Source organism: Ascaphus truei, chromosome 5 (assembly GCF_040206685.1).
Source record: "Ascaphus truei isolate aAscTru1 chromosome 5, aAscTru1.hap1, whole genome shotgun sequence".
NCBI lineage: Eukaryota > Metazoa > Chordata > Amphibia > Anura > Ascaphidae > Ascaphus > Ascaphus truei.
In genome coordinates this window covers 169,064,950-169,125,897 of record NC_134487.1, presented here as the reverse complement: position 1 = coordinate 169,125,897, position 60,948 = coordinate 169,064,950, and the positions used below count along the sequence as shown (strand labels likewise).

Here is a 60,948-nt window from a genome sequence, read left to right as displayed (position 1 = left end):
GGTAAACGTGTGTGATTGACAGCCTTCACGGAAGATTTATGAGTGAATGCCGCATGGAATACAGAAGACTTTACGAAAACGGGGCAGAGAAATGATAGATTAATGGCCGCTGCATCTGTATACATAAAACCGCTGGAACACAGACTATGATAGTGGTATTACTGTAGCATATACTGTATAAGCTCGTATTTTGACTAAGTAGATGTATTACCCGATGTAAATAGGGCCTTAAGACAATCAAATGTCCGCTAGACCACATCAAATTTAACCAACTGATAACAGATCTCCTTAGGGGCTTTCACACCTATACCTCTCTATTTAATCTGTATACCAAGCACTAATTGCCTCTGTCACCACTACAGTTACTGTAATCAATTTTCAATTAGGTCATCAATGATGAAGGAGTTTCAATATCATTACCAAGATAGTCTTTCCAACCTCAAATACAGTCTCTATTATCTGTGCAGATGCTAATGAGTTTTGGAGATAAACAAACAATAATTGTTATAATAAGACAGCCTGTGAAACTGTTCATAGGATAAGACCAATCATGTTTTATTGGTCAGTGCGTTGCTGTCTCACGATTATAGGCTAACGGGATCCCGCGCTTTTAATTTAGCTTTGTATATATTAGATTACTGGGAACAGCGTTTTAGACTCCACCCTCCCTGAAGAAGCACGGTCTATGTGCGAAACGTATGTTGGAAATAAGGCGTCACACTGGTGACGTCAGTGAAGTGGCGACTCCTCGTGAATACTGACCGAGTCAAGGCTTGTATACTGGATTTTTTGGCCTCCAACATGGTCCTCCGTGACTACTGATATACTATCTACTACATTATATTGGTGTGGTCTAACAGACACTTAATTGTCTTAAGGCACTATTTACATCGGGTAATACATGTACTTAGCCAAAATACCAGCTTAGCTATGCTATAGTAATACCACTAGCATAGTCTGTGTACCGGCGGTTTTGTGCATATATATATATATATATATATATATATATTTCTGCTCCTGTATGATTAATTGTGGCCACTGCTATACTGATAACATTTACCGAAGTGTATATATCTGTGTGGTGAAGCCATTTTTTGGGTATATTACCACACACTACAGACATTGCACACCACATATATGTCAAGTGGAGAATATTTAGTTTAGATATTGTATACTTATTCAGATGTGCTATAGCAATACAAGTATACAACTCAATATGCTGTAAGCCAAGTACAGATTCACTGTATACTTGTCAGGAGTTGTATTAACAATTACAAGGGCATGATTTAGTATCACATATACAATTGATTACGCTATTATGCGTTTGGGCATTGAAATAATGCCAGATATATATACTGTATGTGTATTTAAGTGATCGCTAGCCATTATTGAGATTGTTAACCATATCACTATGAGGATTTTAAAACTTTCTACTGTATATACCTAATTTCATTGTGTTAAAATATTTTTGGATGCAATTAAAGTTTTATTCTTTTTTGGTTTTTAAATAGCTGATCTAATTAGATTTATAATGATCGCCTGCCAGAATACTAATCTGAAGGACTAAGAGAGTCCTAATAAATAAAATTCACCATGTATTGAGTGCAGCATTGGGGAACTTTGGATCAATTCTGGATTATATGTTAGTTTGTCCCATTATGCACCTTACATTCTATTTCTGTCTCAATATATATTAGGAACACTATATATGAGGCGTTTGTTCTATCTTGCTATATACACATGATCTTCCCCACAGAACTTTGCATCTTTGGTCCTCTTCTGCTGCTCTGACAGCCATTTAGTGAACCCCTGAGCCGAATCTTTGCTGATCGATCACAGGAGAATGGATCGATCGGCAACGTAGTTAATTACTTATTGTGTGGATTGTATTGATGCACATATTAACAGGGGAGAAAATTGCAGCTTGGACTGCTGCTTTAAAATAAACCAAAAAAATATAATTTACATGAACAGAAGGTAACATTGTAAAGTATTCATTTTGCAAGGGTACACAGTGCAATTAATTTGTTATATGACTACCAGAAGACCATATAACAGAAGCAGTTATGCAACATAATATAACAGTATTGGTCAAATAAGATGTGCACAAACAGTATAGTTCAATTGGTTATCCAAGTGGTTTTGCTCAGAATTTAAACTTTAACATTCTGCAGAATCACAGCAGCTTCATAACAGATTATACTAATATAGTTGTAAATACTAGGAAACAGATGAGGCTGGGTTAAGAGGAGAGCCCATTTGTGTGAGTACTTTATCCAACCACTGCAAGGGACCATGAAGATGAATTTCTATCCAGCATGGTGTGCTTGTTACATCTTGACGGTGATATTCTGCTCCCCATCCCTAATAAATAAATATATAAATAAATCCATAAACAGATATTAAAGAATACAACATTATTGAAGTGTGTACAGTAAAACACTTGACTAGGGTTTCTATCATAGTTTTCAGGCTTCAAAACTAGAGCAATACTAATACAAAAAAAAAAAAAACACAGCCAATTGAATACAATTCAATTGCATCCTAGTAACAAGCATAGCGTTTTAGTACTGTAGCTGTATTGGGCTTGGGAAAGTGTAGATTTGTGGCAGGTTGTACAGTATTAATTTGTAATAGGCCAACATCATAATTTTTTTTTTTTAAACTTTGTCTTTATTAGTTTTTTGTGCATACATACATAGGAGAGAATAATGTCGATAACTGTCCAAAGTAGACACAGAACTGTCTGAGACATACCACACAAAACAGACACGTGATGGGGAGACGACACGACAACACAGCCACAAAACCATGACGACAACAGAGAGAGGGGGGGGGGGGAATGTGGGGGGGGGAAGGTCAGGCGATGAGTGTCCATCTTTGCCTATTTGAGCCACGTCCATCAGACCCTAGCCACATCCGTAATGCAGCTCATCGTTATCTGCACGAGCGATACTGCATCCACTCTATTAGCAATACCCAGAGGGTTCTACCCGGGAGCCTCCCTAAAGTCAGCCCGTCCTGTCTGGCTCCCAGTCACCCATCAAAGGAGAACTCTTTTACTTCAATCATAGCCAGATTGTGGCATCATTCACCCCCTGGATACCTGTCTGGGCCAGCCAAGGCAACCAGACAATTTGGAATTTATCACCCGAATCGTTAACTAGGCTTGTTAACTTTTCCATGCGGCATATGAACCAAATTCTGTTCCTGATCTTTGCTAATGAAGGAATTGCGTTCTGATTCCACAATGCTGCGGTCTCGCACCTCATAGCTGTAGCAAAGTGTGCGATTAATTTGTTCCCCGAGCGTGAAACCTCCTTTGTGGGTTTGCCTAATAAGAACAGCCACGGGTCAAGCTGAATTTGGAGGCCCAAAAAGATCCTCTGTAGCCAATCGCGAATCTGGGCCCAGATAGGTACTATTTTCGGGCAAGACCACAGCATGTGTACCAAGTCCCCCCATTCCCCGCACCGCCTGGGGCAGAGCGGGGAAGAGCCCGGGATAAATTTCGCCAGTCTAACTGGGGTGAGATACCAACGTAACATTACCTTATATGAGTTCTCCTTTAATGTCGTGCATATGGAGCTGCTAGCTGCGGCCTTAAAAACCGCTGACTAGTCTTCGTCCTCTAGTGTGCCCTGTAAGTCCGCTTCCCACTGACCCATGAATCTGGGTTTGTCAGTCTCGTCTTTGTCGGTACCAACCACCTCTCTGGGTCCCCATGCCATTGCGTGATTTGGCACAATTGCGCCGCTTTGTAATAGGATATAATGTTCGGAAAAGCTAGACCCCCTGCCTCCTTAGGCTTCTGCATCATTTTGGCTTTTATCCGTGGTTTTTTACCATTCCAAATAAACTTTGAGATTGACTTTTGAAGCCCTTTAATGTCCGCGTGTACCACGGGTATCGGAAGAGTTTGAAATAGGTATAAAATACGGGGAAGGATGTTCATCTTGACGCTACAGATCCTACCCATCCATGAGATACCATATGCCGCCCAGTCTTGTAATTCTTTTTAAGAGTCTTCAATAGACTGGGGTAATTTGCGTGATATAAGGAGCTTATCTTTTTTGTGATATGCACCCCTAGGTACCTTATGGATGTAGGTCGCCACTTAAACTCAAAGTTGAGTTCAATCAGCTTCTCCGTATCTCGTGGGATGTTGAGGCTTAGTGCCTCAGATTTTGTCTGATTTATTTTAAACCCAGAGATCCGGGCGAAGCGCTCTAGAAGCTCGAACAGGTTGGGTAGCGAGATGAGCGGCTTAGTAAGGGTCAGAATAATGTCATCTGCATACAAAGCCACTTTGTGTTCTTGCGAGTGGATTTGTACTCCAGAGATATCAGCGTTGCTTCGAATTTGTGCTGCTAGTGGCTCGATACATAAGGCAAACAGCAAGGACGATAGCGGGCATCCTTGCCTCGTGCCACTTTTAATTTGAAACAGCTCTGAGGGGAACCCCTGGTGAACCACCCTCGCTGCTGGCGCGTTGTATAACGCTTTTATTTCCCGAAGAAATGTGCTTCCGAACCCAAATGCCTCAAGCGTGGACTCCAAGTATGGCCAGTCAATCCTGTCGAAGGCTTTTTCCGCATCTAAGCTTAAAACAACGCTAAGGATCCCGTTGGCTCCCACAAAATCTATTATATCTACAATCCGTCTGGTATTGTCGGCCGCTTGTCTATTTCTAACAAAGCCAACTTGATCCGGATGGATTAACCTCGGTAGGATGACACTTAAACGGTTGGCCAGCAATTTGGAATAGATTTTAACATCTGTATTAATCAATGATATCGGCCTATAACTTTCACAATTTGTGGGGTCTTTGTCCCCTTTATGAATCAAGGAAATCGACGCCTGGAGCATCTGCTCTGCGAATGGCTCTCCTGCTAATACTCTGTTAAACATCCGGAGCATGTGTGGAGCTAAGACTCCTATAAAATTTTTATAATACAAGTTAGAGAACCCATCCGGGCCGGAGGCTTTAGATGACTTTAAAATTTTGACCACTGCTGCTAGTTCTTCCCCCGTGAAGTCGCATTGGATTGCCTCTCGTTCCAATCTGTTCAGTTGTGGCAGAGCTGCGTCCGCTAACTATTTCCGCAGATTACTGCTTGTCTTAGCGTTATGGACCACCTTCTCCCCATTGTATAGCTGTGCATAAAACTTTTCAAACTCCCCCACTATAACTTTGGGGTTGGAGGAGACCCGCCCCTCTGAGGTCCTGATAGAATGTATATTAAAATTTGGCTTCCTATTGCGGAGTCTGGTGGCTAGCATAGTGTCCGGTTTATTAGCTTTCTCAAAGAACTTCCTCTGCGTCCAACTCAGGTCTTTCTCGGCCCTGGAGGTGAGGAGGAGGTTAAGCTCAATCCTGACATTCTTCAGCTCCTGGAAAATCTCTTGCAGATCTTGGTCACTTATTATACCACATTTCAGGAGATGAGTTTAGGATTTATAAAATTAAGGAATTAATGTTTAAAAATTGTACATTTTTTAATTGCATTCTTCAATTGCATTTTAAAAGATTTTTAATTGCATTTTAAAAGTTTGTGTATAAAATTGTTATTAACATATGTTTTTTAAGAACATTGATTATGCTTATTGACTAGTAGCTATTATAGAGTGGGGGTGTGGTAGACCGGTCGGCCGCAGTATATATAGCAGGAGCCGCGAGCCAAATCCTTTCTTACTACGGAGCCTGAGGAAGCCCAAAAGGGCGAAACGCGTAGCTCAAAATCCCCAAGACGTTTTGAACCTTTGCAGCCACCGTCGGGAGTGGGACACGGGAAGCGCAGCGCTACATCCGGACGCGGAGGGAGGTTGCTGCAATACCACGAGTCCTGCACTATATTCCCTAAAGACCGGCTTTTTACTTTTGCCACAGCGCAGCTCACTTGTTGAGTTAGCGGTGTTGTTTTTTGATTTTTTTGATTTGTTTAAATAAATTCTTTGGCTTTTACCTTCTGGGTTATAACCCTTCATTTACCACTCTGGAGTGAGAAATCACCACCCCACCCCACTTTGAATTCCGATCCGGGGACTACAGGAGGAGCAACAAAGATAACATTCCAAGTGTGTACTCACACTTGGCCGTGTGAGTAGCAATACCCTGTTATTTATTTCCCATCACTTGACACATATTTGTGTTTTGATCATAGACCTCTTAAAACTCTATTGGAGAAGCGCGACTGTCTCCTGGAGTCCAAAGAAGCCACCCCAAAGAGTGCACTCACACATGCCCGTGTGAGTGTTTGTAGTATATTCTAACCCTGTTTGTATCCCTTGAAACATCATACCATTGTGAATGCTTTCTGCTTATATGTTTATTCATTTATACCGAGGGTGATACCACACCAAAGAAGAAGGAGAAGAAGAGCGCAGACGCAAAGTGGAGAACGAATTTACAAGACAGAGAGGAGACCAAAAGATACCTTGATGCGACAGCATTTGCACAAGGCCGTGTGAGTGTTAAGAATTAATACACACTTCTAAAACCCCACTTTTATTGCTTCAGAGTCTAACACACCTGAACCATACTGTATTCCATTTCACCCTTCCACCTGTGCTCCCCCATCTCTTTCTCTTGGATCCTTCAGCTCCTGTAATGTGTCCCCTCTACCTGTACGGCTATGTAGTGTAGAGAGCTCGTGCAACCTCTTGTAAAGCTGGGTCAATTTGGCCTCCCTTTGCTTTTTCCTACCGGCAGCTATACCTATTAGTACCGCCCGCATCGTGGCCTTGTGAGCCTCCCACAACGTAGAGTGGGATTCCACACTGCCTAGGTTAGTCTGAAAATATCTTAAGATTTCATCTTTGACTAGCTGCTTAATATCTGGTATTTTAATTAAAGATTCATTTAGCTTCCAATTTGCTCCTGACGTAGCAGACCCAATTTGTATGCATCGTAGCTCTACCAATGCATGATCCGACCACGTAATGTCATGTATGTTGGTATCGGAAATCTGTGGGACCATTCTACCAGAGACAAAGAAGTGGTCAATCCTACTGTAGCTGTCATGAGGGTGGGAATAAAAAGTGTAACTACGGTCTCCCTGGTGTTGTTCTCTCCATATGTCTACGAGACCTATTTGCCTTAATCCTTTCAGTAAGGGGCCGTTCCCTTCCCTCCTCAGGGACTGCTGGGGTGTGGAACGATCTACCCGCGGGTCCATTACCTTATTGAAGTCCCCTGATAAGACTACGTGTCCGTCCGCCCAACGCTGGAGCGTCTGGAAAAATGCTTCAAAGAACTGGGGTTGACCCTCGCTGGGTGCATACACGCAGGCCAGTGTCAGTCTACTTTGTTTGAGGAGGCCTACTAAGATAAGAAATCTCCCCTTTGGGTCTCGCTTTATCTTCTCGACTTGAAAGGGAGTTTTATTATGAAACAATATAGCTACACCTTTTTTTTTCCCCTGCCGAAGACAGATATACTTGCCTAAAGTGCTTGTCTAGGAACTTTGGGGTGCTAGTGGGTCTCTTGTAGGAAGACCACGTCTGCCCTCCTACGTTTAAATTCCGAAAAGGCAACTTTCCTTTTGTTTGGGCTATTGAACCCCTAGGCATTCTGGGATAAAAAAGTTACCGCCATATCTTAGTGTGGATTGTGTGGACATGCTTACAATAGATCTCGTGTGTACCTAGAAGAAGAGCAGCTTGAGGGCCTCTTGGACTGTGATGATGGCTCCTGCAGATCTTCTCTCTCTCGCCTTGGGGGGCTGGGATGGGGGACGGAGAGAACACAAGGGAAAAAAACAGACACAGAAAACACGCATAAACAAAAAGAACCGTGTTGGTCCCACCGGACCTTGGGTTCATCGCCCGGGAGAGACCCTCCCTATCTGGACCCCCCTCCCTCCCGATCCAGCTCCATGGCCCACGACTCCAGCTATGAATACCCGGGACTTTACCGGGGATGCAGGCTAGGCCCACCTCCCCAGTGCCGACGCGCATGCCTACGGGTAGAGTGGCGACAAGCCCCCTCCCGCCGACAGCCGCACGTAATGAAAACCAAACCTCTAACTGCTAAAATATCTATAACTACAACTACCCTCCCTCCCCTCCCTCCTAATAACTGCCCCTGCTAAAACTCAGCTCTAGTCCCCCGGGGACTACGAAACCCCCCCGCTCCCACTTAACGTGCAGAATACCCCCAAACAGACAAGCCAACTTTTCTTCTGGGCACATTTTTAGAGTCCCCTATGCACCCTGTAGTCTCTGCCGATTTCCAGCCTGATTCCCTCCCCCTGAGCAGTAGGCCACCGCTAGCCGCCGCTCCCCCTCCCTCCTCTGCCTGAATCCCTGGCTTAAGCTAGAGTTCCGGTATAAATATCCCGCCGCGAGAGTCCAACATTAACCCCAGGCAACAACATTCTCCCCCTCGCCTCCTCCTGTCCCCTTACACGTCTCCCCAGCGGCGGAGTTCACGCACCCCCGCCAGGGAGTACCGCGTTGCTTCCGGATCACCGCGTCTCACGAGCCGCCCTCCTGACTTCCGCTGTTCCCGACGTGCCTCTCGTTCTCGCGAGACCCGGCCAGGTGACGTCATCTAGCTGGGCGAGGCAGACTCAGTCGAAGGCTGATCCTCGAGGGGAGAGGGTGGACCCGTAGGCGGATCCGTGGGCGGACCGAGACAGCGGAGCATTCACTCGCGCCAAAAACCCTGCCGCCATGAAGTTCTGCGTGCCCTTCCTGCTTCTTCTTTCCAAGGTAAGTCTGGAGCGGCCATTTTAGGGTCAGATACTTAGGAAAAGTTGCTCAAGGGATATCCAAAGTTCCTGTCCACATGTTCGTGCCATAGGAGTGCCAGGGTAACCCACCTCGGGGGGGGTTATAACTTGTGCGAAACGGGCTAAACCGGGAAAATCTTTATTAACCAACTTTGACGGCATCGTGCTGCAACTGCAGCATCTTGGAGGCTTAGGGGCTTTTGTCACCCCCTCCTCCCTTCTCCCTTCTCTTGTCCTTCGGGGAGGAGGATCCAGACCCTCTCAGTGCCGCACCCGACGGGCCTGTCTCCTGGATCACCGGGAGGGCTGTGTCTGTAGCCCCCTTTATCCCCAGCTTCTTTAGGAAGGCCGTACCTTCGGATGGGTGCTTCAACACGTGTGAGCGGCCATTTTTCATTACTACCAGGGCAAAAGGAAAGGCCCACCTGTACCGTATTTCTCGGTCCCTTAGTTCTTTGGTAATGTGTAGCACTGCTCTCCTGCGGGCAAGGGTGAGGGGGGAGATATCCTGGAACACTGTAAGGGTGATCCCCTCAAAGGTGATGTGGGGGGTGGCCCTCGCAATTCTGCTCACCTCCTCCTTAGTTGTAAAATAATGTAGCCGGAGAATGATATCTCTGGGGGGGTTTGTAGGCAGAGGCCTCGACCTTAGGGCCCTGTGGCAACGGTCCATCAAAAGATCTGATTCCGACTTGCCCGGTAGAATGGACGACATCCACCGGCTCAGCAGGGCCTCCGGATCAAGAATCTCTTCAGGGATCCCCCGGACGCGTAAGTTGTTGCGCCGGTCCCTGTTCTCGCAGTCTTCCTGCTGGGACTCTAGTTCAGCAATCCTCCCCTCTAAGGCTCCCATCCGCGTGTTTGTCTCCTGATGGCATTTGGAACTCTCCTCCATACGATCCTCCAGCTCGCATGTACGATTCCCAATCTGGAGGATATCCCTCCTAAGCCCCTCCACCTCCCCTCTGAAGAAGGCCTTTAAGTCCACGAGAAGCCGTGCTATTTCGTTTTTGATTATTTGAGTGGCCCGCTGTAGCCCCCTCCGGTTCTTGGGCTGAGTCCGAATCCGAAACCGCCGAGAGCTCCGCTGCTCCGGCCCTGCCCGAGCCTGTAAAATATGAGCGCACATCAGATTTGCGCCGGGTCTTCTGCCGCGTTGCTGCCATGGCTCCTCCGGTAATGTTTTATAATCTGATGTGTATCGGGGGCCTCTAGAGAGTATTTTGGAGTTTCTGAGTTTGGTTTTATAATACTTTATTTGCCTGAAACTGCCGACGGTTGGCGGAGCTGTGAAGTTACACCACCATCTCCAACCCGTCGCGCATGCGCATCTCCCAACATCATAATTTTTCTGAAATGTATATATGCATTAGCCTTTAAGTACGTGCATGTCTTTCCTGCAGTTAAACAAATGAACTTACAGGTTTATATGTTTATATACACCATGAGGTTTAAGACTTCAAGTTTTCCATCTTTTGAGTTCAAGACAAAGTTAAAGGCTAAATGGGAGAGCATTTGTGATACCTGTTCATCTGAACATATGTAGGTGCTAATTATACATTATGAATCTATACTAGCAGACCCTAATGGAAAAATTGAAGCCCTTAAAGGAAAATTGGAATTACAGTAAGTGACATGACATATTACTCAATTGAAAACTGACTTAGTAAGATATGAGCAGGATACAGTTTACAGTTTACAAGTGGAGTCACACATTCAATAAATCTAACAAGAAATATCCAAGAACTCCCACTAATACCCAGATTGCTTCTTCTGAATTCCCTACTGTACACCTGACTTCGATTCCTCTGATGGAGAAATGTTTCACCTCTAAAACAAGAGATTACAATATTCCTGTTTTAGATCAGGAATTTCTCTAAAATCCAAGAGACTCCAGACGAAACGGGGATGTAAGATTATTATGGGAAAGACAACGTTGGGCCTACAAAAAAGGGAAACAACACCTATGCGATGAAGACGGATGAACTGACTGTTGTCAATGTATCAGATGTGACATTATCTAATGACCAACTTTCTGTCCTTAAATGTGGTTTATCCTTTTCTCCATTTGACATATATAATATATATGTCCACATAGGACTAAAATTCAAAACAATAATATTTTAATAATAACATACATGTAAACAAGTGAACATATACCTTGTTAAAATGAGATATATGTGAACCTGTCTCCAGGGAAATCTCATCTTTACAGAGATTCCATAGACCAGATAATTTGACTATTCTCGAATGTAGAGCTGTTAACAAATTACAGAAATTGACTCAGTAGAAATCAAACTATCTGACAATGGAGGCAATGTGATCCTGTGGCCTAAGGCGATGTACAAAAAAGAAGCCTTTCGCCAACTTCGAGACACAGGTTGTTATAAAGAACTCCCTAGTGATCCTACTATTAAATACAAGCAGTGACTTGATAAACTGGCAATTGAAGCAGTAGTATAAGGCACGATTACTCGCAGATGTAGTGATGGTCTTAGCTGTAGTCATCCTATAGTACACACTTTCTACATTTTACCCAAGATACAAAAGGACATCTCCCATCCCCCAAGATGTCCCATCATGTGTCTGGCATAGAAGGGCTGTTTGAGCCCATCTGCAGTTTCCTCAATCATTTTTTATGTCTGTTAGTGGAAACTTTCCCCTCATATCTAAGGGACACAGTGTACACACTTCTTAGATTAAATCAACTGACGATTGATAAAAATACAATTTTAGCCACCTATGATGTGGAAATGCTTAACACAAGCATTCATCACAAGGATGGCTTGCAGGCAGTACAATATTTTCTCTCCATGAGCAATTTGAACGTGGATCTGATTCATTTGCTCATGGGATCTTCTTAATTTTTTGCTTACACATAATTATTTTGTATTTAAAAAAACATTTTATTTACAGAAAGGGGCATGGTGATGGGCACCATTTGTGCGCCCTCCTATGTCAACCTATTCCTGGGGAGATGATCCATGATGCCACAAGTCCTTAATGAATATATGGGTTATTCTATATTTCTGTGATCAATTACTTAACTTTTATATTTTTGACCCTTATCTGTATATTTCAGTGTGTAACTTTAAGAAATTCACACTTACTGCTGATTTTACATGATGCAACACACTCTACACCTGTTCCAGCATTAGCCGCTCTGCTATTGGTTATACGTCATGGAGAGGGTGTGTTATATACCACGTATACATCCTCTCTCAACTCAGCCCCCGGAAAAAGCGTTCTTGCAAAATGTACATCGGAGTGGTTTTTCCTCGTTCTCTCTCTGGCCTCACCGATGTCTGGCAGTCTCCACTAAACTTTGCAAAGATTGGTTTCAAGTGGGTAATTTTTGGGACATTGCCAAATGGCTAAGTTTAGGATACAGCCATATCTCCTTCTACCTTCTAGGATCACATGATCTATTTTCATGTATATTTAATATGTGGACTTTGAGGAATCCCTGTAGTCCCTTGTGACTTTTCATCCCAATAGTGTAGCGATAAAGTGAAAAAAAGGTGCAAACAGATAAAAGGGTTGAACACTTAAATATGTGAACACTATTAAATACTTAAATGAGTGAAAAACAGAAAAAAATATAAATGTGTATACAGTTTCCCTCCTTGCTCAGACCCACTGGGAGGGGTAGTCTTCACTCGTCCCCAAAGGTTACAGTAGTAGACACGAAATCCAGGGGGAGCATGGGGGAGAAACAAAACAGTTCTAAGTGCAGCAGAATGGCAATGGGTAAAAAGGTTTTCACAATCTTGGCTCTTTAGTAATGACTACTTACAAGATGTAAGAGTCAAAACAGCAGGGTTGACTACTAGTCAGTGGTAAGTATGTGAAGTGATGATCATCAAGGTGGTTCTGATAACTCAGGAGGATACGACCCAATAAAGAGAACAAACTGGCATAGCACAGATCAACCAAAATTTAACATTTTATCTGAATAAAAAAGTAATACACTCACAATGTGACAGTTAAAAAACGGGCATGTAACACTTTATAAGTGTCTCGGAGGACATGAATAGCCTGCTGGCTCACCGTCCCGCAACTTCCGGTACTCGTCTGTCTTTGCCTATGCTCCACTGCGTCACCGCACGGCTCGGCATCTGACGTCAGATCCGGTTTCCTCTCCTTACAGCTCCGCAACAAAATACTCCCACTCTATGCGTTTCGCTACGTGGATCACGTCGGCTTCGTCTTGAGTGTGGAGTCATAAGGTTACACTGATACAATTTATACCTTGGTTGTTAATTAATAATATAGAACATATGTTCTTTTAAAGCGCTACTGGGACTAATTATATTGTGAGAAAACACATATGAACACATATGAAAGCACACACGGATCCGGATTAGTGAGTGGGAGTATTTTGTTGCGGAGCTGTAAGGAGAGGAGTCTTGGAAGGCCAGCCCCCACCCGACCAAGGAAACCGGATCTGACATCAGACGCCGAGCCGTGCGGTGACGCAGTGGAGCAGAGGCAAAGACAGACGAGTACCGGGAGTTGCGGGACGGTGAGCCAGCAGGCTATTCATGTCCTCCGAGACACTTGTAAAGTGTTACATGCCCGTTTTTAACTGTCACATTGTGAGTGTATTACTTTTTTATTCAGATAAATTGTGAAATTTTGGTTGATCTATGCTATGCCAGTTTGTTCTCTTTTTTGGGTCGTATCCTCCTGAGTTACCAGAACCACCTTGATGACCATCACTGCACATACTTACCGCTGACTAGTAGTCAACACTGCTGTTTTGACTCTTACAGTACATCTTGTAAGTAGTCATAACTAAAGAGCCAAGATTGTGAAAACCTTTTTACCCATTGCCATTCTGCTGCACTTAGAACTGTTTTGTTTCTCCCCCATGCTCCCCCTGGATTTCGTGTCTACTTTTCATCCCAATACATTTTATCCTGGACCCCTCTTCAGAATATTTGCACTTTCCTTAGTGATAGATAGTAGAGAGACATCAGCTATTACCACTATTGTCTGCTTTCCACCTCATGCCTATTTTTCATGCTGTATTAGGAGATGTTTTGTTCAATTGATGATTCCTCCCCTATATATTCTTAGCTATACCTGCACTTTATAGCTTTGCCCGTCATCAATTATATTGGTAAAATTTTTCCCCTCAACATGTTTACAGGTGGTAATTACATCTTCACATTGTAAGGACCAGAGAGATCATTTTTTATTTTGTTTTAGTGACTGTCTTTGTAATAAATGATATATTTCTTTGTGGGGTGCTTTGTTTTCTTTGTTTAATTAATATATATATATATATATATATATATATATATATATATATATATATATATATATATATAAAACAGTTGTGTGAAAAAGAAAGTACACCCTCTTTGAATTCTATGGTTTTGTTACGCCGATGCTCGCCACAAACCGGGACCGGACCGCGGGGCTGAGGTGGGGTTATATAATCACCGACCTTAGTCCACGCAGACTGATCCGGAGTGCGCAGTTTGTAGTCGTACATCGCAGGGTCAGGATTGGAGAAGGCAGCATCGTCGTTAATGAAGCAGGAGTTCGGCAACAGGAAATCAGGAGTGCCCCGCTTCAGCTTAGGAGCGTGAGCGCGGGGGTGGCTTCTGCGCGAGGAGCGGCCTCGGCCCATGACGCCGATCTCAGCAGGAGGAGACAGAAAACTGACCGAAGTTCACCGCAGGGCAGCGTCGGGAAGAACCAACGCTTCAGCGCAGAAGTCCAAGGCAGGCCACTGCAAGAGGATCGCAGCAGGCCGCAGGAAAGGAAGGGTAGCCACTGCTAGGAGGGAATGCAGCAGTTACCAGTGCTGGCATCAACGCTTCAGCACAGGCGTCCAGGATAGGCCACTGCAGGAGAATAGCAGCAGGCCGCAGGACAGGAAGGGTAGCCACTGCTAGGAGGGAATGCAGCAGTTACCAGTGCTGGCATCAACGCTTCAGCACAGGCGTCCAGGATAGGCCACTACAGGAGAATAGCGGCAGGCCACAGGACAGGAAGGGTAGCCACTGCTAGGAGGGAATGCAGCAGTTACCAGTGCTGGCATCAACGCTTCAGCACAGACGTCCGGGGTAGGCCACTGCAAGGAGATAGCAGCAGGCCAGTGCTGGCAACAACGCTTCAGCACAGACGTCCAGGACCAGGCCTCTGGATACTCAAGAACTTGGAAGGTAAGAACGCTAGGAGAGAGGCCTGGGGTGGTTTGTGGCAGAGACAGTAACATAGAGGTAGGAATAGTTATGCTCGGCGCTGGTTCAGAGCCAACGCCTAGAATATAAAGGGCGGAGATCCAATCACAGGAGGAGGGTGTGTGAGAATTCCTCCAATGAAGTAGCACAGGGCAGAAGCTGCAATGAGAGGCAGCACCTGTGCCATAGATTGCCAGAGGAAGCCTGCAACTGCACAGGTCTGCAAGGCAATAGTCAAAGCCAGTAGTTGATTCCTTACAGGTTTTACATATCAGGACATAATAACAATCATCTGTTCCTTAGCAGGTCTAAAAATTAGGTAAACACAACCTCAGATGAACAACAACACATGACATATTACACTGTGTCATGATCTATTTAACAAAAATAAAGCCAACATGGAGAAGCCATGTGTGAAAAACTAAGTATACCTTATGATTCAATAGCTTGTAGAATCACCTTAAGCAGCAATAACTTGAAGTAATTGTTTTCTGTATGACTTTATAAGTCTTTCACATCGTTGTGGAGGAATTTTGGCCCACTCTTCTTTACAACGTTGCTTCAGTTCATTGAGGTTTGTGGGCATTTGTTTATGCATAGCTCTCTTAAGGTCCAGCCACAGCTTTTCAATCGGGTTGAGGTCTGGACTTTTACTGGGCCATTGTAACACCTTGATTCTTTTCTTTTTCAGCCATTCCGTTGTATATTTGCTGGTGTGTTTGGGATCATTGTCCTGTTGCATGACCCAATTTTGGCCAAGCTTTAGCTGTAGATCAGATGGCCAGGTTCTCAGGTCCTGTGGCTGCAAAACAAGTCCAAATCATCACCCCTCCACCACCGTGCTTGACAGTTGGTATGAGGTGTTTGTGCTGATATGCTGTTTTGGTTTTTGCCAAACATGGCGCTGTGCATTATGGCCAAACATCTCCACTTTGGTCTCGTCTGTCCAAAGGACATTGTTCCAGAAATCTTGTGGTTTGTTCAGATGCAACTTTGCAAACCTAAGCCGTGCTGCCATGTTCCTTTTAGAGAGAAGAGGCGTTCTCCTGGCAACCCTTCCAAACAAACCATACTTGTTCAGTCTTTTTCTAATTGTACTGTCATGAACTTTAACATTTAACATGCTAACTGAGGCCTGTAGAGTCTGAGATGCAACTCTTGTTTTTTTTGCAATTTCTCTGAGCATTGCACGGTCTGACCTTGGGGTGAATTTGCTGGGACGTCCACTACTGGGAAGATTGGCAAGTGTCTTGAATGTTTTCCACTTTTGAATAATCTTTCTCACTGTAGAATGATGGACTTGAAACTGTTTGGAAATGGCCTTATAGCCCTTCCCAGATTGGTGGGCAGCAACAATTGCTTCTCTAAGATCATTGTTGATGTCTTTCCTCCTTGGCATTGTGTTAACACACACCTGAATGCTCCAGACCAGCAAACTGCTTCTATAGAGGTGGTCACACTTGCTGATGATCAATTAATCAAGGGGATTTGATTAGCAGCACCTGTCTGCTACTTAGCATTTTAATTCCTATGGAAGCAGTAAGGTTGTACTTAGTTTTTCACACATAGCTTCTTCAGTTTTGCTTTATTGTTGTTAAATAAATCATGACACAGTGTAATATGTCATGTGTTGTTGTTCATCTGAGGTTGTATTTACCTAATTTTTAGACATAAAGAATAGATGATTGTTATTATGTCTTGATATGTAAAACCATAGAATTAAGAGGGTGTACTTTCTTTTTCACACAACTGTAAACACATATACAGTATAGATAAAGCCAATACAAACTGTAATGAATACATTTAATTTTTACATCGACTTTACAATTGATGTCTCAATCCATTGCTTGGCATAGTTGTAATCTTGTCTTTAATCATATGTTAATTAAGAGAACACTTACTGTAGATGTGTAGAATGATGCTCAATTAATTACTTTAATTACAGTTACATTGACATAAATTAAGTTTCAAGTGTTTTGTTTAATGCAGCTTTTCGTGTGGCAGTTTTGTAACCAGGAAACCGTGATACATAAATCACCCCTTAGTCTACCACTGCTTTTCGGAAACTCAGTAACATTTTCATTCACTTTGGGTGATCTTTTCTGATTAACTTCTTTTATTGCCATACTGTTAAGATTTTTTTGTGAAAGAACAAATGCTTATATTGGGATATGCACATGATTGATGTACTGTTCAGCTCTTTGCTAATAGCAGGGAGGAGACACCGAAAATGCCTCGCTACATCTAGATCAAGGTGAAAGTGAGGTGCTCACTAGGTATGGCTAATATGAATAAAAAAAGAAAAGAAACCTAGTTGCAAGTACTCTGACTAACCCGTAGCGGTCTATTCTGACAACGTCAAGGATACACCAGTTTACACTGCACCAGTATTGCCACTTACTCTGACAGCATATGTATGATCATGGAATGATTCAAGACCTATCTGTTCGCTTACACTATCCGAACGGCCCTTAACCAGTGCGTCTGCACAAGATAACTAATTAGAGCCAAATTGGTTCCTGACCTCGGCCCGGGCTGTTTACTCAGACACCGCACTGTGTGTATAGACAGTGAGAGTCGGGGCTGCTGTTTCTGAGCACACGTTATTGCACCACACTTGGTTTCGGGCAACTTGTGCATTATATGCACCATTATTGTATCGGTCCACACAGGAATCAATCTTGTTTATGATCAGTATATGTTTCAAGACATCCAGTCTGCCCATGCTTCTAAAATAAGCCATTGTAAAATGGGCATTTAGCGCTGATACAGCACAGAACGATTAGCGTTGGTACAGGATAACAACCCTAATTAGAGCCAATTAGTGCCTGAGCGCGCTCAGGGCTGTTTACTCCAATATTGCGCAGTGCGCATTACAGTGCACTGTGATTGTTTAGCATTTATATAGCTACCTTAGCTAAGTGTTGTTTAGAATATACATTTCATACGAACAGAGTGTTCATTATTAAGCACTATATACTGCGTGTGGATTTAACTCTATCATCTCAGTGATTTATTCTGTGACCAGTGTGGATGCAGATAGCACTACACTAGCTGCAGAGGCTCTCATTTATAGTCCCCCCACCTGCCTACCAACACAGTGGTAGGGCATCACACTATCACCTATAGGGAATCAGAGAGTGGCTGGTTATCCCTATTTTCTAGCCTGTACAAGGCATATATACATATGTGTGTATTGTTCAGTATCTGGACATTTGTCCGGATACCCTCACTATTGCCTGATCGAGAACACTCTCATAGTGTTTACATTTCGATCATAGTAAATTCACGACGTTGTTCTATTTTTAAAGCGCTTTATTTTATATTCGTTTTGGACATTAAATAAACTTTTTAAAAACATATCATTCATTAACTGCAGTGTCAGGGTGCTTGCAACTAGGTTTTATGTTCTTTTTGTTTTCCTATGTAGCAGGAAAGCCAGATCATTTAGGCAGGGCTGGCAACAGATTTATTAGGACCCAGAACAAATTTGAGTAATGGGGCACCCACAAATGTTACAACAAAAATATACCTCAGTTTACTTTGCCTTCGTCATGTCTTTGTTCCCCCTACCCTTCATGTCTTTCTCTCTTCTTTTCCCTTAATGCCTGTTTCACACCCTTGTCATTCTATTTTATCCTCATCTCCATGTTGTCCCCGCCAATCAAATTTCTCTTCTTTCCTTTTGATATTTCTCAATTTTTTCACTTTTATTCCCCAGCTAGTCTTTTGCTATCTTCTACTCCCAACATATCTCTCTCTCCTCCCCAGCATGTATTTCTCCCCCCCCCCCAGCATGTATTTCTCCCCCCCCCAGCATGTATTTCTCCACCCCCAGCATGTATTTCTCACCACCCAACATGTCTTCCTCTCTCCCCCTCAGCATGCATCTCCCTCCACCCACAGCATGTTTTTCTCTCTCCCCCTCAGCCTAGCATGCCTTTCTCTTTCTCTCCCCCCCAGCATGTCTTTCTTTCTCCCCTGACCATGCATCTCTCTCCGCCCACAACATTTTTTTTCTCTCCTCTTCCCCCCTCCCCCCACCTAATCTAGTCCTTCCTTCACACCTTTTTCAACCGGTCTCTGGCACATGTTCCCACACTGTTCTCTTCTGCTCTCACCAGAGCTCCACCCCCTTACTGAAGCTCCACCCACTGCATATTCAACAGAGAGGAAGGGATTTCCCACTCTGTGCTGCAGATATTGAGTGGAGGAAGGAAACCAGACACCTAAACCAACGGGCCCAGGAGAGCAATATTGGCTGTCCACCCCTGTCGGCTGCCCTTCTTTTAGGTGATATCCACCCATACTTACATTAGATCAGTGATTTCCAACAGGAGAGTTTGAGTTGTGTTCACCCCCAAAAACATGTAATGGTGGATCCCAGGCAATACAGTGGGTTTCTGAGCCCATGGGACCACACACTTAGTAAGCCCCCAAAATGCACAGTAGTGGCATAGCAGTTCATTGCAGTAGGAGCTTTCAAAGTTGCTCCCCACAGTGCTTTGCATTCACACCTGTAGGGCATTGTGGGGCGTGACTTTGGAATCTCCCGCAGTAACTGACAGCTATACTGTACAACCCATGCTGTCTGCACACACTGAGGGTCCAGCTTGAGGCCTTATTAAGCGTTTGTTCCACCCACTAGCTAAGGACACTATACTGCCTGGGATCAGTCAAAGTTTGTTAGCAATAGTTTGATGAGTAGGCAATACAATTTATTAATTAGTGGTTCGCGGAACAAATATTTTCTAGCATGGGGTGCACAATGTAAAATAGGTTGGGAACCATTGCATTAAACAATCCTATTTACAAATGATTGAGATGGCTCTGTCTTTTTTCAGTCTATACTGTAATGCTATCACCACCTACATTTTTTGCAGGTAGATTTTATTCATTTCTCAAGTAATGTGAGTTTCAAAAATTTAAACATGCCTAGATAAGAAAAGAAAAATTTGCGCTTCAAAAAGGGTACATTATACTAAATATATAAAAAAGTGATTACGTGAACTAAATATGCCTACCTTTACAAAGCTCATTCGTATGGTACACATTTTGGTGAGCTCATACACAGCCTCAAATCCATGGTTCACCGACTGTGCTAAAAGCTGAGCAAATTCTTGGTTGTTAAATATCTTTAGGCTGCATCCACTGGGAATCTTGCACACGGTTGTTGGATGAAAACCATGATGGTAGTTGCAATTTCGACTCTGGACAAATATGCTGCTGTCACTTAGGCATTCTGCATAAACTTCCCCTCCAAGATAATATAAGTGAACACCTACAATACGCAAAAGAGAAAATCATAATAAAACGTAGTATGTGTTTAAAAAAAAGCATATGTCGTAAACTAGAACGTAAAATGGAGAGAGTGTATTTTGTGACATGTTTTCCCTTCTTTTGGTTAGCAAATTTGATGCGGTATCATGTTTAAATAAATAATGGTATTAAAACTATGCAACATTAACATTAATACACCTTTGGCCTCTTTGTTTTTCTACAGTACGTCTCTGCGAACAATGCAAACATACTGTATCATTCTTCACAGTGCGCTCAGAACTTTGTACGTTTTGTCTCGCAATATTTTTATTGTATTGATTTAATCATGCAGTTTTGTGAAATACTTTTTTAATATACACCATATACCCAACTGTTTCTCAGTGCGCTCTCTACCCTATCTTTTTTGTGCATCATTGCGAGATTCTTTCGGGGAACCCACTCTATAGGAGATCTTGGAGTACTCCTGCCTGCTGACGGCTGCACGAGAATACCGGTTTTCATCACATTTATGGGACAGCACAAGCGCGGATTTCCTACTTCTACATTTTGAATCTATGTTGCTATATGATATGGGCACACGCTTAGTATAGTAATCTACTAAGCGTATGTGTAGTCCAATTCCGGAGGTTTTTGACAACACATAATTTTCTATTAGGTCTAGTGTTACACCCAGATTTGTTTTAGGGTCAGTTGATATTTTTGGTTTTATATAATTGTAATATAAAGCTTAAAGTGCTAGTTTGGAAAGTCAGGCAGTCATGCTCCTACACTCCATGTACAGTACAGGTAACCTGGGAACAAAATGAACAAATGGAAGAGATTTGTTAATTATTTTTTTCTAGTATAATATAAGTTATCTTTTTTTTTTTAACTTTACAATAGAGAGGTTAAAATCATTTCCCCTGTTTGCCTTAGCACCAATTAAGTAAAAAGAATTAAAGATATTCATTAGGTTACATGCTGAATAACATTTCAAAAGTAAGCAGTCAAAAACACCTCTTTGTACATAAGCGTGATCCATTTAATATACTGCTTCCATTAATTACTTTTGATAGTGTGTGAGAATAAAGTGGTTATGGTTCTGTTTCCCATGCATGTTTAATTTTTATTTGTTTAAAATGTATTCACTAAACTGTACAGTATTGTGTCTTTTTACTGCCCTCGGTTTTTCCTCTATATATTTATATTCATAATTTATACAGTAGGCTGCATGGAAATCAGCTCTGTTCTGTCTTGTGGGGTGAACAGTTAGAACAAAAAAACACAATGGTTACTTTGGGAACACTCTTCTGGGTCTTTTTAATTAAAAAAAATGAAGTAAAATAAAAACATCTAGCAACAAAAAATGAGGTTGGAAATGAGCAGGCATCAACTAAAGCTCACTTTCAAGGTAGGTAATATTTATTGGGGGGCAACTGCACCTTTTGATATTTCCTGCTGAAATGTTATCCCATACTGCAGAATACAGGTTAGCAACTTGTATTTCAATAGAGTAGAAAAAGGAGGGCAACTCCGGCACAGAGTAAGATGTATAATAGCTATTTCTAACACAGAAAGAAGTGTTGGTATCCCATTCTAAGGAGATACAGTAATTCAAAAATATGAATCCTAAAACATAGAAAGAGAAATATCAGGTGAACAGGTAGCATAATCCAGCAGCACTGCTACTGATCATATGAAAATACAAACTTTTCAGCATTGAAAAAGAAAATCACATATATTGGAGACTGTGAAAATACATCCATACAAAACTATACACATACTACCACCTTTAACCCTCCCTGCTTGGCTCCCGAGGGATGTTACAGTACATCGTTGTAGTTGTGTATTGAATATCAGCAATGATTTACCTTGTCTCAGGGTGCTGGCTTTGGTCGGCTGTGCGATGAAAAAGATGGGCGTCAGGAGTTTTTATGGTACAACTTCAATCTTTATTCATGTTCCCCGCCTTGGGAACACTGCATTCACATTTACAACAAGATTGCCATGGTTGTACCTTATTTAACTCATACATTATCACTTTATACATTAGTTTTGCCCTCTGTACCTTCTTTTAACACTCCTGGGAGGTGCATACACTTTTTATTGATATAAATCCACGTGTTGAGCTAGACACCCCTTGTTTCGCTTGCTTAGCATTATCCATGTAATCCTACATTCCATGTTGTTCTATAGAAGTTATTCTTACACTCCTTTCCAGAAAGGTTATCGCTACTTTCTCAGGGGCTCTACACTCTGAATATCGAGATCCACTTGTAGAGCTGATCCCCTGACATTCTAGAGCCCTATCTATGCAGCTCTCTGTGGCATGTCTGCATTCCCTGTCTGGAACATGCATATATCTGTTCATGTTATAGGGATACTACCTGTTAAAGTACTGTTCCTAACTAAAACACAATGCACAGGTGGCCTAATCTCTTCTTTACTGGGGGAGGGGGGAGGCTTTCCCCCTGCCCTTACTCTAGAGGCTCCTACTCTCCTCTCCTTCTGGAACCTAACCTTCCAGAATATTCCTTCTGACTCTTATACCCCCACCACGTAGTTCCATGTGTCATCACAAGGTAGAGCCTATCATCCATTGTGTACAATTAATTCCTTAGTTTACATTAGTAACCAACACCAGTAGGCGGGGGCGGGGCTTACACACCTCTAATATTATCACAGCTACTTATTATTGTGTAAATAAAGTGTACATGCAGAAAAATAACCACATGAAAATAGCTGTGATGATGCTCGTCTCCGATCAGGAAGCGGACCCGCAGAGCTGAGATAGGGATGCAAATTAACCTACCAGGACCCATGGGCAGAGTCCTGTTAGAGCCTAAGTAGGCAACCTATTTTTCAATGTAGCCACAGGTGTAGCAAATGAGAAGTGAAAATAGCCACACCATGTAAAAATTGAGACATTAGGTTGCTCAATCGAACATTTAAAACAACACACACTGTTTGAACAAGTTTATTAAAAACATGTACACTTTCACTACTCAGTTACAACTGCCTCAGACGCAAATGATGAAAATTGTTCAAATTGAAAATGGGTGACAATTTAATGCGAAATTTGAACATCCTTCTTTCTGACAAGTTGCAGAAACATTGGCTAAATATCTGTATTCAATGCACTTCTTATCTCCGCCTCCAAATTGACATCAACAATTCGAGATCTGTATTTTGACCTGATGAATCCCATCGTAGAGAACGTCGATTCACACACCCACATTAATCCAAACATGGAAAATAATTTTGAAATGCCCGTTTTCAAAGTTGGGCGATCGTTGTCAGTCAGAATAGATTTCCACATACAGTATCGGTGACTGAATTGAAACTGTGAATTCAGGTATATTTTCAAGTGTTCCAGATTGTGAAAAGAAAGAAATCATCTTCAAGCCCGCGCTTGTCCAAAGTCAGAAGGATGGAAATTTCTTTGCTTGAATTTTTAATATCAAAGTGGAATGGATCACGCAAGAATTTAAATGCCAATTTGAAGTAATTGAAATTAGAAAAACGTGAATCAAATTTCTGGGCCAGGTTTTTTATCCAGTTTACGTAGAGTTGCCTCTTCACATCGAGTAGACCACACTCCTCATTTGTTTCTAGAAATCCTAGTCAGGTTTGCAAAATGGGTCAAATCTCGTCCTTTTGAGTTTGTACCAGAATGAGGTTCAGTTTTGACTTGAATTCTTGAATATGCTGTGCCAGCTCACATATTACTGTACCCTTTCCCTACAGCTTCATGTTTAATTCCTTTAAGTGAGCCATGATATCGCACAGAAAATGTAAATCACACTGCCATGAAGGGTTCTTAATGTCAAAAACTTTTTCTATCTGATGTTTCTCAACAAGAAAATCTTTAAATTTGAGGAAGCAAATAGGTAAACCGTTCCAGAACTTTTCCTCGGCTCAATCACCTCACATTTGCATAGTCAGCAAGATCCTCAAAATAACAATCACCGCGTTCGTTCAAGGCCTCAACAAACTGTCGATGGATGACGAACTTCCACTTCAAATGTAATTCACGATTTTCACAACCATGTCCATCAAAGTTTTCAACGTGTCGGTTCCGAGCATCTGAGCACACAAATTCTTCTGATGCAGAATGCAATGGAAGGCGGGCAACTAGTTTTTCACACCATTCTCACTCAAATGCTTCTTCAAACGAGAAACAAATCCCGATTTTCTTCCAATCATTGCTGATGCACCCTCCGTTGTAATAAAACTAGCTTCTATCAGATCTAGGTCACATTTTTTTTTAAAGATTTTTTGGCAAACTCCAATTAGCCACACTTTGATGTCCAATTAGCCACTTGTGGCTATTGGCTACAGGGTTGCCCACCTCGGTGTTAGAGTATCCATAGTCGGTAAGCAGGCAGGAGGTTAGAGCTAGCGGCAGTGGTGCAAAGTCCAGGAAACACGCAAAGGGTCATGGCAGGCTTCAGGCAGCAAGGTCGGGGTCACAGTCTGAGGTCAGCAATAGGGATTCCACATGAACAGGTTAGGCACAGCAACAGGCTAGCTCCAGGAACAGGGAAGGCTCAGAAACAAGGAAGGCTCAGCTTCTAGCCCAAGGTGGCTAGGAACACATGGAGGGCTAATGTACAAGGAAGGCTCAGTAACTAGAACCCAAGGTGGCCAGGAACAAATATACAATACTCAGGCAGGGGCTGGAAGTCACTGGCTGCTATTTAAGCCCTTGAACAGGTGCAGAGAATATATCAAGCTGCCAGTAATAAAAATGTCCACAGCAGCCAGGTATGGGCAGGTTCCAACCAAAGCCTGGACTGGAACCGTTACAATAGCATGGTGTTAAATATATGATATCTATACATCTCTCTCATAACATACATGTCCCTGGGTACAGTGATATGTCATCATTTAAACAGTCGAACTGCAACCAAACACAAAAGATACTGGTGTTGCCTCAAAAAGACATTCAGGGCCCGGCCTGGCGAGCTACTCCCTGTCTCAGCCTTGTCTGGATTGTGAGATGCTCATCTTGAGATACAGATGCAGTCTTTAGGTTTCTGATCAGCCCCACGGATGCTCCCTAGGCAGTTTGTTTGCTTTCTGCTGAGAAATGCCACAATGGCATTTAAACTTGCGTGAAATTTGAATGCGTGCGGCGGGGGAGGGGATGCCGATACGGGACCCATGACACAAGAGCTCCCTAACCCAGGGCTCAATCGGTACTCTTTTCCTTTTTTTGTTTTTGCAGATTTCAGTTCCCTTTTTGGTGTTAATTTGGCATATTTTCATATGATCAACATGTTAGAAGTGCTCTTACATTCTGCTACCTGGTCATCTGATATTTCTCTGTAGATGTTTGAGGGCTCTTATATTTAATTAGTATAAGGGTCTGTGTAAGTCATCAATATTTACATACAGTATCCAATGTTAAATTGCTAGTACAGTTCTGAAACTATAACAAAAAAGGAGGACAAGCGCAAAAAACAAATCTAGGGTCATTATTAAATGTTACTAAGTGAATACAGTGAATAATGGTAACATAAATAAGTGAAAAAAAAGTCCTTTACTAGGAGAAATCAAGTGATCAGAAAAATGTATACTATTCACTAACTCCTAGGAAAGGTGCCGCTTTTTTGAAGAGATGTTTTCCAACATCTATGTGGTGAAATAGCAACAGATCCAAAGCACAAATTTTCCCAAGGTGCATTTGAAAAACAAAAGAAATATACATAGTGCAAACCAATAATAAAAAGATAAATGGAAAAATCCAAAAATCTGTGAATTTTCCATTCATGTGGTGTATAAAAAATTCAAATATTTTTCCAACACATTGGAATTCCTGCAGAATCTTTTACTGAAGTGGAACAATGGCTTCCATGATACAATGGCTTCCCATTATGGGAATGGCCCATAAGGATTAACACAGCAGGTCCCTGCTTCTGAAAGGGACTCCCACTGTGTTAATCCTACCTGTCTGGAAGAGCTGCGCAGTGAGAGTAGACAGAATCAGTCACTCTCTCTGTGCACCTCTCAGAGGCAATTGCACTGCTTTTATTGTATTTGAATAACATATTATTGAAGCAGGGGGTCTCTGGAGCTTAAACGCATTAATTTCAGCCAAGGGTACCCCTTGCTTCCCACATTACAGGCCCGGTATAGGGTGCTGGTATCTCCCTGCATGTTTAATACTCCTGTGTCACGTGACCGGGACATTTAGACCTGGCGGAGATACAGGCGCCTCATACCGGTGCCTGTAACTCGGGAATCAAGGGGTCTGCGGGGCTGAAATTAATGTGGTTCAGCTCCGGAGACCACCTGCTTCAATACTATGTTATTAGAATAAAATAAGAGTCGTGCGATCGCCTGTTCGAGGTGCATAGGGAGAGTGTCCAATTCTGTCTACTCTGACTGCGCGTCTCCTCAAGACTGATGCAGCCTCGCAGGAGTCACACAGTGGGAGTCCCAATCAGAAGTAGGGAGCCATGCTGTGTTAATCCTGATAGGCCATAAGTCTGGTTGCTGCAATTCCATGAGCAAGCAGTTGTCAGGACTGTACCATTGGTGGATTTAATGCCGACTACGTGACAAACCATCGGGCTATATCTGTATGTGAAAAAAAGAAAGTGCAAATAACGTTTCTATGAGTTAAAATACAGTTTGCCAAGACAGGAAGAGAAGGGAGCTGGCGTTCGTATGAAAGTGGCACCTTCGGCCAGTCCTCACACCCTGGGTTGTCTATATGTCTTTATTATCTGAGAGCATGTGAGTGCATTTTAAGTCATGACATCGTTATTTGCACTGTGTTTTCTACTCTCTTTCCTTAACATATCTTGGAAAGCATAGTCCTACTTCAGTACAATATTCTGCAGGAGTCCATGTGTTTGAAAAAACGTTTGAATTCTTAATACACCACGTGAGTTGAAAATTCATAGAATTTTTTTATTTATTTAATTTTTTTATTTATCCTTTTATTATTGGATTGCACTATGTATATTTTTTCACATGCACCTTGGGAAAGTTTTTGCTTTGAATCTGTTGCTAGTGTTAAAACTATGAAAGCCATGATGAAAGGTAAAGAAAAGGTATGGAATGCCTGAAAAATATCTCACGGTATTTCCTTCTACTGTACTGTTGTTCACTTTTTGGAAGACAAGTCTATTTTAAAAGTTACCTTTTCCAATGTGCCGCCTTGTATTCTCAATTGTTGAGTTGCGATTAACATTTGACAGGAGGCCTAAACAGAACCTATTTTTATTATTGGAAGGGTCCGTGAATCCATCCACATGGAGACTGGTAGAAAATGCTTGAAATGCCTCCCCAACACGATTATTTAGTTCATAGTACACAATTGAACACCAATGTTTTGTTTCTTCATATGCAACCGGCTGGACATCTGTTAAAAAAAAAGCAGCACAAAAACAATTATTGTTTTAAAAAACAATGGTAGCCTATTACTTACACACATTTAGCTACATACTGTACCAAGGGCGGGTGCAACCACTATAGGGTGGCACATGTTGGGGGTGCGGGAGCAGAGGTTTGGAGCAGAGCAGGCTGCACTTTCCACTGAAGCAGGTGTATTGTAGGAGGGGGTGTAAAAATGGGAGTGTGTGTAAACACGGAATGTGTTTGTAAAAATGGGGAGTGCAAAAATGGAGGGAGAGGGTGAAGTGGGGTGCAAAAAAGAGGGGGTTTAGGGGTGCAAAAACAAAGGAGGAGGGGGTGAGAGGGGTGAGGGAGAGAGATAGGGTGGGGGGCGATAGGGAGAGGGGGATAGAGAGTGTTAGATAGGGGGGTGGAGGGGAGAGAAGGGGTGGTGGAGAGAGAGAGGGGGCTAGGGACAGAGAGGATTTTGTCGGGTAAGTCCAACATACATACAAAAGATTTCGGGGGGAAAATTTGTGGGGGCTGGCACACGGCTGTAGGTTCGACAAGGGTGGCACTGACTGTACCAACTATTCAAATTTCTATCCCACTACCCATAGTAATATTTGACTATTTTTTGGGTTATTTATTTTCAGACTGACCCCTAAGCGATTTCCTTACTAAATTATTTCTAAAAATAAATATGACATAGGGCCCTTCAACTAAATGTTATTAGTTACAGTTCAAAGTGGCGGTTTTTTTTGGCATTTATTGAAAAATACATAATCCTTTTAAACATTGAAGCAAAGCCCATTCCACATTATTTCAAAAGTTTAAGTTACAATTTTGTTAAAATAAAATAAAGAAAGATATCCCAGTATTAATAGCAAATACATATTTATTCACAAAGAAAAGGGTAGTTAAGTTTTAGGTTTGTAAATTAAAATAAAACGGTACACTGTAGAACTGAATGCTATTAAAGTTCAATCATTGTCTAAATTCACACACTTGTCACTTATCTCCTGGAAGACCAGTTTTATTCCTGAGCTTGAAAAATGTAGGGATGAAGTTAGAATAAACAATGAGAAAGATTCAATAAATGTTGATATGTGATAAAAGAATTTATGATATTAGGGGATACTGTAAAAATGTAGACGTATCTAAAAGCTTATTGTCAGTGGTAGTCAAAAGAGGCTTTTTACCATAGCCGCAATATTTTGTTGAGGTGCATGGAAATGAGTATATCACTTATTCACAGGCTATTCACTATAGACTACCTCTAAAACAAACAACACATTTTTATCTCCCACCTTAGGCTGCTGTTCAGCCTATCATGACTGTGTACATACAGTATATATACATAGTGAGGATATGAATACCCAACATGTAGTAACTGATAAACAAAGTCTCTATATTGTATTTTTGTTACCATTTTACAATAATAGCTATTTAATCTAGTAGCCCAAATTGACAACTATGCATAGTAAGTCCATACCTAGCTAGCGGCTATAGTTTGCTAATGGGTTAATATTGTAAAATGTGCATTTACAAAAAAATGTTTGCTATAATTCTATTTAGTGTTGGGATTGTTTTCACAGTTAACCTCTACGAAGCCGCAAGGGCATAGATGATTCCTTTGTAATGCTCCTCCGACAATGGGTTTAATCACTTTAGTGAATCCTATCCATAAACTGTAATTTACTTTAAATACATTTTACTTTTCTTTTCACATCAACTGAATATTGGCACTGCAACATTTGGAAACGTTTTCAATCTACTATATATTTCTGAAAGTGTTCTATGTGTCCGTGTCTGTATGTGTCTCCCTGTGTCCCTCCCTGTGTCCCTCCCTGTGTCCCTAGCGGCAATCTCATTGGACCTTGGGCCAGGCCAATGAGATTGCTCCCTTGGGCCGCCCACCCCCGCACACTTCTCATTGGCCTGAGGCGGAGTGACGGGCCAACACACACACACACACACACACACACACACACCCCTCCCCGATGCTCCACTCACCTCCCCCCCGATGCTCCACTCACCTCCCCCCCGATGCTCCACTCACCTCCCCCCCTCCCTCCCTCCCCAATGCTCCACTCACCCCCCCTCCCTCCCCGATGCTCCACTCACCTCCCCCCCCAATGCTCCACTCACCCTCCCCCCCTCCCTCCCCGATGCTCCACTCACCTCACCCCCCGATGCTCCACTCACCTCCCCCCCGATGCTCCACACATCTCCCCCCGATGCTCCACTCACCTCCCCCCCGATGCTCCACTCACCTCCCCTCCCGATGCTCCACTCACCTCCCCCCCGATGCTCCACTCACCTCCCCCCCCGATGCTCCACTCACCTCCCCCCCGATGCTCCACTCACCTCCTCCCCCCGATGCTCCACTCACCTCCCCCCGATGCTCCACTCACCTCCCCCCCGATGCTCCACTCACCTCCCCCCCGATGCTCCACTCACCTCCCCCCCGATGCTCCACTCACCTCCCCCCCAATGCTCCACTCACCTCCCCCCGATGCTCCACTCACCTCCCCCCCGATGCTCCACTCACCTCCCCCCCGATGCTCCACTCACCTCCCCCCGCCGATGCTCCACTCACCTCCCCCCCCCGATGCTCCACTCACCTCCCCCCCCCGATGCTCCACTCACCTCCCCCCCGATGCTCCACTCACCTCCCCCCCGATGCTCCACTCACCTCCCCCCTCCCCGGCGGGGGGACAGGCAGGTGTGTGTGTGTGTGTGTGTGTGACACTGTGTGTGTGTGTGTGTGTGTGTGTGTGTGTGTGTGTGTCACTGTGTATGTGTGAGACACTGTGTGTGTGTGTCACTGTGTATGTGTGAGACACTGTGTGTGTGTGTGTGTGTTAATGTGTGTCACTGTGTGTGTGTGTCACTGTGTGTGTGTGTGTTTGTGACACTGTGTGTGTGTGTGTGTGTGTGTGTGTGTGTGTGTGTGTCACTGTGTATGTGTGAGACACTGTGTGTGTGTGTGTGTCACTGTGTATGTGTGAGACACTGTGTGTGTGTGTGTGTGTGTCAATGTGTGTCACTGTGTGTGTGTCACTGTGTGTGTGTGTGTGTGTCACTGTGTGTGTGTGTGTGTGTGTGTCACTGTGTATGTGTGTGACACTGTGTGTGTGTGTGTGTCACTGTGTATCTGTGAGACACTGTGTGTGTGTGTGTGTGTGTGTGTGTGTGTGTGTGTGTCACTGTGTGTGTGTGTGTGTGTGTGTCACTGTGTGTGTGTGTGTGTGTGTGTCACTGTGTGTGTGTGTGTGTCACTGTGTGTGTGTGTGTGTGTGTGTGTGTGTGTGTGTGTGTGTGTGTGTGTGACACTGTGTGTGACACTGTGTGTGACAGTGTGTGTGTGTGTGTGTGTGTGTGTGTGTGTGTGTGTGTGTGTGTGTGTGTGTGTGTGTGTGTGTGTGTGTGTGTGTGTGTGTGTGTGTGTGTGTGTGTGTGTGTGTGTGTGTGTGACACTGTGTGTGTGTGTGTGTGTGTGTGTGTGTGTGTGTGTGACACTGTGTGTGTGTGTGTGGGACACTGTGTGTGTGTGGGACACTGTGTGTGTGTGTGTCTCTGACACTATGTGTGTGTCTGACACTGTGTGTGTGTGTGTGTGTGTGTGTGTGTGTGTGTGTGTGTGTGTGTGTGTGTGTGTGTGTGTGTGACACTGTGTGTGTGTGACACTGTGTGTGTGTCAGGCACTGTAGGGTGGGGACCGGAGCTACGGGGGGGGGGGGGGGGGGGTCAGGAGCGTAGAGAGAGGGGGGAGCCGAGAAACTTACAGGGGGAGTGGAGAGGAGGGACCCGGAAATTTTAAGCAACCCACCCTCCCCTCCTGTCCACTGCCCCCCCCCTCCTGTCCACTGTCACCCCCCTTCCTGTCCACTGTCCCCCCGCCTCCTGTCCACTGTCACCCCCCTCCTGTCCACTGTCACCCCCCCTCCTGTTCACTGTCACCCCCCCTCCTGTTCACTGTCACCCCCCCTCCTGTCCACTGTCACCCCCCCTCCTGTCCACTGTCACCCCCCCTCCTGTCCACGGTTACCCCCCCTCCTGTCCACTGTCATCACCCCCTCCTGTCCACTGTCCTGTCCCCCTCCTGTCCACTGTCCGGTCCCCCTTCTGTCCACTGTCCCGTCCCCCTCCTGTCCACTGTCCCGCCCCCCTCCTGTCCACTGTCCTGTCCCCCTCCTGTCCACTGTCCTGTCCCCCTCCTGTCCACTGTCCTGTCCCCCTCCTGTCCACTGTCCTGTCCCTCTCCAGTCCACTGTCATCCCGTCCCCTCCTGTCCACTGTCGTTCCGTCCCCTCCTGTCCAGTGTCGCCCCCTCCCCTCCTGTCCACTGTCGTCCCGTCCCCTCCTGTCAACTGTCGTCCCGTCCCCCTCCTGTCCACTGTCCCGTCCCCCTCCTGTCCACTGTCCCGTCCCCCTCCTGTCCACTGTCCCGTCCCCCTCCTGTCCACTGTCCCGTCCCCCTCCTGTCCACTGTCCCGTCCCCCTCCTGTCCACTGTCCCGTCCCCCTCCTGTCCACTGTCCCGTCCCCCTCCTGTCCACTGCCCCGTCCCCCTCCTGTCCACTGCCTCGTCCCCCTCCTGTCCACTGTCCCGTCCCCCTCCTGTCCACTGTCCCGTCCCCCTCCTGTCCACTGTCCCGTCCCCCTGCTGTCCACTGTCCCATCCCCCTCCTGTCCACTGTCCCATCCCTCTCCTGTCCACTGTCCTGTCCCCCTCCTGTCCACTGTCCCGTCCCCCTCCTGTCCACTGTCCCATCCCCCTCCTGTCCACTGTCCCGTCCCCCTCCTGTCCACTGTCCCATCCCCCTCCTGTCCACTGTCGTCCCGTCCCCTCCCCTCCTGTCCACTGTACCCGTCCCCTCCTGTCCACTGTCCCCATCCCGTCCTGTCCACTGCACCCCTCCTGTCCCCTGTCCCCCCTGCTGTCCACTGTCCCCTGCCTCCCCCTCCTGTCCACTGTCGTCCCCCTCCTGTCCACTGTCATGTCCCTCTCCTGTCCACTGTCCCGTCCCCCTCCTGTCCACTGTCCTGTTCCCCTCCTCTCCACTGTCCCGTCCCCTCCTCTCCACTGTCCCGTCCCCTCCTCTCCACTGTCCCGTCCCCTCCTGTCCACTGTCCCCGTCCCCTTCTGTCTACTGTCCCCGTCCCGTCCTGTCCCCGTCCCCTCCTGTCCCCATCCCCTCCTGTCCACTGTCCCCGTCCCCTCCTGTCCACTGTCCCCGTCCCCTCCTGTCCACTGTCCCCGTCCCGTCCACTGTCCCCTCCTGTCCACTGTCCCGTCCCCTCCTGTCCACTGTCCCGTCCCCCTCCTGTCCACTGTCCCGTCCCCCTCCTGTCCACTGTCGTCCCGTCCCCCTCCTGTCCACTGTCTCCCCCCCCTCCTGTCCACTGTCTCCCCCCCTCCTGTCCACTGTCCCGTCCCCCTCCTGTCCACTGTCCCGTCCCCCTCCTGTCCACTGTCCCCCCCCCTCTCCACTGTTCCCCCCTCCTGTCCACTGTCCCCCCCCCTCCCCATCTCCTGTCCACTGTCCACCCCCCTTTTCCCCCCCTCTCCCCCCCCCCCTTTCCTAGCGGGAAATTTAACTCACTGGCAACGTCGGGTCTCTCAGCTAGTTTGATATAACATAGAAAACAAATGGATTGAAGAAAATATCTATATTTTATATATTAAAAATATGTTTTTTTTAACCCAAATCACAGATTTTGAAAAGAAAATCAATGTTGCTTTTATGCATGCTTAAGGCATACTGAACATCCAGTCAATCACAGCAGGTTAATGCAAAAACTATTATTAAGTAAAACATTTTTTTTAAATGTAATCTATAATAGTACAGCAGCAATAAACAATCTATAACTAGGATGGAGGGGGGAGGGGAATGAAACAGATAACGAACTAAATAGAATAGAAGAGGAAACAAGGGGTTATGGAGGTAGACTGAGGGCAAGTGCAAGTTTGAAGAGCAGTGAGACACCCATAATACATACAGATAATACTAGAAAACTTCTAAAGACTAAACTAAGCGGGCACAGAAAGGAAGGAGAAGATAAGATAATAGTACAGGCTGAAAAAAATCTTAAAAGCATGCTTGCTAATGCAAGAAGCCTGACAGATAAAATGGGGAAACTTGAATTAATAGCTGCAAGGGAGCAGTATGATATCATAGGCATTACTGAAACATGGTGGGATGAAACTCATGACTGGGCAGTTAATTTAGAGGGTTATTCACTTTTTCAGAAGGATCAAGCAAATAGAAGAGGAGGTGGAGTATGTTTATATGTTAATCCGGATCTAAAACCTATTATAAGAGAAGATGTTTATGAAGGGAATGATGAAAATGTAGAGACCTTGTGGATAGAAATTAGCAGTGGAAGTTAAAGTATAAAGAAAATGCTTGTAGGGATATGCTATAAACCACCAAATATCTGTGAGATTGAGGAAGCTAAAATACTTTTGCAAATGGAGAAGGTATCAAAACTAGGTCATGTTTGCATAATCGGTGATTTTAATAATCCAGACAGACAGGGGCAATGAGATTAGCATTACAACTAAAAGAAACAGGTTTTTGGGGGTGCTTAAAGACAATTATATGACCCAAATTATTGAGGAACCAACCAGGAGAGGGGCAGTACTGGATTTGGTCATATCAAACAATGTACAGTAGAAGTAATAACACATATTCAAGTCCTAGAACATTTGGGTAACAGTGATCATAACATGGTCTCATTTCAAATAAATGATCAAAAAACAGATTACTTGGGTTCAACAAAGACCTTAAACTTTAGAAAGGCAGATTTTAATAAACTGAGGTCTAATTTGCAAGTAATAAATTGGGATGATGTTTTTGCAGGGAAAAATGTAGAAGATAAATGGGCAGTCTTTAAAAAATGGTTAGAAAAGCACACTTATCAGTGTGTACCCTTGGGTAATAAGTATAAAAGAAATAAGTCAAAACCAATGTGGCTAAATAAACAGATAGGGAGGAAATGGACAAGAAGAGGAAGGTGTTTAGATTCTTTAAATCAGAAGGAACGGAGACATCGTATCAGTATTATAAGGAATGTAACAAAAATGGCAAAAGGGCAATCAAATTAGCAAAAATGGATAATGAAAAAAGGATTGCAATAGAAAGTAAGATCAACCCTAAAATGTTATTTAAGTTCTTTAATAACAAAAAAATGAGAAAAGAAATTATAGGACCCTTTCAGTGTGAGATGGGCAGGCAGATTATTGGAGATAAGGGAAAAGCAGAGGTATTAAACAAATCCTTTGCCTCTGTGTTTATAAGGGAATAATCAATTGCAATAGTAGCGCAACAGGAGAAAGCCACAACCTCCATATTAATGAACAATTGGTTAACTGAGGAAGAAGTTCATAAGTGGCTTGAAAAAAATTAAAGTAAATAAGGCACCTGGCCCCGATGGCATACATCCAAGAGTTCTCAAGGAGTTACGTTCAGTAATAGCCAAACCATTACATTTAATATTCAAGGACTCCATTTCCACAGGCTCAGTACCACAAGATTTGTGTAAAGTAGATGTGGTGCCTATATTTAAAAAGGGAGCTAGATCACAACTGGGGAACTACAGACCTGTAAGCCTGAATTTAATAGTGGGGAAACTACTTGAAGGTTTAATACGGGATAATATTCAGGAATACCTAATGGAAAACAAGATAATTTTGCAGGATACTGTAGATCATGCCAAACTAACCTTATTTTTTCTTTGAGGAGGTAAGTAGGAATTTAAACCAGGGTAATGCAGTTGATGTGGTCTACTTAGATTTTTCAAAGGCTTTTGATACGGTTCCACACAAGAGGTTGGTGTACAAAATAAAGAAAATTGGACTCAGTAATAATATATGCACCTGGATTGAAAACTGGTTGAAGGATATACAACAGAGGGTTGTCATAAATGGAACTTTTTCAGGTTGGGCTCGGTACTGGGACCATTGCTTTTTAACATGTTTATTAATTACCTTGAAGTTGGCATCGAGAGCAAAGTCTCCATCTTTGCTGATGATACTAAATTGTGTAAGGTACTAGAATCAGAGCAGGATGTAATTTCTCTCCAGAGGGACTTGGTATGGTATGAGATGTTGTTCCAGGGATTAATCTGATTGCCAATTCTTGGAGTCAGGAAGGAATTTATTTTTCCCCTTATGAGATATCATTGGATGATATGACACTGGGGTTTTTTTGTTTGCCTTCCTCTGGATCAATAAGTAAGTATAGATATAGGATAAAGTATCTGTTGTCTAAATTAAGCATAGGTTGAACTTGATGTACGTACGTCTTTTTTCAACCTCCTCTACTATGCAACTATATGTAACTATAACCAACCACAGGTAAATCCTGCAAAAACGGATTCAGCTTGAGACTGCACCTCTATTTATACAAAGAAAGACAAAAAAAAAAACCAATGCTACTTCAAATATGGCAAATTACTGTATATAGTGAAATACTTATCTGTTTTTCTTCTCATAAGTAAGGGTCATTTAGTTCAATTATTTAGCAAAGCATCGTAAGCCTGCAACCACACAAAGGTCCCTTTTGCAGGTCCTAACACTATCTGCAAACGTTGTCCAAATTATACCAAGAATCACTTTCCTTCCACCACATAATCATTCTCAAATATCTCCCCCAGAACCCCTCATCCTCATCTTTCCCCAGCACTCTTCATCATCATCATCCTCCTCCTCCTCATATTTCCCCCAGCACCCTTCATCATCATCCTCATATCTCCCCCAGCACCCTTGATCATCCTCATATATCTCCCCCAGCACCCTTCATCATCATCATCTTCATATATCTCCCCCAACATCCTTCATCATCATCATCATATATCTCCCCCAGCACCCTTCATCATCATCCTCATATATCTCCCCCAGCATCCTTCATCATCATCCTCAAATATCTCCCCCAGCACCCTTCATCATCATCATCCTCCTTATATCTCCCGCAGCACCCTTCATCATAATTCTCATATATCCACCCCCTGCATCTCACATCACCCTCACATACCCACCCCTCTGCATCTCACATCACCCCCCATGCATCTCAAATCCCCCCCTGCATCTCACATCTCCCTCTCTACCCCCTCTTTCTCCCCCCATATGCCTACCTTAGGTTGAGTCCCCACTGGCACTGCTCACGCTTGGCACGGTTACCTCTTTGCATGTTAAGCAGTGTGCATGATGCGGCGGCGAGGACTGCACACACACACCAGGCAATAGCAGCAGGCACCAGAATTGCCGCACTGCTAGAGCGCGCCTGTGAGTGGGCTCTGGGCGGGGAAAGGAGGGGGAGAGCTAGGGGGAAGGGGAGAGTCGGCAAGTGCCGGGGGGGGGGCAGGAAATCTGTTGGGGACCACAATTGAGTGCGGGTGACTAGGCGGAACTCCTGGGACTGCTCCACTGGGAATCACTGCTCTAGTCATTAGTGTATAAATCCATATTTGGAATCTGTCCAAAACAAGTGTGTGCAGCGCACAACATGAAAGAGAAGCAGGTATGACCAAAAAATAAAGCTTAATTGGGAACACATAAAATTGAGGGTAGTAGCCCTTGTACGCGTTTCATGCAGGCTATGCACTTTATAACTTCTTGATAAAGTGCATAGCCTGCACGAAACGCGTAGAAGGGCTACTACCCTCGATTTTATGTGTTCCCAATAAAGCTTTATTTTTTGGTCAGACCTGCTTCTCTCTCATGTTGTGCGCTGCACACACTTGTTTTGGATCGTTTGGACTTCGGATACAGCTGCACGCATAAGGAAGACTGCTGGTGGTTTATGTGAGTACTCATACCTTTAGGCTAACCCAATGATGAGGGGAGGGGTAGTCACTTGCTCACCCCCTACCTTCAGGGTTCTATAGAGCCTTTTTTATGAGGTTTAGAGTGTTACAGTATTATTGCTCAATTGCTAAACCCAGCGTGTTCTCCCTTGTTTCTAATGGACTCAATCAAAGAATTATAGGACCAGGCATTTGAGCATCACTTTGTTTCCATATATTTGGAATCTGTGCATCATTCAGGTTCAGATAATGATAATATTATACAATAGTATAAACCTAAACATCGATGAAAAAGGAAAAATCATAACTCAAATGCAGTGACATAAATATGTGCCTCCCTGCTGACAAGTACTGTACCAATATATATAATTGGTTATGGTAGGAGTCACAGTTGTATACAGTACAATAAACTGGGTCTTGAGTAGAGATGGGCGAATCTGACCAAATCCATACTGCTGCGGCCGAGTTTATTCGAGCATTTGCCCGTTCTCGGCCGCAGCAGTAACCTGGCGCGCGCCGGAGGGTGCCGGGCGCGCGCCGAAGCAGCAGAGGAGCGCCCTCCGATCGGGGCTTTCTCCCTCCCGCTGCCGGGTCCGCCGGGTCCCCCGGAACCCCCTGCCACCGTCCTCCACATCGCGGGACACCAGGGCTCCCTCGGGGAGCCCTGGACGCGCGTGCAGGGGGCGCAGGCACCCGATGACGCGTGACCGCGCATCGGTGATGCGCGGCACGCTGAGGGAGTGCGGCTAGCACGCCGGGGCATCCACCGGCTTGCGGTGCTAGCCGTGCTCGGATAAAACGTGTCGCCTGTGTATTCCAGATTTTTGTTACCCTAAAATTAGTTTTGCGGTGTAAAATCAGCAAATAAATTTGGGCGGTTTCAATCCACACGGGTTTCATCAAAACCCACCATTGGATGCAATGATAGAATGTAAGCTCCACGGGGCAGGGACCTGTGCCTGCAAAATGTCTCTGTAAAGCACCAGGTAAAACTAGCAGCGCTATACAAGAACATGCTAACAAAAACCTTTGAACAAATTTGTAGAATCCAATCCGCTGATTCAGCGAATTCTTAAGACTCTGCCAACAGATTGCTGAATCCGTGGATTGCATTCTACAAATCCGTCCACGGGTTGCGGAATCTGCGGAGCGATTGGTAATAATAATAAAAAATCCGCAAAATGGGTATCACCCTTTTTTGACATTGACCCGCTGATATCCGCGGACCAAAGGAACCGGCTGATCTGCTGCAGAGCCAAATTCGCAAAATAAATGTGCCCATATCTAGTCACGAATTAACTACATTTAACCATAAACTAAAAGCACAAATAAAATGTCTATTGGTGCTAAGAGTTGAAGGAAATAGATAAACAAATACAACACAACCCCGTTATAGCGCGATCCGTTACAACGCGAATTCGCTTACAACGCGATGAAAGCGTGGCTCCCAATTTTCGTATTTATGAATACTTTACAACACGATTATTGGTATCTTAAATACTTTATTGAACAATGCGTACAATTGTACATTATTTCTAACGTGATCCGCTTATAACGCGATTCTTTGGTCCCCAAGCACAGCGTTATAAGGGGGTTGAGCTGTACATGACAGCTGCTACGTCAAGTAGATGATAAACACAGTTTATTACTAAACAGGTGATATAATGTAGAAAATAGGAATAAAACATAATGGGCCCTATTTACTAAGAAATATTCTGCCATAAGGCACTTTCCGGTGCTTGAAGACACCATACAGACATTTTTAGTGAGTGGGTTGTAAGGGGTCTTGCAGTGATGAAACATATCTTGTGGCAGACAACTGCTTAATAAACAGGGACCTTTATGCTAAACAACAAGAATCGAGGACAGGGAGGGGTGTTAGAAAACGCACTCCCTCTATCAACATCTCTATTTTTTGAAGAAAATGGGGGGGGGGGGGGGGGGAGTTGGGGAGTTCTCACAGAATGAAACTTCCGAGCTCAAGAATCACAAAAACAAATAAGGGCAAAATCTGAGTTCTAGTTATGGACCCTTTAATGACTATTGTACAGTATGTTGTTTTCAAGGGCTGGAAGTGCATAGGGAAACTTAGAGCCAGGTCAATTTATACCATACCTCTAATGGACACATTTGGCATGACTGAAGGAACCATGCTGTTGTCTGAATCCATTGATGAGCTATCTTGTCCCATAGGGTCATCAGGAGGCATATAAGCAGGAGGAGGTGTGTCAGCTAAAACAAAATGTACAAAAAAACATCACCCCTATTTATTGTGCAAACATTAGTTTAATTGCAAAACTTGTACAAATAGGAATTTTAAAAATTAGGTCTTTCATTTTATAAAATGGAGATTGAATTTAACAATGTTCTGAAGTTCTCCAATCTTGCAAATTGTATTAAATCCAAATGAATACGAGATAATTTAGAATGCAAGTAGATTCAGCAATTAAAATTAACATAATTTTCAACAGAAAAAGATAGTGCTTTATAACATTAGCTATTTTTTCATTAAAGCAAAAATGTATTAATTAATCGAAAATCTCCTTGGACACCAACCGTAATCTGCTTAGTGTATTCAAAAAACTTTGCTCTGGCTGCTTGCAATAAAGTAATGTTTGGAACAATTATAATGTCTACTTTTATAATAATATTCTATCAAGTTAGTAACATCTATAGAATTATGTAAAATGTAATTATGTAATTTCTGTAGGAGTGACAAACACATTTTATAAGCTTTCACATTCATTATACAGATTGTCACATTTACATTCAAATAGTTGGTTTGCACAAAACTAACACTATCACTGTATCTTGTTTAAATCAGATCAATAAGTGTAAAGGACCTCTTTACCATGCTCTTCCTTCTGCAAAACTGGGGCAAAATTGAAAAAGAGCACAAAATGAATCAGAAAAATGAAATACCACTGAAAGCTACAGTATTTTTTCTTTGATAAATCTAATGCGCTTTATGTTCTGTATTTTTTGCAGATAGACTGATATATAGGTATCATATAATACTTGTTTATACTGTATGTACTATTGTTATCCCATTTATTAAATAATGTATTGCGCTATGGAGCGTGGGTTCTTCTGTCCATTAGATAGTGGGATTGTCTACCTGGAAAAGCTGCCCGGACTCCTATTGCTGGGACATATTTAACCCTACCATTGGATTAATCCAGCGGTGCGCAAACTGGGCGGCGGGAGAATTTGTAGGGGGGCGCAGGGGTTACAGAGGCCCCACACTCTTCCCCACGACATTTAAATTAAATGCGGAGGGAGGCGTGAGGCCTCTGTAATTCACTTACCTGTTGCCAGCCGGGTCTTCGGTGACGCGTCACCATGGCAACGTGGCGTTAAATGACGCGGTGGGGTCATGTGACGTCACGCGTCGCCATGGAAACGCAGGTCACGACCCGCGACTTCATTTGACGCTGGGGGGGTGGCATCGGAAGGGGGGGGCGCGAACGCTGCGGCTCCCAGGAAGGGGGCCGCAGCTCAAAAAGTTTGCGCACCGCTGGATTAATCTACTGTATTAACCCTGGTAACTCAGGACTAATTCTGAAATGTTTCATTAGCTGTGGGATGCAAAAAGCCCTGAGATGATAATTGTTTTCCCTTTTTTATATTGTACTTAACCTGTACATTACTTGCAACTAAGTACCAGTTTAAAAACTTTAACAGGAAATAATTGACCCACAAGGCAATCTGGTGCTATTTGCATGCAAGACTTACCTGGTAACTGAAAGGGACTGGCTGGCCCAGAACTGGCAGGTGAACTAGGATATGTGCTGCTCTCAGGAGAAGATGGGTAAGGACTGTTTGGTGAAATGGGGAATGGGGTGCTGTTGGGCTGATGAAACGAATCTAGAGACGTTGCATTGAAAGGCATGTGTGGCTCGTTATGGGTTAAGTTCCTAAACTGAATGAGAAGGCTGTGTTGTGGGTTGAATTCACTGTGACGTGGGACCAACACTGGAGGTAAAACTGAAAAAATATATAAAGTATAATGTAAGTAGATAAAAGATGACAGAGAAAGCCATATACAGTACATGAACTATTTGGTTGCCAGCAAAGAAACCCAGAATTAGGAATATTTAAACTTCACTCCACAAAAACATAACATTGATTTTGTTTGATTATTCCTGTGTGTTGCGCTATGAACACAATATCTGAAGTTATTAAATCTTTTAATTTAAGGACAAAGAAAGTACTTCCTTTTAGAGTTGGATTAATTTCTCTGTCCCTAAATTCAAGTATTGTTAATCATTACGAATCCCTAGGCAGCACCCTCATACAGCATAAAGAATCATTTAAAGGTTAATATATTAATAAAAGGCTATCCAGGTAGAGCAAAGTCTCCATTCTATTACTGTGTATTAAATCTGTTACGCTACATTTTTTTTAGTAAGTGCATTATCTCAAAAGCAAGAAAATGTCAACGTTAAAGGGAGTTATTGATTAAACTGAAATAGTGCCAACCGGGGCACTATTGCACCGATATTCCCCTTGTCTTCAATTAGATAGTGCCCTAATTGACGCTATCACAGTTTAATAAAGGTCCCACAAGCAGGATAAAATTCACCCCGAAAGGAGGGTGCCAGAAGAAAAAAGAAACCTATGTGCACTCGCTAATCACTAAAGAGGGCTAAGAAGCTTTTAATCCTAGGGAAACCCCTATATAGCCACTCACTAATATACTAAAAATAACTTTATTAAACAACTATGCAAATAAGACATAATATACTTGGATAAAAAACACAAGGATTACCGCATAAGTAGAGCATTACATAGGTCTAAACCTAACCATATATGTATAATTCTATTGGTAGTGGATAGACATGGGGAATAAGTACAGTATCAGTAGGAGATCCGGTCATGTGTATACCAATATGTACACTAAGCTCCTAGCATCTCTAGAGAACACAACAAATGTAATTGAGACCCACGCAACCAAGTTATAAATTGACACAGTCCCTATGTCAAATGAATGGCTAACACCATAGTGATGTGCAAGCACACATAATAAGCATAATAAGCATACACTTGGTGTCCACGGAACTGTGTACAGGCCGTTCTCAGATGTATCAGTCAACAACACAACAACTCCTCTAACTAGGGATAATTGTATCCTGCGTGCCGTAGGGCATATAGACAGAGGAATACAACCTGATGGTGACACGGGTTCGTGCTCAGGCAGTGCTGTGCGGTATACACTTTCTCCTACTCAGCTCAGCTCATGCGCTCCCTGATGACGTCATCACGGTGACGTCATTAAAAACCGACGCACGTTTCACGTGCTTTCTCAAGGTAAGGGGAGTGGTATCCAGTCACTCCAGGGGGATCTTATGTGTTATGGCAAGGGGTGTGTTCTCCTTTTCAGCCAATCACAAGCATATACACAGAATGGACATTATAACTCGCTCGTGATTTACACTGTGTCTAAGCCTGTCAAGTCTGTGTGCTTATAATACTTATTATGTCAATCCCTTCCTTATGTATAGGAATCAGGATCCATCTTTACCTATATGATAATTGAGTAACAGAAGTTTATACCACCTAAATGCTGTAATTATGTGTGTGTCTAAATATTGTCATATTCTCTAGCCTGCGGTACCCATGCTTGGCCACCGGGACTGCTGCCACTCTCAATGTCTTGTTCTAGCCTGCAGTACCTAAACTTGTCCACCGGGATTGCTGCTGCTAAACTAAGGAACATTCCAGAACCTGATACCTGACACCTCTACACCTGTGCTCCACCTCTCAGCCTGCCTATATAAACCTCCCTTTCCTGTTCCTCCTTACCTGTTTATACTGGTTCCTTAGCTTCTGCAAGGTTCCTGTGTTTACTGCTGTGTTAGCTATTGCTATCATCCTGTTCCAGTTTCCTCGTTGCCGACCTCTGCTTGTTTCCTGACTTCGCTACCTGCCACCTGCCTCGGACCCCTGCTTGTTTCCTGACTTCGCTACCTGCCGCCTGCCTCTGATCTCTGCTTGTGACCCCTACTTCGCTCCCTGCTGTTCCTGCCACTGGGATCCACTTCAGCCGAAGTCCAATCCTTGACAAATATACATGAAAATCGTATCACGCCATCAATATGTGACACATGTCAGGAGTGTAGTTAAGCCACTTTTGTTCTGGCTTTATACTGACACCATACAAGTCTACATACAGGATCACATTTATACGTGATTAGTACACAAGGGACCGAATTTCATGTATATTTTGACACACACATAATTACAGCATTTAGGTGGTATAAACTTCTGTTACTCAATTACCTTATAGGTAAAGATGGATCCTGATTCCTATACATAAGGAAGGGATTGACATAATAAGTATTATACACACACAGACTTGACAGGCTTAGACACAGTGTAAATCACGAGCGAGTTATACTGTCCATTCTGTGTATATGTTTATGTGATTGGCTGAATAGGAGAAAACACCCCTAGCCATGACACATAATATCCCCCTGGAGTGGCTGGATACCACTCCCCTTACCTTGAGAAAGCGCCTGGTAGGTGTGAAACGTGCGTCGGTTTTTAATGACGTCACCGTGATGACGTCATCAGGGAGCGCATGAGGTGAGCGGAGTAGGAGAAAGTGTATACCGCACAGCACTGACTGAGCACGAACCCGTGTCACCATCAGGTTGTATTCCTCTGTCTAAATGCCCTACGACACGCAGGATACAATTATCCCTAGTTAGAGGAGTTGTTGTGTTGTTGACTGATACATCTGAGAACGGCCTGTACACAGTTCTGTGGACACCAAGTGTATGCTTATTATGCTTATTATGTGTGCCTGCACATCACTATGGTGTTAGCCATTCATTTGACATAGGGACTGTGTCTATTTATAACTTGGTTGCGTGGGTCTCAACTACATTTGTTGTGTTCTCTAGAGATGCTAGGAGCTTAGTGTACATATTCGTATACACATGACCGGATCTCCTACTGATACTGTACTTATTCCCCATGTCTATCCACTACCAATAGAATTATACATATATGGTTAGGTTTAGGCCTATATAATGCTCTACTTATGTGGTAATCCTTGTGTTTTTTATCCAAGTATATTATGTCTTATTTGCATAGTTGTTTAATAAAGTTATTTTTAGTACACTGGCGACACACTTTATTCGAGCTCGGCTAGTCCCACGAATTCGGGTATACCCGGGTGTATTGAGGTTTGTGACTGTTTTCTGCCCGAGTGCATTGAGGTATTTTCCAAGCAGGGATTGAAGCATTTTATTCCCCCCGAGGAACCTGACGAAGCATCATTGCGAAACGCGTAGTTCCCTGCCGGAGCCCATTACCTGAAGGACCCAGCCAGCCTGTTGACATCCGGTAAGCCCTCCCCTTCCGGTTCCCGCCATCGGACGCGATCACGGGGGATACACCGGTCGGAGGAGCGCCATCGGACGATCGAGCTGAGGCTGGGCTGTTGCCTAAGCTGTATTGTAAGTGTTTTTCCTGTTTGCTGTTTATGCACTTAATAAACTTATTTTTCACCCACTCACCGGTTTTTGGCCCTTTCTTCCTTTGAATCGGGCACCCGGGAGAGAAGTCACTTGCATACCGCCTCCATTAGGAGGAGTAGGCAGTCACCCCTACACCAGAAACTCTATTTTATTATAATATATTATCTTTTACTAAACTAGCACCACATACCACCCCAAATAGAAGGAATAGGAAGCTACTGCTTCCGGCAATATTTTAATACAACGAACACTGCCAAACCAGCATCACTATTTTTAGCCAGACAGTAGGCTGCATAGTACTGCACTAACAGCATCAACCGTCCCTGTTTGGCAGCAGGCTGCGCAAGAGCGCGCCAATCACCTGCCCCCACCGTTCTTACATCTTTTATTTCACATCCCTCATCCCACCATTAACAACAGAATTCCATTTAAAAACTTTTTAATTTTATGAAGTGGTTTTTATTCAGACCTTTCCATCCAAGCCCGAATTCAGGCTTTTAACCAAGGTATATACATTTTCCCTTCTCCATTATATATATATATATATATATATTTTTTTTTTATTTATTTTATTTTTTATTTTTTATTTTATTTTAAACAAAGATCAATTTTAGACAACCACATTGTATTATTGGTTAAATGTTTTGTCTATTTAAACACTAATCACGTGTCCCCCATTTTTCTCTTTTCATCCTGTGAGCAAAAAAACCCATGCGCTGACCGATCCATCGATTCTACTACAATTTTATTCCCCCTGGCTGCAATACTGCACAGTATATATATATATACTGCATTACAATTCATGAATTTATGCCATCTGGTAGACACGTGAAGCATTGCAGCCTATTAAATCCTAATCATTATCATTTAACAGATCAGCCGCCCGTCAGCCAGGCATGAACCCAGGCTGGGAAGGCAAACGCAACGGGGCTTGTCAGAGGTGAGGAGCGGCGCATTCCAGGTATCTGCCAGGTACATACTGGGTATTTGCTCGAATAAAGTGTGTCGGTGCAGTATATTAGTGAGTGGCTATGTAGGGGTTTACCTAGGATTAAAAGCTTCCTAGCCCTCTTTAGTGATTAGCGAGTGCACATAGGTTTCTTTTTTCTTCTGACACCCTTCTTTCCTGCTATTATTCCCGTATGCACCCTGTCATTTAAATAAATTGTGGATTTATATGTAGGCGAGCGGTAGATATTCTGTACCCTATTTATAAAATTCACACTGTACAGTGTCAGAGGATTATGTATTTCTACTGGGTACTAGAGTAAATCAAAAAGGCGCTGCAAAAATTGAGCAATTGAAAGTCTGTTTTAACGTGCCTGCCCCTCAAAATGTGTGGCCACACAAATAGGCCCAAAATAGAGAAGATGGCTGCACTCAATTGGAAAAACGCACTGTGTTTTCAAAACCCCTTACAAGGATGATGCTCACACAAAAGGTGGTCTTTTCAAAGCAGATGCTGCATTTTAAATGTACAAGAAAACAAGCAGATGTCACAATGTTTCTTGCCACTCTTACCCTTCGTTGGGTAAGTGAATGAAAATAAATCACACAATACAGTGTAAGAAGAATGTGTATTTCCAATGCGTACTAAACCCATAACACATACACTATAATGTTCAGACAGAAAGAACCAGCTATCTTAATTAAATAATAAAAATATTTTCTGCTCACAAATTAGTCAAAAACTGTAGTGAAAGAGGGACTGAAATAGCAGTGCCCTATAGAGATGAAACAGTAGTCTCCAGAGAGCTTCAATGTTTTAAAGACAGTTCTGCCTGCTACTTCTAATCCAGCATCTGTACAATCTGACTGCATACTGTATATTTAGAAAGACAAATCCTACAGCGTTCACTAGCGATACAAAGAAGTGTCATAGAAATCAGAGCTACAGATCCAATTCTACCAGAGGCTTATCTAATATTTTTTTTTTTTTTACAAAACCCTACGGCAGAGAATTATTACTTTGAAGACTGAGGCAACTTCAAAGAAATGCCTTCAGGCACTAAAAGGGACAACATACCACATAAACACCCTACAAATAAATTATACAAAAAGCCCAAGTGGCTAGCTAATCACAGGTTTGGCTAATAAGGAGTTAACACTGTATATTAAAATGTTTCATAATGTTAATATTGTGTGTGTGTGTGTGGGGGGGGGGGTTTATCACGTATTCTAGAACAAATGTGCTTGGGAGATCACAAACGAAACCAGTGCATCAAAACCACATACAGCAAGCAATTTGATGAAGTGTAGCCTGCCAAGCAATAAAATAAAAACAGTTCACTTGTAGAGATTAAGGCCTGGGACATAGTGAGTTTTAAGCTCTCTGAGGCGGGCTGAGACGCGCTGAGCAGATGCACAAAGCCCCTGCATCTGTCATCAGCGCGGCTATAGTTTCTCCCTCCGCATGCGCGCTGATGCGGGCGGAGGCTGAGAAACTTTGCCGAGACAGGCAGGTTTTAAATTTGCCGCTCGGGGAAGCGAGGTGAGCGGTCACGTGACCGCTCACATCCAGTGGGAGCAAGGGACTAGCCTCGTCTCCCGCTCCGCCTCTGCTCCGCCCCCGCCTCTGCCTCGCCCCCTGAGCGTGCTCACTGCCTCGCCTGCAAGGACAGGAAAAAGCAGCATTTTGGAGCAGGCGAGGCAGAGCAGGAGCGCGGCTCAGCGCTGTTTTCTCCTCTATGTCCCAGGCCTAATGCATCATTCTCAGTAGGTATAAGCCTTTATACACTTAATGAATGGTTGATATGTTCAATGTGTAAATATAGATGCACTGTGACTGATTGGAAGAGCAGATCTGAGTCATAAACTGAAACCTAGTCGATGTAAATCCTCTTCGTCACAGTGACAACATGAAATACAGTCTTTATGAGGTCTGAAGTGATCAAGAGCAATAATAATGAATAGTAGGCTTTAAAGTACTCACTGAGTTTTCCCTTGCAGCATGAACCCCGGATCAAGCGATGAATGGAAGAAAAAAGGTGGCGGTCCACTGCTGATAGAACTCACCAAGGGTAGGTCGATAGCACAAACAAATATAAATTTATTGGCACATGAACAGGATTAAAAAAAAAACCCAGTAATACGTTTCGCGCCGGATGGCGTTTTGACAAAGCACCATCCGGCGCAAAACGTGTTAGTGTTTTTTTTAATCCTGTTCATGTGTCAATAAATGTATATTTGTTTGTGCTATCGACCTACCCTTGGTGAGTTCTTTCAGGAGTGCACCGCCGACGTTTTTCTTCCATTTATCACGTATTGTAGGTTGTCTAGTCTTATCTTGTCTATGTATATGAAGAAAGAACTTTGTGAATCCTTCTAGGGTTCTATTCCCTCATGCATCACCTTTCCCATTACATACTGTAGATATATGCACATCAGCGTATTAGGTTGAGCGGCAGGCTCTTTTTGTTTTGCTTGTCTATGTACATATAGACTGACCATAATTCACATTGGCAAGATAGGCCCAACGCCAGCATAGAGCAGGGGATAAAAGTCAGTCAGTATTTTTAGGCAGTAGTACAATATCACCAGGTATTAGAGTTTAGTGAACAGTTGTGAACAAATAATTAGAGATACTTACTCATTTGCATATATAATGTTAAAAATATCAATGACATACTGTAACATCTTGGTAAAAAGCCCCTTTTTGCTGTTTTACCACTGGCAACATGGCTTTTGTGAATAGATAGATTAAATAAATAAAATTGGTGTTAAACATTGATATTGCCAATTTTTTCATTAATCGACCTCTACTGAATCTAGGCCTGCGAGAGAAGTGGTTCAATCCACCGAGCTTTCTGCTCTTAGACTTTGAGGAGTGTTTTCACACTTTTTCTCCATAGCTACTGTACAGTAATTATACCCTTAGAGTGCCATGTCTGCTCCCTATTTCCAGTTTCATAATGCCAGGCAACAGAAACAGGATATGACTATAAAATCCACTGACAGTTTCTGAATCTACATTTACACATACTTAACACAGATCATCATATACGAGAATGCAGAAATAAGACAATTGTTTGTACATGCATCCCTTTTTGAAATACACTATTCTAGCCAGACCTATGGTTTCATTTAGAAAATCTAGGAGTTTAAAAAGTATCTTAGCCCCTGGTGTATTAAAATGCCAAAAAGTCAATTCTAGTAATATCTGTCTTGAGAAGCCTATTGGGAAATAGTTGTACAATGGGTACATCATGCTAAATGGTGAAGCTAAAAAAAACAGGCCCAAAAGAAAACACATTACATAGAAAAATAAACAAATTACAAATGCCAATAAAATAATTGATTGGCACAATGGGTAAATCATGCCCATATAATATGGGCAGGATTTAACACTATGCAAGCCAAGGGTCAATCTTAAAAAAAAAAAAAAAAACAACCACAAACAATATGCAATATGCAATGTAATCAATACAATCACCAAATAAAAAACAATAAGCAAGTAAACACAACAACATTACCACCATTCAATTAATCAAATACCAATTAAACACCATAATTAACAATTAAAAACACCAAAACAAAACCATCAATAAATAAAAGCAAGTTCCAAATAAACACAACCCTCAAATTAAAATTAGCCAAAATAATCCACTATTAAAAATCAAACACCAAAGACACCCCTGAAATAATCCATAGAAAATACCACCAAAAATGCCAGCATACAAATTCAAAACACAAAATAAATAGCAAAAAAAAGAAAAAACAAAGTACCAAAATATATTTAAAATACATAAAAGCAAGCATTTGCCAAAATAACCATTAGCTTGTCAATGTATGGTGCTGTGGCTGTAAGCACGCCAAATGTATCTATCCTGCTTCTCCGTGGACACTGCAGCCCTATTGGCTAAGCTCCCCCATCTGGTGAGCTGCCCCTGGGACTGCTGGGACATGTAGGGGGGGGGGGAAGTGATGAGTGGGAGGGAGGATAGAGAGAAGGGGGAGAGAGAGAGGATGGGGGGGAGGGGGAGAGAGAAGAGGGAGGGGGAAAGAGAGGAGGAGGGGAGAGAGAAAGAGAGAAGGAGGGGAGAGGGAAAGAGAGAAGGAGGGGTTTTGGTTGCACTTTTGAAAGAACAAGTTAAATATTTTCAGAATTGCATTCTGTTCTAAAAACAGTTAACAAAAATGTTACTGTTTATTCCCAAGTGGCAGAAACATTAAAACCAACATACCAGTGACCAGGGCCGCCAACAGAAATCGTGGGGCCCGGGACAAACATTTTAAGCAGGGCCCCCCCCCCGTGTCAGCGGTATTGCCTGCTGACCCCCCATTTCACACCTCACGAGCCCCCTCTCTTTTCCTCCCTCCCATGTATTTCTCTCGCTTCCATCTCACCCCCTCACTCTTCCCCCTCGCATGTATTTCTCTCCCCTGCGTTTCACTCTTCTCCCTCTTTTCCTCACTCACCCGCTCTATCCTCTCCCTCCATCAATTACCCCACGCTCACTCATTCCCTCCACTCCCACAAGATATATACCAAAAACTTCCCACCCCCAAATACATAAAAAAAATCCCCACATCCTAAATATATACAACCTCCCCCCACCCAAATGCATACAATAAACCCACCTACCCAATACATAAAAAAAACAACAACAATACATATATATCTTACTGGGAATATATGTGTGTGTGTGTGTGTATATATATATACAGTATATATATATAAACAGAAAAAGAGAGAGAGCGCACGCCCCATAGCATAACACTGTGTATTTATTATGAAAAAAAGGAAATGAAGGGGGGGGGGGGGGGGAAGAATCACACTCACAGGAATAAAATGGTTAAAAGGCAATTTGTGATTATATCACCACCATCCGGTTCTGTGCTGCGGAATTGCGTCTCTGTGGGCTCCTTCAGGACTGCCAGTAGAAGTCACCGCTCACCAGATTTCTGGGGTGCCGTTTGCCGTCAGATCAGCCCTTTGAGAAAGTCGCCCAGCGGTGACGAAACGCGTCAGGGACTCTGATAGCGCGATTACGTCACTACGACGCTGCGCACGCGCACATGGCCACATCCAGCGTGGGATCCATACGGCGGCCATTCGGAGTGAAGAGCTGAGTTCTTGGATGGCAATCTGATGGCAAATGGCACCCCAGGAATCCGGTGAGTGGTGACTTCTACTGGCAGTCCTGAAGGAGCCCACATAGACGCAATTCCGCAGCACAGAACCGGATGGTGGTGATATAATCACAAATTGCCTTTTAACCATTTTATTCCTGTGAGTGTGATTCTTCCCCCCCCCCCCCTTCCCTTTCCTTATTTTCATAATAAATACACAGTGTTATGCTATGGGGAGTGCGCTCTCTCTCTTTTTCTGTTTGTAGATATTCCTGGATGTGGTTTATCCCATGTGAGAGCAGCCGGAGAACCCCTTTGTCAGCATCATTTACCTCCATTCATGGACTAACATTTAAAGGACTGGTTGGACTTTATTTATTTTTCTTCTTTTTTGCACTTTTTGCACCCCTTTTTTTCACTCAAGTTATTTGTGTTTCACTATACAGTTTATTGCTATGTATATGTATTTTCATTTATATTTTCAATTTTAATTATATCATATTTATTGTATTTTTTGCACTATAAACACATAATTAATTTCATTAACTATAGTCACCCAATAGGTATAACACTTGCAGTCCTACTCTGGCACTACAATTTTTGTTCTTTCATATATATATATATATATATATATATATATATATATATATATATATATATATATATATATATATATATATATATATATATATATATATATATATATATATATATATATATATATATACACACACACACACACACACACACACACATACACCACATCACAAAAATAAACAATCCTCCCCAATACATAGTAAAATTCCCCCAAACCCCCCAATACATATAACAATACTCCCAAGCCCCCCAATACATATAAAAAAGACTCCCCCCCCCAATACATATTAAAAAAAGACTTATCTTGTGGATGATCAGGCCGGGTCCAGTGGATGCCGGTAGGTGTGCGGGGGAAGGTGGATGCTGGTAGGGGTGGTGGGGGGAAGGTGGATGCTGGTAGGGGTGGGGGGGGGGAAGGGGGATGCTGGTAGGGGTGTGGAAGGGGGAAGGGGGATGCTGGTAGGGGTGTGGAAGGGGGAAGGTAGATGCTGGTAGGGGTGGGGGGGGAGGTGGATGCTGGTAGGGGTGGGGGGGGGACGGTGGATGCTGGTAGGGGTGATGGGGGGGAAGGTGGATGCTGGTAGGGGTGATGGGGGGGGGGGGAAGGTGGATGCCGGCTAGATGAAGCTGTGAGGGCAGCGTGCGCTAGGCTCAAAACGCTGCACGTAGGAGTGGAGACAGAGAGTGAGGGCTGGCGCGGAGGATGGTCTGCCGGTCTGGATGCCGGGCTGGATGATGCCGGTAGGTGTGGGGGCCTGAGGGGGAAGTGGAAGGTGGATGCCAGTGTGGGGAGGAGGGGGAGGTGGGTGCCAGAGGGGGAGGTGGGTGCCAGGAGAGGGAGGGGATGGACGGTGGATGCCAGTGATGGTGAGGCCCTGGCTGGAGAGGGTGCATGGAGGACAGTGTTGATGCCGGTAGGGGGGAGGGAAAGGTGAGGTAGATGCTGGTAGGGGTGGGGGAAGGTGGATGCTGGTTGAGGGGGGGCGTTTGCCGGTGGGGGAGGTGGATACCAGTGGGGGGGGGGAGGTGTATGCCGGTAGGGGAAGGGGAGCGAGGAGCTGGCTGGATGAGGCTGGGGAGGGCCGCGTGCGCTATGTCCAAAACGCTGGCGTAGGAGTGGAGATAGAGTGAGGGCTGGCACAGAGGATGGTCTGCCGGTCTGGAAGCCGGTAGGTGTGGCAGCCTGGGGGGAAGTGGAAGGTGGATGCCGGTGGGGGTGAGCAGAGGACAGTGCTTATGCCGATAGGGGTGAGGGGAAGGTGGATGCCGGTGAGGGGAAGGTGAGGTGGATGCCGGTAAGGGGGCCCGTGGGGGGTCTGAACGGGATGAACACACACTACACAGACAGGCAAAAAAAACACAGACACACACATACAGAGACACACACTCACAGTACAGATATGTCAGAATGTACTTAACGTTTATGTTGTATGTGAATAAGCAGCTGCACAGCTGGGCAGATTCCAAACTCACTTCTCCCGCCTGTGCAGTTGCTTATATTAACTTGTAAGTCCATCCCACTCCCCGCCCATGAGGAGGGCCCTGATTGGATCCCCTCTCCTCATTTTTTTTTTTTTTACACTTTTTTTTTCTGACACACGGTGGGCCCGGCGGCGGCCGCGAGCGTCCGGGCCCCCCTTACTCAACGGGCCTGGGACGCCCGTACCCTCTGTCCCCCCCTCTTGGCGGCCCTGCCAGTGACAACAATTGAATATTTCTTCCAGTGTTCTTGCAAGATGACTGTGAGCATCTGCAGTGATTCAATTTCCACGGCTGAAAGCATTTTTATGGAACGGCTCATTATATAAGACATAAAACAGGAAAATCTAATCTGCTGGATTTAGTTTGTCATCCATTATCAATACTTTCTGGTAAATATATATATATTATGTTCACACTGTATTATGGTTACATTGTAATTTGAATATAAAGTCACATACTGTATATAACTTATATTAAACGTATAGCAAAATCTCCATCAATGTATACATTTCTTTGAGTCAATTGGAGTGCTACTGGGAAAGTCACCTCAAGTAAACAATAAACAAAGGAGCCCCAATGCAACATCCACTATGAACAATGATGGATGTTGTTATTATCCGTGTCTCCTTTTTCTTCTCATAAATATGGGTCATTTGTTCCATCCTTTGGCCAAAAATGTCAAGCCTGCAACCACGACTATAAATAGGGCCCAGACATCATCTTTCGTTCACTGTCTGGCAACTTTTTGGTTAAAGCTTGGGCAATTGCAAAATTTAAGGCCAATTTTGTAACATTATTCGCTCTTTGAGCCTTGGAAAAACGTTTGCAAAGGAAACAAAAAAGAAATGCAACGCTGCATTTTCGATTGTTGTGCACTTCTTTAGCAGTGAAGTTCCTGCACCTGCAATATACAGTATTTGTAAGAAAGAAATATGTTCTTAACTTAAAAAAACATGATGCACTGTACAAGTTTAACTTGAGTGAATCCTTCAGAATAAACAAATCAGAATGTATCCATCAGGATGCTAATTATACCAATTTCCTCCAAATTATAATGAAGAAGACTTGAAATTGTTACTCATGCATACATATTTAGGTCTTACATTTATACCTACAGTATATGTTACATAACCTCCAGAGATGGGCCCATATTTTTTTTGTACAAATTTGGATCTGCAGCAGATTGTCTGGTTCCTTTGGTCCGCGGATTTCAGCGGATCAATGTCAAAAAAGGCGGTACGCATTTTGCAGATTTTTTACTATTATTACCAATACACACCACAGATTTTGCAACCCGTGGACGGATTTGCAGACTCCGATCCGCAGTTTCAGCAATCCGTTGCTTAGGAATCCGCAAAAATGGACTGCAGAATCCGCGGATTGGATTCCTCAAATCCATCCACGGGTTTTATCCAATGGTGGATATTGATGAATCCACGTGGATTGAAACTGCCCAAATCTGTTTGCGGATTTTACACTGCAAAACGGATTTTGGGGGTAACATCAGCGAAAATCCGGGAAATGGACTTCGACGGATTCGCACATCTCTAATAACCTCTAGAATACATCCCACTACCTTTAAAGACAATATATGAATAACTCCAACTGCAGGCCTGATGCTCAAAGCTTTGTTAAAGCAGGGCTCCCATTGTAAAGTTACCCGAGTTAACATGGTATCTTCAAAGCTGACTACAGTGTATGCAAAATCAACATCCAAACTACATTTCATTAGCATAGGATAACGTCACGTTGCGTTATCTCCCACTAACTTGACCTTATGCCAGTCTTAGTGTTAGTCCTATCCCGAACTTTTACTAGAGTCCCAAGTGCTCCTGTATTTGTATCCGCCCAAACACACCTTTAGGCAATAAGTAGAGAGACATGTGCACAAAAACATGGCACCTCTGAGATAACTGGGATATATAGTCATAGGGTATGCAAATTAATCCTATTAGCATATTTCCCCCACAAAAAAAGTGTCTCTTTTTCACCCCCGAATAGAATGTTTCGGAGGAATTTGTGAAGATTGACCACCGGAGGAATCGCATATGTTAGTACTCACCAGCATTAAAAACAAAAATGACCAAATAGTCAATATATTTGCAGGCCGAATAGTTATTCAGTACAACCACCCGTATTTAGAAATAATACATTATGTTTTGTAAATTCTGCCTTACTGTGGCGTTGAGACTCGGCAAAAGCCCTTTTTCAGTGTCTGGATGGGAGTAGTAACTGCAAGTCTACAGTAGGTTCTGTATAACTTAAATAATTTAACGTTAAGTCTCTGTGTTAACCTTAACAGACTTTAGTGGATATGCAATGTTATTATAACTCCTCAATTGGTTTCATTTGCATTATCACTAACTCCCATTATAGTTAATGCTATGCTTTTTACAAAAGAAAACATGTCTAGGGGTTATGTTATTGTCCTTAAGATATTAACATGGCATTAAGTTAGAGGTTAAGTGACCTACTGTAACCATGCTTTGAGCACATGAGCCAATTATCAACTACTGGACCCTGCCACAACAAACGATGAAGTCAATTTTCATGTCCGGTGAAAACCTTTCACTTAAAAAAAAATTATACTGAAACAATAACGGTTTTGACAACATAGAAGGAAGAAATGTACTAAGGTTATTTTTTAAAGGAGATGATGAGCAGAATGCTTTCTTTTGTTTAATTTGAGTGGCTCTATCCCTAACTCTTTATCATTATACTTGATTGCATTCAGAACGCTCTTTAGCTTCTAAAGGTGGAAGGATCCAGGAAGTTCCTACAAGGACTATTGGCATTAACTGTGATTTATGTCATTATCCTCTAATGTGAACTCTATGTGATGTCATTTAAATTGATTGCCAATGGTATAATCAACCTAAAGAAAATCAAGAAAGAAAAATGACGGCGTGGATGTTAAATAATGTTACAGCAATTTGCACGTTGTAGCTTGTTAAAATAACGTTTTACAAAAAAGGAAAAAAACAAATGATTTTTGATACACCTACCTGGACTCTCCACTCTGTTGTAGTGATAAGGGTTTATGCACACGTCTTTCTGCTTTGATCCAAAGGGATATTCACACATATCCAGAGGTTTCAGCTCATGGTGACTCTGTAGATCAGGCCAGCGCCAAACACGACAATAAATAACATGTGGCAATCCCTTTCTGTGGGAAACTTGAAGCCGGCCATCTAAAGACCGCGGAATGGTCACACACTTGCTAGGTTGACCAGGGCTGCTTAAAGCTTTCTCCAACTCTTCCATGGCTCCCTTGCTCTTTTTTAACTTTTTCACCAGTGCATCAACTGCCTTTTCGGCCCATTTCTCTTCTTCGTCACCTTGTTTCCAACCCAGTAAACGTTTCACAGCTGGGCTAGTGAATGAAAACAAGCTTGCCATTGACGTCATTACTGTAGATACTGATATTAAGAAACCTTTTTCACAAGCCACCACAAATGGCCCTGCTGTTGTTAAATAATAAACCACTATATATCCCTTTAATTACAAACACATTTAATGTGGTCCATATATCAATCTTCATCAAGATAATTTTTGCCCAGGTGAAATTTTAGCTGTCTGTACAATTATCCAAATGTTCTCCTGCACAAGAAAGAGGAAAAAAAACAAACACTATTTATGTAAAATAACAGTTAGAGATCTGTATAAATGTCTTTATGATTTAACATTTTTAGTTGACTACAAGAACAAAATAAACAATATGAACACATTTGGAAACATGCTATATAGTTTATAGTAACTTTCAGTAAATGTTGGTCAAAGTCAACTTATTCCCATGCAATACGTCTGCATTAAATCTATAATAAAAGCAAACACTTCAAATACATCTGCACTACACAAAAACAGGGTAAAAAGTACGTTGTACATTGTACGCTGTTTATATTGCGCTATATTACACAAACATTCATTAGTTAACACTATTTATAAAAAATGATATTTTTAAAATGAAGTCGTTTCTCATTAAGTTGTTTTTTTTTTAATGAAAAGAAAGTAATTTCTATTACAACAACATAGAAGATCTCCAAGCGATGTGTTCCTTAGAAAAAGACCATTATTAATATTACTGCTAAAGAACACTGCAACAGATCGATTTACAACATATCACAAGACTCTGGTTACGATTAAAGTATACTAAATTATGTTGTGTGCAGACAATCAAGCAATTCCGGATGAAGACCCCATTGTAAAAATGACTGCAAAGCTTAAATCCCAATGCCTTTGTACATTTTAGACTTACCTTTTCTCCAAATAAGTATTTGTAGACAAGTTTAAATATACCCAGAAAGCATGCATTTTAAGATCCATTGCAGTGTAAAACAATAGTTATTTGTGTAAGGCACTGCTTTTCTTTGCCTTGATGCGTGCTGCTGATTCCCTGTAGATTCTACTAGGGGGGAAGTTTTATTCCCCTCCCTCCCTGAGAGGCAGGGAGTGGTGATGACAAGAGGAAGCGATGTGCAGTGGCACTGTGATGATAAGAGTTGATCAAATCCCTGGTGAGCAACTACTGTATATAAGAAAGTACAGACAATGAGCAGCTGGCAAAAAGCAGGATCAGAACAAGCAGAAAGGATGTCGGTAACAAAAGATGCTTCCTTTTTACTTGCTATACGGCCTGCCAAACAATAGGCTATCTCAGCACTTCATGTGCCTCAGCAAATTAAATCTACATCTGAAATACTAAATTAAAGCACCTAACCTCCTTTGTGTCATTGAGCAGCTGTGTACACATACAAACGTTACACTATACATGAAAACGGTTAACCATGTTAAATTAATATAATGAATTACTGTCAGAGGTCTTAAAGGGGCAGTCTCTCCTAGGAACAAAGTGAGCTAATAGCAGAGGGAGGTTTGCTATGTTAAGTATACAGATCTATAAAATGTTAAGGTTCCCAGCAGTGGTGTAAGCTGCAGCCCTGGCACTGGAGGACTAACACTGCAGGGGGTCTGATTCAGAAACATGAACCCTCCCAAAATAAGTCTGGCTGTACAGTTGTGTGAAAAAGAAAGTACACCCTCTTTAAAGTCTATGGTTTTACATGTCAGGACATAATAACAATCATCTGTTCCTTAGCAGGTCTTAAAATTAGGTAAATACAACCTCAGATGAACAACAACACATGCCATATTACACCGTGTTATGATTTATTTAACAAAAATAAAGCCAAAATGGAGAAGCCATGTGTGAAAAACTAAGTACACCCTTACTGCTTCCATAGGAATTAAGATGCTAAGTAACAGACAGGTGCTGCTAATCAAATGATCTTGATTAATTGATCATCAGCAAGTGTGACCACCTATATAAAAGCCGAAGTTTTAGCAGTTTGCTGGTCTGAAGCATTCAGGTGTGTGTTAACACAATGCCAAGGAGGAAAGACATAGCAATGATCTTAGAGAAGCAATTGTTGCTGCTCATCAATCTGGGAAGGGTTATAAGGCCATTTCCAAACAATTTAAAGTCCATAATTCTGCAGTGAGAAAGATTATTCAAAAGTGGAAAACATTCAAGACAGTTGCCAATCTTCCCAGGAGTGGACGTCCCAGAAAATTCACCCCAAGGTCAGACCGTGCAAATCTCAGAGAAATTGCAAAAAAACCAAGAGTTACATCTCATACTCTACAGGCCTGTAATGTACGTGCTAAACACAAACCTGGACCGGACCACGGGGCTGAGGTGGGGATAGATATACACCGACCTTAGACCACGAAGCTGGATCCGGGTTGCGAATTCCGTTGTCAAACATAGCCGGGGCAGGACTGGAGAAGGCAGGATAATCCAAGGACAAGCCGGGGTCAGGATTAGAGAAGGCTGGGTAAACGATATCCATGCTGGGGTTCGGCAACAGGACGCTTCAGCGAAGGTGCTTCAAAGTAGAAAGGAACAGGGGATCCAGTGCTTCAGCACAAAACAGCACTCCCTAGCTGGGTACAGCTGTGAGTAGTGGAGGCCACTCGAAGCAGGAGATTGCAGCAGGTAACAGGAACAACGATGCAGGCCTCTGCAAGAGAATATGCAGCAGGTGACAGGAACACCGATGCAGGCCTCTGCACGAGGGATATGCAGATAGGTTATAGGAACACAGGTGCAGGCCTCTGCAGGAGGAATATGCAGATAGGTAACAGGAACAGATGCAGGCCTCTGCAGGAGGGATATGCCGGAGTAACCGTGGCGGCACGGCGGAGTCTGCCAGTAACTAGGAGCAATGGAAAGAAAACCAAGGCAAGCCAAACAGAGGTGCTGTGGCAAGCACAGTTACTAGAAAGTCTATGTACAGCAACTTCCTGATGGGCAGGGCAGGAGTTAAATAGAACAGGCAGCCAATGAGGCAGATCTGCATAGGAGGCAGAAAGAAGCAGGCTACAGTCTAATTGCAGAAGCAGGTGATGCTGATTGCAGAAACAAGGGGGGAGTTTTCTAGAAGCTGCAAGGCTCTGTAAGGAAAAGGTTTCAGCCAAACCCAGGAGCGGATTCCTTACAGTAACCCCCTCTTCAGGATCGAACTCCGAGCGATCCATAATAGACTTGGGGGACTTAGAATTGTTTCTGAACTGTCTTAGGTGGGAAATTGGCCCATAATCCAGCAGTTCTTTGGTGAGTACCATCTTTACACATGAGAACGGTGGTACGGCAATTCTTGACACGCAGAAAGAATCACAAAAATATTTGGAAGTCCAGAGCTGTGGAAAAACAGGAGAGTTCAGAACAGGGACGTCAGAAAGGCACAAGCCAGATGCCCGGTCCAAAGAGTACAAGACAAGACAGACCGATTGTTGGTCGGATGTGGTACAGGAACATCCTGGAAAAGCAATGATATTGCACAAATAAGTGCAAAGTGAAGGTGAAAGAAACGGCGCTAGCTCTATTAGTGTGCTCTTGTGTTATACAGTGAGTTAATAATAAAATCGAATGATTATAAAACTTTGTGACGTGATTCAATAACGTGCAAAACAATATAAATGAGTTCAAACCCCCTGCTCAAAACCCAGCTGGTGGGGACTGGTTTCACTAGTCCCACAAATCTTCACTCTCCAACTGCAATCCAGGGGGAGCATAAAGGGAAATAGAACAAAAAACAAAAAACAATCTAAGTGCAGACAGTTTTTAAAAGGTGTATAAATTTGTGTTCTGTCTTGGCTCCTATGTGTTGCCTACTTACAAGATGTAAGTCAAAAACGAGCGGTTTTGACACACAATGGTCTCTGCTAGGAGGATTTCTTTAACCAGGTAGTGGGATCTCCAACTCTCAGCTCAGCAGCAGTGTATATGTAAAAGAAATGATACCATAGTGCAGACCAGTGACAATAAAAAACTCGACTTTATAGGGTAAAAATAAACACTTACAATAAAAACAAGTGGTTAAGGCATGTATCACATTGATAGTGATTGAGGAGAGAAAATGGTTAGCTCCAGGCTCACCCGCCTCCTCCGGTGTGACTGCGTGTGGACCACCGCTCTCTGTGACCTTTCACCTCCACTGGTGCTCGCTGTCTCGCCGGTCTAGTCCCCTCGTAGATCCCCTCTTGTGTGGGCTATTCGGCTCCCTTTGCTGGGTATATACAGGAGTATACAGGTGCTGCAGAGGACTTGGACTCCAGCTCTCTCACCGGTCAATGGTCCCGCCTTGCTTGCTCCAATGCGTCACTTCCGCTTAGTCCCGATGCGTCACTTCCGGTCGCGGCTGTGTGAGTGTCAGCTCCCAGATCTCTCCTCTCTCCTCTCAGGGCGGCTACCACTCTACGCGTTTCGCCAGGTGTGTGGCTTCCTCGGGAGTGTCACACTCCCGAGGAAGCCACACACCTGGCGAAACGCGTAGAGTGGTAGCCGCCCTGAGAGGAGAGAGGAGAGATCTGGGAGCTGACACTCACACAGCCGCGACCGGAAGTGACGCATCGGGACTAAGCGGAAGTGACGCATTGGAGCAAGCAAGGCGGGACC

The 60,948-nt window shown here is 43.4% G+C and overlaps 1 protein-coding gene across 2 annotated transcripts; it reads right to left on the bottom strand.

The window, feature by feature from the left end:
- Window positions 1–975: 975 nt before the first annotated feature.
- On the bottom strand, window positions 976–57,406 carry SMAD5 (SMAD family member 5). 2 transcript variants are annotated; one of them, XM_075601201.1, is made up of 7 exons: window positions 57,247–57,406; window positions 55,997–56,591; window positions 41,089–41,340; window positions 39,469–39,585; window positions 27,345–27,566; window positions 19,957–20,213; window positions 976–2,364 (listed from the first exon to the last, which is right to left on the bottom strand). In XM_075601201.1, the coding sequence occupies exons 2-7, from the start codon at window positions 56,397–56,399 to the stop codon at window positions 2,221–2,223; spliced, it is 1,395 nt and encodes a 464-aa protein (XP_075457316.1). In that variant the 5' UTR covers window positions 56,400–56,591; window positions 57,247–57,406; the 3' UTR covers window positions 976–2,220. The 2 variants fall into 2 exon arrangements, with proteins under 2 accessions (XP_075457316.1, XP_075457317.1); XM_075601202.1 differs by lacking the exons at window positions 39,469–39,585; window positions 41,089–41,340.
- Window positions 57,407–60,948: the final 3,542 nt, after the last annotated feature.

Bases quoted from the DNA above. Each gene is read 5' to 3' on its own strand.
- SMAD5 (XM_075601201.1), bottom strand. From the start codon at position 56,399: ATGACGTCAATGGCAAGCTTGTTTTCATTCACTAGCCCAGCTGTGAAA. The intron at 27,567-39,468 runs GTATGGTATAAA...TTTTTTTAACAG, and splicing joins GCCAAATGTGTCCATTAGAG to ATGTCCAGCCGGTTGCATAT. The intron at 2,365-19,956 runs GTAGGCATATTT...TTTATTTATTAG, and splicing joins TACGAATGAGCTTTGTAAAG to GGATGGGGAGCAGAATATCA.